Raw genomic sequence first — 72,089 nt, 5'->3', positions numbered from 1 at the left:
AGCCCTATTAAACACTAACCTTTTGAAAGGTTTTCTTGCTTGTTTACCTTCCACGCAAGCGATACAACTAGTTTTATCTACTCCTGTATACTTTATACCTACCTTGTGATTTTTCAGTTGGTTCATGCCTATACGACACAAATGTCCTAACCTCTTATGCCAAATTTGATAACTATCCTGACAGCCAGAGTGCACATCTTGTGTCAAAAAATTATCCGCCACATTCTCGGAAACATTTACAGTACCATCTAAAACGTACAGTCCACCACAGGGCGAGGCATAAGCAACAGATTCACCTGTAAAATTAAAAGTATCAGATTTATAAAAGTTACATCCATTTTTATCAAAAACACAAATAAAACCCTTTTCAACAGTTTTATATACAGATAACAAACTAGCTTTCAAATCTGGTATATAAGCAACATCACTAATATTGTTGACCACGTTCTCGGGCGTGTTTATTGAAATATTTCCAATTCCGCAGCACTTAATCTGTTCTCCATTTGCGACAGTAACAGTACCTTGATTCTGTATCGAGATATTCTGAAACCAGTCCCGTCTAGAAGTCATGTGTCTAGTACAACCTGAATCTACATAAATTATGTCCTTTCTTGGGTTTCCAGAAGTATTAAGACTTGTAAATATCGTATCATTGGTATTTACCGCATTGCCTTTCTCCTTCTTGTTTCTCTGTGGACAGTCTGGTCTCTTATGTCCAGGTGTCTTGCACTCATAACAAACTATATTCTTCTTCATTGACTTAGGCTTCTTCTTCGCATGAAAAACAGAGTCTAATGACGTAGCCACATCTTTGGACATTTCATTAAGCAGTTTTGTTTTCACCAACTCTGTAGTCACGTCTACATTGCAATTTTCTAAAGCCATAATGAGAGGTTCATACCTTGGAGTTAGACCTCCCAAAAGTATTGCAGCAATAGACTTGTCCTCTATGACTACTTCAATATCCGCAAGATCCTGTGCGGTTGACATAACTGCGTTAATATATAGTTCAATATTTTTGAACTCTGATAGACTCAACCTGTACAGTCTACGCTCCAAAAATAATCTTCGTCCTATTCCCTTATCTTCAAAGGCTTTTTGCAAACAAGTCCATGCCTCAGATGCAGTTTTCGCACATCTTATATGGGTTATCGCTGCACCTTCTACTGATAAGCATATCTTTGCTAATGCCTTTGCGTCTTTGCGTACCTTTGTAGAGGCAGGGGTTGTGTCTCCATTTGGGTATCCACCGATTGTTTCCCACAGATCCTCATGCATAAGGTAATTGCGCATCTTAAATTTCCATGTAGGATATCCATCTTTATTCCTCAAACATGAAAATGTAAAAGATGAGCTCGACGACGGGGAATTTTTCACACTCGAAACATCTCCAGATTCATGTGACATTTTCAGACTATTACTATTTCCTAGTCACACAAAAAATATATACAACTTTATTTTACCAAATAAAGTGAAAAAAAAAAAAAAACTAAGAACTAAGCGTTCGTGCTGATAACGTGTTGTAAATATGGTATATGTTCTTAGTAATTAAATAAAGTTAGTAAAAAGATGTTATTGACATGAGTGTTTATTTCGGACTAAAGAGAAGTAACTATGGCAAACAAAATACAATTAGTTCTAAAAATAGAACATATAAAAAATAATAAGTCACGACGAAGGTTACAATCTCCAACAAGCTTCAAATCTAAAAAATTAATAAGTACCTACTACAATACAATAAGAGTGTCGATAAAAACTTGTAAAACAACAAAATAGTATGACATCATGACACTAAAATACATAACCTTTAAATAAAAAACAAAATAGCATCCGTGATACATTCATAACAAATAAACCAAAAGCGATTATACACTGTCATACTATAATTAAATATTAAGTTTTTGTGAGAGTTAATTCGAAGATTTAAACATACAATTGAAACATTTTACGATAACATACGAGCGATTCCCTTCGCCGATGTTTCGACCGTGCGTATCTCTGTTAAATGAAGGAAAAATAATATACTACTACTATAATAAAGAAAGACTACTGCAAGTTGTTTGCTATAAATGTTTTTATCGCGCGTACTATAAATTGAGTTTATCAGTACACAAAGTTGTAACCCTCCTTAAAATTCTAAGCTATGTCAATAGAATATTATTAAAATCGCTTCAACTATATGTAGCCAAGAACAAATGAATGTAAACATGGTCGTACTATATTTATAGCTTTGGAAGTCACAAATTTGGCCTTTCGCGCATACGTTCATTTAAGGCTAAGTATACATGTGAAACTTATTCACCACAGTTTATTCGAGTTAAGACAATAGTGAGTCAACGTTTCTCGTCATCTGACAGGCGCCCCCTATCAATAAGCTTGCATACACTTTAACTTATCAATAACTACTTGTCTATAATTTTATGTAACCTTATTCGTGGCAGGACTTTATTAGCTGACAGATAGCGAAATTCACTATTTGCATAACGCGAATGGCCTCTATTTATTAGTGGCAAAAGGTGAAATTTTCCGAAAGAGAACCCAACATATAGGTACTAATATCCATGAATGGGGTTTGCAAATCGTTGTAATGATAATTAAATTCTACATTAATTGGCTGGAATCGGGTTATATGGCTATGTATTATTAACTCACATCCTCCACAGAGGTTCTTCAGGGAACTCCACGACGATGACGTCCTCCGACTGCGGCGTGTTGAGCCGGTGGTAGCAGAGTTTCTGGTCGCGGTTCACTTCAGTCTCCGAGCCGTCCGTCTTGCCCGTCTGTTCTGGATACCTCTGGGGATATAGATATTAACGATAATATTTTATTTCTAATTTAAAACTTTAATTATTATACCTACTGCTGATTTCAAATTCCAACCGCCATTTTCGATCCATCGCGAAAATAAACCAATCAGAAAAAAGATTTTTTTTGTGACATATCAATCATTTTGATTGGTTTATCCTCGTAAACTGGTTGTACACAGTTTTTAGTATATCGACGGGTAAAAGCTAATTGAAGTAAGCGATATTTTTTGCGCCACTGAGTTTCATACATTTAAAATCAGCACTTTGTTCTATGTTTTTTTAAACTAGTTAAATTATTTCGAAGAAAAAATGTCGCTTAAATCGATTAATGTCGCCTTTCAACCGTCGATATAATTTTACATGTACAATAGTTTAAAAGGAATGATGAGTTTACTAAAGTACTTCGAGTATGCATTACAAAAAGCAAACGAAACATAGGTTTATCTATTTCGGAATTATAATCCGTATATTGGTTTCGCTTTAACTTGATAATTCTTTCGGCGTATGATAACAAAACGACAAATTTTCAATTTCATACAACTAAATTGATGAAAATGACAGACGGAATTTAAGAATATAAAAAATAAAAACAATAAAGAAATTTATAAGACACCAAAAATAATAAATACTCAATTACGGTGTTTTTTTTTTCTATCTATAAATGTATATAAAAAAAAAACAAAACAAATGTTACGTAGGTAATACCTACGTATTTAAATTATAAATTCTTTATTATTAGGTAGTTATTTAATTTATGGCCTGACTTTTTGTCCATCTCCGAACACGAATATTCAACTTTGTCCTTTATCCTGCTCGCAAAAGTCAGGTGGCATTATTAAAAACTAAATTGATAAATATTAATGATAGACTTGTAAAGGATACATCGACGGGTGAAAGGCAAATTGACATAAGCGACATATTTTTCGAATTTTTTTTAATTAGTTTAAATAAAACACAAAGAGCTGATTTTATTAATGATAGACTTGTATACGATATATCGACGGGTGAAAGGCAAATTGACATAAGCGACATTTTTTTATTGAATTTTTTTTTATCAAGTTTAAAAAACCATAAAGAGCTGATTTTATTAATGATAGACTTGTAAAAGATATATCGACGGGTGAAAGGCAAATTGACATAAGCGACATTTTTTTATTGAATTTTTTTTTATCTAGTTTAAAAAAAATAAAATAAAAAATGAGCTGATTTTAAATACATTTGCAACTAAGTGTCGCTAAGTCAATTAGTAATAGCTTATTAGTAATAGCCACCCTAACATTGTCTATCTAGATAATATCTATATATACGGCCAATTTTTAACCAATACAACATTCTTATTTTTCGTTGATCGCGTGATTTAATCTAAAAAATTCAAATATACTTTGTACAAAAAAAAAGATTTTTTGTAATCTTAAACCTCATCACATATCATCAAAAAAGGGGGTTGTTAAAAGGTCTCTAAAAAACATCACGTGATTAATGGACGAACCCATATGAGATACCTAATATCGAATTTTAAATAATGATCAATATTTAAAGAGTTTGCTTACCGTTATGACTTGTATTTTGGTCGTCTTATATTAAAGTCGTAGCATTTACAAAAATACTTATTGTTTCTTTTTATTCCATAGGTGATTCCGTGACAACCTTAATTATGAGCGGTTGTGTTCCGGTTTGAAGGACATTGTAGCCAGTGTAACTACTGGACATAATAAGACATAACATCTCATGTCTCAGGATGGCGAGTGCAGTAGAATACCAAACAATACTTTGTAATTCAAGGTGTTGGATGGTGTTTCTACTGTTTATGGGCGGTCGTATCGCTTACCATCAGGCGAACAGCAAGCTTGTCTCGTCATTCAGAGCAATAAAAAAAAAATTATGCAATGTTTTTAAGACTGATTTTACGATGACCGAATTAACAGACCGTAAAAATGTATTACTTGAGGGCACACATTTGACTTCATTTTTGGCACAAGGCTAAATCTTAGTACATCAGAAGCTTGTTTACATACAAACAATAACGTTTACCGGGTCTATTTTATACAATAATAATGAAATGATTTGCCTTGATCCGAATGCACAATGCATTATAGCCTACTTTTGCTTCCACCATTCTGGGTCAGGCACCAGTCGACGTGACAATACAATGTCGTTCTAATGGGATATAAAATAAGTTATATTATTAAATGTCGACTCACCGAGTAAAATAGACCTTTGTTGTCCTTCGTCCACGACATGGAGGCGAATTTGACTTTCTCTAGCACCTCTGGGTAGTCTTCACCTGTAAACACATGGACATTATATAAATATAAGACTTATCCAATCGGTAAAAGGTTAAAACTTAAATAAAAAATACTTTTGTACCTAAAATAATTCAAATTATTATATCTACATGACGCAAAAAGCTTTATACTCTTTTTTATGAAATTTATGGGAACTTAGTATATATGGAGAAGGAATGTAGAAGAAACTAATATTTTCATATAATATGCATTAAAAATACATGAAACTATTATAAAACACACGATTCAAACACTGCAGAATATCGAACATAGATTTTGCTCACATCGTCACGCGGGACAACAGACAAGTTAGGAAAACAGGCCTGACTTCCGAAGAGTAAAAAAAGGCTGAGTAACCTTAAAAAAGGACGAATTGAGTAACTTCCTTCTTTGTACAAACACCTCACCCGTAGCAACGTCCTTCAAATGTATGGTGATCCAATCGGACCCGCTGACGGAGAGGCCGTACGCGAACGTGGAGCCATCTTCAGTGAACCTGCTGCCCGAGAGAGCGATGGTGCCGTCCTCGGATAGCGTGTTGGGGTCGAGGAACACGCGCGGCTCGCCGTCCAGACTATCTTGCACGTATAGCACGCTGCGGAGTGAACGTGTAATGTACAGGAGCCTTATTCTCTATCCCGCACGTTATTTTAACAGTGCGTAACAAACACGTAACACAACGCATCATGTTTAGGACTATAGAAAATTGGTTTCCAGAATACCATTCCACGCACATTTCTCGAAGATAACATGACACGGCCGCGTTACGCGGTTACACTATCATACAGAATAAGGGCCTAGTCAGGAAAAAAATGCCGGAACAAATTCTAAATTCGAAATCGCCTATACGCGTTGAGTTGAATTAAACTTTTTTTTTTCTTTTATTGAAGTAAATTAAATCCTTTTTTTATTTTGAGTTAAAAGAAAAAAATGGTAAGTACACAAAAGTGTATAGGCGATTTAAAGTTTTGAATTTACTTAGCTTCTTATGACTACTGTACTTGGTTATAATACATAATACCATGCTATTCCGTAGCGTAACGATAGTACGAACGATATAAATGTTTATATAATTAGCGGTCTTATTTATACGAAAAAGGAATATAATTTAGTTAGTGCAAATGCATGAAATAAAATGTGTTTAAAAACTAAAGACGCATCCACGTGTGGACGTACTGAAGATTCTTGTTTTGTTATATAACAAGTTATTTACCACATAAAAACCAGACGACAAAAAAATAACTATCAAATATTAAAACCGGTAACATCACTTTTAAACCATAGATTATAAAAGATCATAACATATAAAAACACGATTGCTATCTATAGTTTATTATTAAAATCTGGCTACATGTACACTATATGTGTACATTTTCCTTAGACCAACTAGTTTTTATTCATTACACGCGTTATGAACCGGACAACGTAAGGACAAAGGAATAACTTGAAGTTACATTGACTTTATGAGTGTGTCACTATGTATAAGTGTATGTTTTAAACTTTCCTCATTTGACTAGAGGTTTTTGGTTCACAGGTACTAGCAAAACACCGCATGTCCAGACCACAGCTAATTTAGTATTAATTTCGTTGAAAAAATGCTAATATTAGCATGTGATACGAATATAGGTGATTCATTTGTCCCATTGCTGGGCATGGGCCACTTCTTGGATTTTTCATAAGACGTCTAATAAAATGGCAACACGAAAGGTATAAAGGTATTATCTATACTATTATACAATATAAAGGTATTGGGAATAAAAAAGCATCAATATCTTTCGTTGATTGGCATTATATTTGGCCTGAACTGTTTCTATCGTCAGGTGGAAACTCATCGTATGGACATGCAAATAAAAAAAATAGGTACATATTTTACTATTACTGTGCCCGGCAGTAAGTACTATACACAGTGCTATAGAAACAAATAAAATACTCGACAGCTAATATATAAAGCTGATTAGTTTGTTTGTCAGCGCGTTGTTTTTTCATTAATAGGAACCTACATTACTCCTGAGTGCTAGATGCTACTTTTTATCTTAGACAAATATTTAAATCGGAAAAACTTTTTCACGCGCCCTTCCGCAAGCAAAAGCTAGTTATATATAACGGCTTTAAAAAGAGATATCCGGCTTCACACATCTCTTAATATCTAATCGCGCTTTTGTCTTCTCTATACCCCGATATTTACAAACAACTATCATTCATTCTAATTAACTTTTTTTTGGATTTTATCGCGGTTTTTATATTTAAATTTTCTCCCGACGTTTCGGAGACTTTGTAGCCTTCGTGATCGCGGATGGATCTGAGGTTTTGGTCATCCGCAAAGTTAAAGTTACAATATCTACCTACAGTTTACAATTAAACAACTTTTAAATATTTTTTTTAGCTATTGGTTAATAACTATCACTCACTTCTGATTCTGGAGGCCGGTGTTTTTGAAGAAGAAGTACCGGTCGCCCCTGCGGAACGGGCTCGAGTATTTCGGGTAGTTCCATAACTCCGTGAGCCTCTCGTGGACCTCGCCCTTCACCGGGCACGCGTCCAGATAAGGCCTGGTGATTTTGTTCTCTGCTTCTATGAACTCTTTGGTTTCGTTTGAGTCGGGGTCCTCCAGCCAGCGGTATGGGTCTTTTATCTGTGAATGGTGCGAATTTTGTTAGACTATCAAAGTGGATATTCGATTAAAGCTCATCTGGGGTGTTAGACAAGATGCATGAATGCAATCTTTAATGCTAATCGAAACCAAAAAATATATTGGGATATATATAATGTAATGACTAGCAATATGTCACGAATATATAAAGTAAAATGTGCGTAAAATGAGAAAAGAAACGTATGCAATTTGTCTAAGTCCGATGGCGAGTGATTAATGATAGCCGACACTGACGAAGCCCGAGACACAGTTGAAAAAATATAATATAAAATGTGAGAAAAAGTCATCGATATTAAAGTAAGCATTTTGTGTTTTGCAGATCAAGCGATATCGATCACACATTTGACGAATGAAGATTGATTTTACTTTTCGGTAAAATATATCTTATCAGTTATCATTAATACATAAAAATCAGTGGTTGTATGAAAGCTATATTTCAGAGACACACACTAAACAAATTTTACGATAAAATATTATTATTACTAAGTTGGAAAAACATTAAAATTCTGTTCCGGATATGTAAAATCATTGTGCAACGTTGGATCCTAATTAAATATTATTTAGCAAGAACGTGTGGTATGTCGGTTACTTAATCTTTTAGAGGGCAATGTGCTTTAGGTAAGTAGTAGGATGTTTATAAACATTGACAATATACGTATAATTCGATCCTGGTGGTTGGTCTCTAATATGTGAGAATCCGTCTAGGTAGGTACCACCGCAATGTCTATTTCTGCCGCCAAGCAACAGCGTGTAAACACTGTTGTGTTCCGGTTTGAAGACCATTATTAGCCAGTGTAACTACTGAACATAATTAGACTTCATATTGTTAAGTAAGTTAATCGCGATAAATCCGAAAAATAGGTTTATTTTAATGGCACTGATTTGTCAATACAATGGACTTCTGACATGTTGTACAGAACAATTGGTAATCCCAAAACTAAGATGCAATAGGTGAGTTAACAATGTTTTGGGAACATATAAGCCTCTCTGACTTTATTATTAAATAGTCACAAATCCATCGTTGTTTTTCAAAGCCTGTTTTAAAGTCAATGACCATTTATGTGTTTATAATAACTATCTGTTTTTATGGTATTTTTTTGCTAGACTCATATAAAAGCTTCGTGCAACAAATAAAGCATTCGCAGAATGATAAACGTGTTTGGCGAACAAGCAAAAAAGAGCCATTTCGCGATGTAAAAAAAAAACCGTTAAAATATTAAATTGTATAAACGACCACAAATAAACGATTTACAATTCAAAGTATCTTTAATAGCTTTTGATGTCTTTGACCTTTCTGGTAATTATTGTAGAAAAATGTAAAAGTATTAGCTTGTATTCCTAAAAAACTTTTGAATATATATTATAAATATTTTGAAATAGCAAATTACGTTGTACATATAAGGGGGTGTCCATAAATTACGTGAGATGTTTAAGGGGGGGGCGGGGTCGACTCAAATCTCATCTAATCTTACGTTGGAGAGAGGAGGGTCTCGGCAAATATCACGCAATTTTTTTATTGAAACAAAAAAAATGATACTATTTCGGTCCATTCAATCCAGATTGTACATGCTTAAGATTCAATCTAAAAATAACAGTACATAATAGTAATAAAAGTACAGAAAATAAAAAAAACTACTCACGTAATTTATGGACGACCCCTAACCAGAATATTTATTTTCCGATACATTTCTGCTTTAGCTTTATATCTATTTGTCAAAGAAATTGTTTAAATATAATGTTATGCTAATATATAAAAATATTATTTATACTGCTAAAGTTGAAGACTTACATTCAATTTAAGTCTTCATTTTTATCCAATTTGTATAATAAAATTTAATATATCTATTACCTCAATACATATCTATAATTGCAACATTTCTTGAATTGAAGCTACTTTAAATAGCAAGTGATAAAATAATTGGCTTAGAATATCTATGTAAATGTCGCATTGCAGAGGAGGATGTCGCATTTGCCATACCCGTATTCTCATAACGGCTACATCACCTTCTCGTGAATATATGAATAGGTTTTGAAAATCTTATTAATAAACACAGGCGCGTATTGCTGAACTGATATCGAAAACATCAACGGAAGCGCCTTCCGCCGATCGCATTGACAGAGTGGCCAAACTTCCTGAACCAAAACGGGACATAGTATACTTTCAATGATGAAACGAAGCATGGGTATCAATCATGAAAGAAGTCCGAGGAATTTTTACTGCAATTGTAGCATTATTAAATCGAAAAAAAAAATTGTCAGGAACACAACACTATACACGGGTACATGCCCCGGTGTGTCAGGACGTTTATTAAAAACATTTATAATTATTATTTTATTGAAGGAAAAGTTACTCCCTCTCTTCTATGTTGCCGTGCTCTGCAGAGTCAACGATTGTGTACTTTTCTTAATTTGTAAAACCTTTAACAATTGTGGAGTGCAATAAATCGAATTGAATTGACGTGTGGCTGCCCTACACTAGATAATGCAAATGTTCTATACCGTTTCAAATTGACGTGGTCTAATAGACCTTTGTTCGTTTTTGTCGCATTTGTTTTGGTTACGTCATTACGAACATTATTTCTTCTTAATTTATTTGTGTTCATTGTGATATTTACCAACGGTTAGAATAGAGTATTTATATTTAAAGTTGTTTATTATGCGAAGGCGGCTCGTCAGTTTTACCAAGAATATTGAATAATGTCTGCATTATCAGTTATTGAACATACAAATAGCAAGAATGATTAATCCATATATATGCATAATATTGCGTATATTTACACCTTTCAATACATAGGTACTGAGTTCCTCTCATTTATGATTTCATTGTAACAAATGACTTCTGCCTTTTTTTGCCTTTAACCAATATCGTTAATAGATCGATATTAAAATTTACATCTTTATATCATTTGCGGTTGCTATTTGGCTTCACCTGTGACGCCAAAGAGCAACAAACATGTGAGTCAAATAAGTATATAATAAAATTGTAATTAACCAGGTAAACAGTATCATTAATATTGTATTAGTAAATCATCCAATTAAGAAATTGATCAGTACGAAATAAAAAATATTTTCGTCTGAAATAAGTAGGGCCAATGGCGATATCTAGGTCGTGGTTGTACGCCGCTGTGGTTTGTATTTCAACACAGATGTACAAGATTACACCGCCACGCGACCACGATATCATACGTAAGAAACATTATTATCCTTTTTTCTCGTAGTCGGGCAAAAAGGTGGAAAAACATTGTCACCAACATAACAAATAACAAGGAAGCCGTAGAAACTCTTTTACTCTACATTCGTGACGGAATAGTTATGAAACTATCGGAACGTTTACAGTAACTATTACGAAATTATCGCCGTAACATAGTCCACTAAACACAAACTATTATAACAATAATGTTGTCTGTTATCAGTCGTGTTGGTGTTAGTAACTAAATCTTACTTCTTACTCATAAACGCGATTTATAAAGTTTGTTGGAAGCAAACGCAGAAACCGCTGCACTGATTTGGTTGGCGAACAAATAGTCTATGTCTTTGAGTAATAATTACAGGCTTCTTTAATGTTTGCAATCAATACATAGAAGCCATTTTTGTTACGGGAGAAGTGTTTTAATATGGCGGAACCGGCTACACTTTGTTGAAGTCGCTAATTATTACAAAAAAATATATATTAAGTAAGTACTTAAATAAAAGGCTTGGATTGCCACTTGTTAATATTATTATATAAAATATGGAATAAAACAGTAATCGCCTATACGTTTATTCTTGCTAGCGCCAAAGTGTTAAATAAGGGAAGCCAGTTAGCACCTGCGTGTGAACGTAAAGCGCTATTTCTTTATCATTTTTCTAAATAAGGTTAGAATTAGGCCTTTAACTCGGTCCTTTTTAACATCCACGGGCCTTCCCGAGATTGGGTCTTTACGCTAGGATAGAGCAAACAAAGAACAATAATTTTTAGCGTCTGCTACAAATAGTAAATCGTGACTAATTTTACAACTATAGAGTAGAATACGTGTCGACAAAAAAACCGATTGTCAAAAAATCATTAGACTATTAATACTCGTGGGCTTCCTACATTTACATTTTGAGAATAAGGTCACGAGTCATTTCTTCAACGTAGTCAAGAGTTTCCAAGCGAGGGACTTTGATCGTAGTACACTGACTTAAGGTCTGCCTGTCGACCTTTTAGGTAACGTGTTAGATGACGGCTTTACTGGTAGTGTTATTAATTAATAGCCAATCGTAATATCAATTATGTGATCACGTATGTTTATTTGATATAGACGTGACGATATTAAATCGTACGAGTTTTTTTTTAATAGAAATATAGATTTATCGTACAAAGAAACTAATTAGTCACAATTAGAGGAGATTTGCTATGCAAAGTTGTTTGTTACAGTTATTTGTGCAGTTAAGTTGATGCATACGATTTGTTCTACACATGGAACGACGAGGCATTCGATTTAAACAGATATTTTGACATTACATTTGCTTGAACATTTATTTGTCATCTTTACTCGACCAAGGTAATTTAAAAAAAATTATATTAATCATTTGAAATAATTACAATTAATTGTTTAGTTTGTTTAAAATAATAAGTTCATCAGGTCATCGGCCTTGCCCAAAATTATAAAGTTTATAACAATCTATCTCAGAAAAATACAGTTACATGTTGTTTACATCCTTAGTCCTTGGTTATATTTCTGGCCTTTTTATGTAGAAAAATATGCAAGCGACTCGACTGATGGTATGATTAGCAATGGCTCAAAAAAAGTATCATCATCACCCGATTTTTTTAATTAATTACAAAGTTTTGCATAGTCCCTTACTGCTCTTAGTCTGAGACAGTAGATTTACCTTGATTTGTAATAAATTCTGTTTACATTCAATTTTATACCAGTTGGCTCGGTATCGATTGAGTATACAATGTGAGTTGATACTTTATAGTGTATAATTTTATGCCCACGCATGAATAAATTATTATAAAATTGCTCAATGGCTGCACGATCGATTTTCTAGATAATCGATTTCCAACATATCGCAGTACACGGTGATAATAATTAATATTAGAATTTCACCACTTGATAAAATGGTTATAATAAAAACGCACACATCACGCATTTATCTTCGAAGAGGTATACAGAGGCGCAAACAGGGTTCCTACTTTTCGCCAAGTGTGTTCCCTCCCATGATCATAATAAAATATTAAAATCCGTATTTTATTGACTTGAATGTTTTCCGTAACCTTTTCATTAACTTGTTACGTCTAGACGATTACCTATTCATCATCATATTTATTATAGAACAGGTTTCATCTGCACAGACAGGAAAATCTCATGTATAATGGTGACCTTTCTATATAAGACTACCTAATTGCAAAATATTAAATCGTAAGATTGTTTTTAAATACTAATAGAGATATAGTTTTATTGAATACAGGAACGAATTGGTAACAATTAGAAATTTTCTATGCAACGTTGTTGGAAAACTTTTTAACAAAACATTTCTGGTTACCAATTTTGGAGTCGGTGCCTAATAAAAGTAATGAAGTCGGTGACAAATATTTTAAACCATCTAAATATGATAGTGGGTTAAATAATTTAATTTACATACAAGAAACAATTCTAGTTTTGGCTTACGAAATTTTATCCTATGAATTTTAAAGGTGCAAATTAATTAGGCAAATTCTTCTTTAGATCATCGTAAACTGCGCCGAACTGTACGATGGTTTTGCATCAAATTTTGTTCACTGGTGGATCATGTATCAGATTAAAATGTAAACTAATTCCTTTCGTTTATCCTTTCGAAACAGTTTTAGGGGGACGTTTATTTTAAAGACAAGGCTTTCACACTGAAGAAGTCTGACCATACTAATCATTTACAACTGCTGTTGAGTGTAATGTACGTATATATTTTGAAAAGGGCATATATCCAAAAAGAAATACATTTGAAAAGTAATGAAAAACAAAAATATTTATAGAGTATTGAGACAGTAGTATTAAGTGGACAGGTAACAAAATATATATGAAAAAAAAACCTCTTTCTTAAAATATGCTATGATGATGACTCTAACTCATATGACTGTCTAACTATACTCTAACTCATATGATGTTTTGTTTTTGTGCTCATCTATATATCATCACCATGTATGACCAGTTTTCTGTACAATTCGTAACAGACTCATAATAAACAGACGCAAAAATATGTCTGTTTTGGTTCAAACAGTCATCGTAACCCAACTTTTCCTTCCTGTTTCCACGTATAAATCGGTTTTAAATTTCACATTATAATAATATTAACATACCTTTGTGCCGTGGTAGTCATCGACGACGCTCTCGTCTCGTCGCGCTGCTGGGTAATCGAAGACCATGTTCCTGGTGGTGGACAGCGTGGATGCACCGGCGCACTGCAAAAACGCAAGCACTGACACAACCAGCACACATCGTATCGCGCGCATGTTGAATGATTCTGACGCCCTGACGCCCGCAGACACTAGTCGCGGACTGATCGCAACGCGCTACACACCAACTTTTATATCCCATACAACCAAACCGAACGAACCGTGCTCTCGCGAAGGAACTTCTCCAAATAATTCGTGTTGATAGGCATTTTTATCTTCTCCGTGTGTCGCGGATTTGTTTTTTTTATCTGTCAGTGGGGATTATGATTTTTTGCGCGCAAAGAGGTTTGTTTAAAATCACAATGGATGTTCATATATTATGCAAAATAGAATTTAGTTTTAGTTAAACTTTTTGTACGATTCTTGTACACTCATCTTTCTTTGAATAACGTTATTTGTGGAATAATACTATAAAAACTATAAGTTAAGTGAAAAACAACTGCGTATTCAGGATTTTAAATTCTTCAGTATTTGACATATTACTCCGAACTTTTCTAACACACATTACTACTCCTAACATAGCACAATTTATAAGATATTGCAGCATGGGTGTATCTGGAATTCTGGTATCGACATGTAAACAAACAAGGCTTTATAAACATTTGATTAGATATCGTCTTCTATATTTTATATTCATGAACACATCTTATAGAACAATTTAACCATCCCTATAGTTATAATATTATAAAGGTAAGTTACCTGTTTATAATTATCTTAATGTAATATATGATGTTAGCAAGATTAATGTAAATCAATCAATAAAAATATTAACTGCATGAGCCAAAAACGTATTTCTTGATAAACCAGCAGTGGCGAAAGGTGTAATTTTCCGAAAAGGAATCCGACACAACATAGATATTAATATGCATAAATACGGTCTGCAAATTGTTATAACGATAGTCAAATTCTACATAAAAGGAAGCCGGCAGGAATCAAGACGTGTGTAGTAATTCCTGCCGGCTTCCCTTATAGTCGGCGGAATATAGTCTATGTAGGGACTGACTGCTCGGTGTTGTTATTGCACCACGCGTTAAGGTTCTGCCCCGAGCGAACAGCCTTGAGCATTCGTTCTATATATTTACAGTACAGGAGTTACGGTAGGAATATACAAAAATTTACGAAGAATTTCTTTAAAAATTAAATTTAATCTCTTTTGGAAAATGTTGCATATATTCCTTATTAAAATGTCTATCTAAAAGTTTGTTTGCAAATAAAAAGATGTGTACTTTAGGAGATGCACGGACTCATGATTTTTGTGTCATTATCATTATGAAATTAATGACACAATATCCACATTATAAAAGGTTTAAAAACTAAAGTAAAGATAACACACTGTAGAAATACGATATTTAATTATTTTTGTATACATATTATAAATTTGAAATGAATAGCTTCTTACGGTTACTGCGCTGTTTTGCTAGAGGTAGGTAGGTAGGGTCATTTTTTTAACCACTTTATGATAAAGGGGCTAGGCATGAAAGATATATTTAAATTACATTAAAATATTAATACATTATTCACAATTTATAACATAGTAGTGTAGTTTGCATCGTTATCATGCTCCTTAGCTATGATGTTTGCGAAATATTCTAGTGTTGTTAAGTTACGTTTATTTACAGTTGTGTTTCAACCAATAGGGTACCGGACTCATTTTTGTTCTTAACTATTATCAAATATTTACATAATATAAATTATAACACAGAAGGAATTATTAAAATCCGGTAAAAAATCAACAAGTTATAAGTCTTTGAATTTCGGTGGAAGGGGTAATTAACAAGAAACTGAAAAGAGACGAAATCTCCACATGTGACGTCATCGGGAATTACGACGCGTGCGAAAAAAAGAGATGAAGCGATATCCCCACATCGCGCCCACTTCTGCACGTTACAATATTTTAAATATGAATTACTCGCTCATTTTTTTAACCAATTGTTATGCAGTTTTCGCAGGAGTGCTTCTTTTTCGTATTATTAACCATTACATATAGAATAATGTACAAAATCAAGCATAGGCCGGTCCCCTATTGTCACGCATAATACTAAATTTCCTACATTATGATTTGCTATAATTTCTTTAGGAATGTTACTACATTACAATTAAAGAAAAAAATATTTTATTACAAAGATTAAAAGTGTTCACTTTGTATACGTGAATACAATTAAAGAAATGGGTTTTATAAAATAAGTATATTGTTTTTTGCTGTGTATAGTAATGACTTCAATGTATAAATGTTGCGTATACTAGTAATACGAATATTTCTAAAATACATTAAATTAGTAATACACATATTTTATTACAAATTTAAAGAAGTTTTTTTTAATAGATTCTAAAAATAACTTGTAACTTATAGCAAATATGGGAGATGGGTCCCTTATTTTTATCACAGAGTTCGATTTTGAGCTATAAAAGTTACTTACAATATATATTTCACGAGAAATAGTACTGTATTATGTTTTGAAACGCACGCAAATCACTGTATTACGTTTGATGAATGTTTTATTACTGCAACTCGATGCTCAGTGTGAGATATTTACGCTCAGTTAAGAATCTTATCTCTCGTTCGTTGTAAAAGGCAAAGATAATACAGACAAAGCTGCGAGTGCGCTGTACCTACGTTCGTGATAAGGGAATGAAAACGTACGATTCCATATTATGAGGGATGCTCATATTTATTATACCTGATAGTTTTGGCCGGCGGTTCCACCCGCGTCAGGTTTTCTCGGCATAAAAGCCTACAGCATTGGGAGTAATGTAGCTTTCTATTAGTGAAAACTATTTTCATATTTGGTTTAGTAGTTACTGAGATTAACACGTTCAAACTCTTCCGCTTGATATATTTGTATATATTTATAGGTAAAGAATAATAATTGTGAAGCAGTTTTCATTAAAAATAACACTGGTTCAAAACAGGGGAGTGCGTAAATATATAAAAAAATATATTTCAGAAAATATCCAACTACCATCTTTGAAAAAAAAAATCAATAATGAATACATACACATATACACATATAAATAAAGATCTGACTGCACTAATATACAAAACTAGTATCAGTTATTTACTTTTGACTATATTTCACAATTAAAATTTAAATACAGATATAACATAACCAGTATCAGAGGGAAGCAGTATGTAACTATTTTATTCTTCCCATTCATACCTAATTTTAATTTCAATGACATACCATTCATATAACAATAGGCAATTGAGTAAGCAAGCAGTGAGTCCCACAGTTATAGATTTGTATGTAGTTATTAAAAGATTTTATGACTAACATTTACGGCATTACTTGCACATTATCGACGGTTAAAAAGTTAATTGACTTAAGCAACAATATTTCTCGAAAAACTAGTTTAAAAACATGGAAAAACGTGCTGATTTTAAATATGTATGAAATTTAATGTCACAAAAAATATCTTGCTTAAGTTAGTTAGCCCTTCAACTGTCCTTATATTTATGAGATGCTAATACTTTCCTTCCAGGGTAACTGTATTTAAATATAATAATAATGTTTATTTATCCAAATTATAGGCACATAGTTATTTTTAACCATGATGTTTACACTAGGCTGTATCATAGACATCATATGTAAATATGTATTGTTGCATTGTTAAAATTTGTTAGAACTTAATATAAAAGTTACAAACATTAGTATTTGATCCCAATGGTATTTTATAGATCTAACCCCTAATGATACAAAATTGAAAGGCATTTGCCCAGCAGTGAGACATCTTAAATAAAAATATAAACATTGCCATTGCTTATAAGGCACAAATTATTAAAAAGTAAATTAAAAAGTAAATACCATTTATGATTTTGGCATTTTGTGAAGTGTACTTATGAAATAAATGATCCAAAAAAATCCTTTTTAGATTGATAGGCTGATAGTTAAATATTTTTTTTTATCATGACTTAATACCAACACACGTTATTTTATCAAAATTATGAGCAAAACATTTTACTAAGAACCATTGTAATACCTATTGAACATGGTCGGTTAGTTGATGGTAATTGACATGTATAGATGTATTGAACATTGCCCATATCAAGCTATAGTATCAATCAACTATGAACCTTGATGCTGGCATCCTACTTCCTTATTTATAATTCTATGTTCTTGATGTGTGAACAAAGAACCAAAATATACCTTAGGAAGTTGAAATTGTCTATATTTAATATGATGATTGATTCTAGGTTCTATAATTTCTGGGGTTACAAATCTCAAAAGGAACCCTTATAACATGACTGTTTTGTTTGTCTGTCTGTCAAAGCCCCTTTTTATCAGGATTGTGGAGAGGTATCAAGTTGAAATTTATATTAGAAATCAGACCTACAGCTTCAATCAGGTATGAAATAATTGAACTTGAATATTAAAGCAATAGAAAGATATGACCTTTAAACATGATATAGTCTCAGTTTTAATCATTCAATTTTTAAATTGCTCATATTTATTATTTGAAATTCTAAATGAAACTCAAGAAAATTACTAATTATGAAGTGTAAAATTGTGATGGAAGGGATTCTATTATGTTAATTCAAACGGCCTACATAAGTCACTTGATAGTCATAATAGAATTCTTATTAGGAATAAGAAATATTCTAATTATGACAATACAAATTGAAAAAGTTTTTGCAAGTGGGTCACTATATTTTAAGGATTTTTTTATAGGTATATTAGATTGTAGAGAATTGTCTTGAAATTTATAAATGTAATCTGAAACCATTAATGCATTATTATGAATGTACAGGAAGCCAATTCATTATTTATTTTTTTCAAAAGTTTTCTGTATAATAAGAATATTTTGAGAAAAAATAAAACTTACCAAAGATTTTTTATTAATTATACCCATTATTCTACTGTCTAGAAACTTTTTGTTAGTAATTAAATTAAGTACTAGAGAGCATTGCTTGTTAACATTATTTCGTTGTATGAGAATTACATTTATACAATTTTATAAGAATATTTTAGCATTTTTATTATTGATGGCTGGAGGATTTTCTAACGTAGTGTTATATTCTCTTTGGAGTTTCTAATAGATATTTTATTTTAAATAGGCTTTACACAAAATAAAAACTTTTTGAACAAAAAATACTAAGAGTTTTCAATTTAATGGTAGTTCAAGAAAACCTTATAGGTTAGAAACTTTTTAATAAGTTTAAAATGCAGTTATCTTCTAAATATGTTAGTTAAAATTTTGCAGGTGACGTAGCTGGGTTAGTTTAAAAAGTTAAACTAATACTAACGTTTAATTAATTTAAAATATAATTAATTGATAAATATCTAGTCCGCCAAACTGATGTAAACAAGTGAGTCTTACCGATATCCTTTGGTTGATGGTAAATTTTGTTGTATATTTTACGTTAGTAAATACGTTACGTTGTTTGATAGTAATTGACGATAAATTCGTCGAAATACGGCAATGATTGGCAAAAAACCGACGCACCACCATACAATTTGACATGTCTTAACTGGTGTTGCCTACTTTTTTGCGATTTATTGATGTTGTTTCTACTCAATGATTAAAAACTAACGTATTCTACCACACAAATATACCACAGAGTCTTACTGAAATAGTTGGTCATCAATTGCATCATTATTAACTTAACCGGTTTCAAGCGAAACTTATTTTTAAACAACAAAAGGAAAATTATAATAATATTATAATGAAGTTAGTTATTATAGCTATAAATTTTATTTAGCTTCAGTAAAAGTGTCGCCGTTAGACAATTTATTATAATTTTACAATTGAATTAAAAATATATAAAAATTGTTTTTGTTTTTGTGTAGGTTTTAAGAATTAGCCTCTGTTATAATGTGATTGTATAGCAAAGGCTCCTTAGGCGGAACGATTGCTGTATTGAGATCCTGGATTCGATTTTCGGGTCAAGATATATTTTAGGGCTTTTCGGTAGTCCGGTATTGAGATTCATGTAGGTAAACGTTTTAGTAACTATCTAGACAGATACCGGAATCTCAATACCGGACTACCTACTTATCTAAATAGGTACGTAGATACATATGTTCATTCCCAATGAGGCAACGCGAATAAAGGAAAGGGTTGTATTTTTTTAGGCAATAAAACTATAAGATCACCAAATTTCAAAATCTTACCTGCAGTTAATGGTTATGCTTTGTATTTATCTACTAATCAAAGATATCGCGATAATAATATACTTACTTATCGGTTGTTTGTTGTGTAGATAGTTTCCTACGCATTTCAAATTGTTGCACATTATTGTTCATGGATTTCACATAGGTATTTCAACATTTTGAGCCATATAGAAAGTGTATCCAAGATAAGTTTTCGACGTGGGGATTCACTAAATAGGGCAGTCCACTCCTGCTCCATTACAATTATTGCGCACAGAGTCCTAACTTATTATTATTCATAGTGTTGTTCCATATTGAACCCTAAAACTCGAACATATTGTATGCTAGATTGTAATTTAAAATTGAATTTAGTTATAAATGTATATAAAAATCCGCTCAAAATATTAAAAGATGTTTTGACATCTGCCAGAAGTTTAAGAAAAATTAGGTACTTACAAGATGACAGACGATAGACACACTGCATACGTTGTGACGTCACTGCATATAAAATTCGAGATGCCCATATAATTTTTTAGGTATTCAGTTAATTTGACGAATATGCATTTCACGCTTTACCTCTATGAATTCTTGTCGGTCACTGTCTTATGTAAATAAAACAAGCTTTCGGAGAACCAATATTTATTTGTAATGAGAGTTTACAGCGTCCTAAACGAGCAACGAAACCCGCCGTCCGTCGTAAGGCACTAATCAATAAACGGACGCTCCGGACATCAAATAAATATGTTTGATTGGAATAACATTAAGGTGGTAGCTCAAGGTCCATTTTCATACATTTTGTTTCGGCTTTAATCTGGGTAACTAAACAAGTATTGGCAAGTAAAGAATTTAAATTCACGTCTAGTTAGTGATTAGTTCTCGCAGTTGAAGAAAAATGTAAAAATAATTAATAATCATGGATATTTCTGCCTTTAAAATTTCGTCATATTAAATTTTAAAGGCCGAAATATCCATGATTATTAATTATTTTTACGTTTTTCTTCATCACTAACTAGACGTGAAACTTGCCATTGTACCACCTTAAATATTGATTTAGTAAACTGAATTGAAACATTATAAGCCAAGGAGTAAATCATTTATCACTACAATATAATTTATTAATCATCAATACTACAGAAGGACACAATGTTACTGGAATAGCCTGTATCCGGTAATTATGTGTAAAAACATTTTACTAATTTGAACCCAACATAGATATGTCAAAATTACTTCATGATATTTACAATGTTATCGATTTGGGAATATAAATAATTCATTGAGGAATTCTAGTTTTATGTACTAAGAACTATGATTGTATGAAAAATTCTAAGGTATTGTCTTAATACTGATATTTGGTTAATTTAATCATAAGAAACAGACGCCAATACAATGAAGTATTAATGTGACAGTTAAGGACCATAAAATAATAATTTATGATTTTAGTTCAACCATAATGCCATTATATAGATAAAATATATATTCGCAACGACAAAAACATTTACAGAAATATTTTCAATTCTTTAAATATTCATACAACGTAAAAATACCGGAGTTAAACGCTCGCAAACAAGATTATTTAAATAGGTAACTTAAAACTATTTCGTAATATATATTCATTTGGATATCACCTGTTAAGCGAATTGCGTTTTTACGTTAAACCGGTTATCGGAGGTGCTGTTCGTCAATATTATTTTAAATACACAAGACTTGCAGAGGCGAGTGAAAATAAACTGAGTTGTTATGCATTTCTATTCGTTTCCATGTCATAATAATACTTCAAAGCAGACGTGCTATACAGAATATCTAATTTTCTAAATTTGTTAGATGTAATAAGTTCAAGTTGCTATCACATTATTTTGCTTACATCAACAAATTGAAATGGAAGAATGTCAATAGTGTTTGGCTTTACTTGAGAGGTACGTAAGCGATATTTAAAGCGTTTAAAATATTGAAAAATCCCACGTCTACGCTACAAGTGCGTTGTGTCTATTTTTACTATAATGTAGAGTAAAATATCTATAGCAAAGCGAATCAGAAATCCCTCCATCAAATGTTGCCAGCACAATTAACTTTTCAGTGTTACCATACCTAAAACATTTAACTAAATAATTTGCTATAAAAATATTACTGCTTTTGAGCAATTATGAGCTTGAGTTCGTGTTTTTTATATATAAATAAATTATTCCCGTTCTGTATACCCTATTTCTTTACGTCAATTGTATGCGTAGACTTTCACAGTAACAATTCCGGGAAGACTACAAATATATGTATTGATAACAGAATTGTTTCAACACAGTCTATTAATAAACTCTCAAGTGAAACTGTCCGCAACATTAAAAATTCCATGTGCTTGTTATAAGAACAAGTGAAAGTGTAACATATTAAAATAGAATTAAGATTTATTTTACGCAAACGCTATTGCAAATCTTTGCACTTGCATATGAACTAAATCTATATTATGCATATTATTAATTTTAGATTTCAAAATACACTGATTTCTAAGCCTAGTACACGATAACTTCACATCATAAGAATCAAGTTTTTTTTCTACACATTTCATAAGCATGTTACAATTTAATTTTACAAGCTATCTCATAAATTCACAGTACTAGTGCAAAGAATTGCAATAGAACACAGCCATTCATTTACACAAATAAAATTAAATTGCCTTAGTAATATCCCTTGTCTACTGCTTTGTCTACTGCTAAGAGTACAACTTCTGTTAATCTCCACAACGGTACAAGATGCATGAATGAAACGTTAATTTTAATTTATTTATATAATACTGTTATCACCATTACCTCCTGTTCTAATAAATCCGAAATATTTGATTCTAATAACCAAATCATACACTACCTTATACATCTAAATTTGGTCTCAATTTCCATTGGCTTTATCTCCTTACAATCGTTATACAATTACATCGTGTTACATATAATACTGAACAGTGCAGACAAAATTAATTTGACACTCAATTTCTTTACATACACAAATCGGCAAGATTGTAATGTACTAACACATCTAGCAAGCGATATTTACAATCAAATCCGTATTTCTATGCCATCAATGTAATTTATCTATTTAATATTAGGTTCTATTATATTAAGACTATAAGTAACGCCAATGGCCTTGAGCGTTGATCGTGTTGTTCTACAAAGCTCACTAGATGGCGGTAAGTGTAGCTACATGGTATTGTACGTTTAAATCCTTGATGAAATTATATTTTCTAGATTACAAAAAAGCAAAATATTGAAAAGTCACTTGTCTTGCGCCAATCTAATAATATTATTATACAATATCTAAAACTTGCTAGATGTACCAGTACATTCTAAAACGTAACATCTATAATCTAAGTTTTCTAAATTCCGTATGAGATCAATATAAATGCAGTTTCAAGAAGCTAACACATATTTTATTTTTGCTTCTCTCCAGCCTCAATATATCCTATTTTTATAAACTTTACAGTCCCCATAGAGTATGGGATATGAAACACGATACGAGACCAATGTGCGAGTCACATTCTGGGACTTCATTCTCTATGATAGTGTAAACTCACGTCCATGTTACGTCATCTTCGTGGAAAAACCGTGGAATGGTATTCACTATCCACTTTTGTATTGTTTTAAACGTGACGCGGTGCGTTATGTGCTTATTACGCACTGTTAAAATAACATTGGGCATAGAGAATAAGACCCCTGGTCCCTCAGCCAATCACAATCAAATGTACTATAAATCAGAAGTACATATCATTTCACAATCTTTATGCACTGATCCTGACGGTAAGTTTTGTGTAGTCAAACATATTATAATAATTGAATGGCATATCTTGTTGACCGTCCTTTTTTCTCAATGTGAAACTAATGACTTCAAATCATTAGTAAAGATATTAGATGTGTATTGACAGCTACGGCCAGCGTTTTGTCGTACACTGATCCAACAGAAAGTAAAATATAGCTAACTAGAAAAAACTAAAGTCTAGTATGCTCAATTTTTACCAAGCTTCTTTGCACACACCTCGACCTATGAGGTGCCTTGGGTTAGATTCCATATCGATATAGGTTTTGTATTTGAGCCACGTTAGACGTTGTATGACAGGAAGTCACTAGGAAGTTACTGACACCTAAATTTTTTTTTGCTGTGGTATCAGTACTGTTGAGTGTTGGGCGTATAACTATTATTTCTGACATAGAACCTAGCATTTCCCAGTCAGCAATATTGTGCCGTAAAGTGACGTAAAAGATATTGGCATTAAATAATACGGCAAAATAACAAAAATGACCTTTCGCTATGAACTTTGCTCCATAAATATCGTGTAAATGTCAACGCTCAGAGACAGTATATGCATTCATAAATTAGCATAATTTCTTGACATCCTTGAAACAACTTTCCACTGAACTTAGCAAGTGACCAGTGAAATTTTAAATTATTTATTACAGGTCTGCAGTCGTATGTCAGTTTCTACGCAGGTGGTAGGATTGTGCGGTCATCTAAGTGGTAGCTGGTAGGGCCATATTGTCTTCTCAGTTCCTAGCCGTATATACTAAGTGCCTGTATCACGAAGTCTGAATTAACGCCATTAGTCAATATAAGACGACGAAATATAAAAGTCATACTTCAAAACTAATGGTTATTTTCAATAGTGCTATACTGCCGTGCTAAGACCAAAAGCGATATCTCAAAAAAAAAAAACAAAATGTTGATTTTTTGACGTCGGATAGCTTGAAGAAATGCTCATTGAACTTACCTAAATAACGGTACCTTGTTTAGAACTTGTTAAAAAAAACTTTAAAAGAATTTTTCTATCTCAGTTTTACATACAAAACTATATTTACAAAACTTCGATTATCTTGAAATAATGTTTCCCTGACATACCGTTTTTGCGCTTAGCACGGCAGTATATTATGTATGAACTGGCGAATAACGTTGTTAAATAGGTCCTTAGTTATACGATCGTGTGGTGTGTCCATTAGTTTAGGAGAAACTGTCCTGTTCGCACTCGTCCCACGAGTCGCAGTCGTAGTGGTCGCAGTCGTAGTCGATGTCGCAGGCGGCGTGGCCGGTCGCGTCCGAGCTGATGTCCGTCAACGCCGCGTCCGACACCGGCTTTGACGATATGTCCAGGATCTGACGAGTTTGAGATGTTGATATATTTATAATAATAATAATATCAGCCGTGTATTATTTACTGTCTCACTGCTAAGCACGGGCCTCCTCTAATACTGAGAGGGATTAGGCCTTAGTCCACCACGCTGGCTTGTACGGATTGGTAGACTTTACACACCCTCGAAAATTCCTATAGAGAATTTCTCAGGTATGCAGGTTTCCTCACGATGTTTTCCTTCACCGTCAAAGCAAGCGATAATTCACGAAGTATACATACATAATTTTTGAGAAAAGTCAGAGGTATGTGTCCTTGGGATTTGAACCTGGAGAATTCGTCTCAGCAGTGCGTTCCATAACCAATTAGGCTATCGCTGCTATACGTTAATATATTTATTTATTGATATTCAGTGGTGTTGATTAATTTGCCTGATGTTACATACGGACGTTTGTCTTAGCAAATAAATATGTCATCAGTCGTATCAAGTAATTTTTTAGTTTATTACGTGATTTATATTAAATAAAAGAACTGACAGAGCGACAGAATGGACAAACTTTGCCCGTAATTTTGCCAGTTGAAAACCAATTTTTATTTTATTGATAGCATTCAGTTTTACTATGTGTTTTATTGTTGATCGACATCCGTATGTCACCCAAGGTGAGCACTGAAAAACACCATTGTGCTGTGGTTCGCGCTACAGCGCAACATTTTTATGTCGAGTGGTCACCTACATGTCACGGTGACGATACGGCTTGAAATCTTCCACATCTATTTTTGTTTTTATTTAAAATTATTTCTAGTTTTATTAGTACGTAAGCTGTAGTGGCGAATGGTGAAATTTTACAAACGGTAACCCGAGGCAATAATATTGCCTTAGTTAACGTATCGCGATCAATTTAAGAGAATCAAAAATAAACACAAATAGACGAAGACGGTAGGAATCGGGTTGTATGGACGATTCGCCACTGGTAAGCTGTATATTTAGTTTTATTAGTACGTCATATATGTTGTTGAAAAATGTTTTTTTTTTTTACTTCTAAATGTGTGTGTAATATGTATCAGTTAAGTAGGCAATGTACATACGTCTGCGGAGGAGCGCAGGCTGTAGTTGTCGGAGTGCGCCACGGAGGAGCGCTTGGGCTCGGAGCGCGACACCGCCTTGTCCTCCCAGCGCGCCGCCGTCTCCGACGGGACCGAGCGCTCTGCGACACAACAGGGGCCTTATTCTCTATCCCGCACGTTATTTTAACAGTGCGTAACGACCACGTAACACAACACATCTTGTTTAGGACTATAGAAATTTGGCTTACAGAATACCATTCCACGCACATTTCTCAAAGATATGACACGGCCGCGTTACGCGTTTACACTATCATACAGAATAAGGGCCCAGGGTGACGTTAGAATGACGTGTTCATTTTGAGGTCCTGGAGCTTTACCAAGGTGCAGATGGAGGCCAACGTGGGGTTTTTGGGTGGTAAGAATCCGGCATACCCTACTTACCACTATTAGGTGGGGATCTAAGAGGATTTTCCCCCATGAAAAAAAGGGGTGACGCGTCTGCATCGGACCTTTCACTCCATGTATTTAGAATGAGGCAAGAAACACGATACAACTCCGTGTCGTTTTATTGGGATTTGTTAAGTTAACCCGTGACTAAGGCAATGTTCTCTCAATCAATCACAAATATAAAAGTTTAACGAAATCGACTTTTGAGTCGTGTTTTTTGGCACTTTCTATGCAGACAGACTTTTTTTTATCCAGGAGTGTGATATTACCGAACTAACGGGCTTTTGAACATTATAAGTTTCACTGGTCTTGTGAAGTAGCGTCAAGACACCCAGAAAGAAGTAAAGCATCGAATCGAGAGATGAAACATAGACAACCTAATCTAAAAGAGGTTTGGTAAGTAACTAATAGAGACTAAATGTCGATACCTTTAGCCAGCGGGTCGGCGAGGGACACGGGCGATCCACTGCGAGGTGACAGACTGCCGCTGTAGTACATTTCAGGGTTGGCCTCGTGCCGATCTGTACACATATAATAATGTATCTGTTACACGAATTACACTAGATTTTCATGTTTCTATAAAAAATATTACGATAGAAATTATTCATAATGATTTCTTATGTTTACGCCTATGTTAGACCTTAAAATTGAACTATTTTTCGGATTTTATCGCGGCTTTAATATTTCAGTTTTCTCCCGACGTTTCGAAGACTTTGCAGCCTTCGTTGTCACGTGACCACGAAAATTAAAACCGCGATAAAATCTGAGTAATTATTCACTTTATCTGTCCTCTATATCACTGTAGCTTATGAAATAAAATAGTTAATAATGCTCCCTGTAACTAACTTCATGCCGGACGAGTTAATGCGTGCATGCAGTAGTAGCCATAGATAATAGTTTTGAAAAGGAAATACGACTCATGCTATAATTATCATTCATAATACTCTTTTGACACATAACAGGAAAGTCGATAGAGGCTTTATTTTATAATAAACCCTTTGCCCCTCACTATCCTAGTGATCAATAAAAACATACTGACCGCAATCAACAATCTCGTGAAAGACGTAGGTGTTGATGGCGACCGGTTGCTTTATCCACGGGTGCGACATTAACTGTGCCACTGTACATCTGTTGGCGGGATCCTTGCACAGCATCCAGCGGAGAAGTTGCTCCAGATCTGTGAAATCAAGGCAGAGTTATAGTCCGAATTGGTACAGAAAATTTTTCAATCAGAATAAAGTGTGTTTGACATGCTTATTTATTATCACCATTGATTTTAGCGGATAATAAAGTCTATATTATTCTTGCAGGTATTGCGTTATGAGACATTTTTTTTTAATCTTTATTTAAGGGTCTTGGTCGTTATTTCACCGTTACGTCGCTCCGTACGTCCACTTTTACCCGTGCCTACTCACTTTTGATATCATATTTTTTTAATAAAGCCCTAGCCTCTTCCGATACAGGAACCGACAAAAAGTATTTATACTGCCTACATTGAAGCTCAAAGTATGAGGTCCACTTCGCACACACTCCGAAAAACCATGATCTACGTAATCTCTTACTCCACAATCTGAGCAAATTGGGGAGTTTGGTGGTGTCAAAACAATGAACTATGCACCAGTGCGGCCCTTCCGCGGAGGTGTTGTCCCGCACTGTGGCGCGGCCACGCGAGTGAGTGAGACGGTGTTCACACAACACTCCAATTGCGTACGCGCCGCTCGCGTTTAACGCCAAATAACACAATTGTTATGCGGGCCGCAGTCAATGTGGTATCATCGAAAAAATATATATTACTAGTTACTTTTTTTATTTCCAAATGTATCGAGAAAGTAAGTTTAATTCACATCAAAAGTGTTTCATATAGGATAAGGCGGAGGGGGGGGGGGCTCCGTTATTTGATACGTAATTCACCCCCTATAAGTAGTTAGTTATAAATAAATGTACACCTTCGGAGACAAGTTGCGGAAAAGCCAGCGGCCCCTGTATGGTGTCCTCGATGTCCGAGAATGGGTTAACATAGAACGTGAGCACATACAGTGTTATCCCCATCGACCACATCTCTAGCTCCGGACCTGCATACCTAAAATTAAAAAACAAGGTCAACTTGTTTAACAAAAAGAAAAATGCATCAAGAAAAAAAAAAGTTTCACATTCAACTCGCTTTTGCTAGCGGCTTCGCTTGTGTGAAAAAGTTTTTTTATTAAAAAGTAACATTTGTTCATCACTGGATCTGATCCTATTTCCATACAAAATGACATCGAAATCTTTCATTCAGACAGACAGGCAGGAAATATGTTTTATAATATGTAAGGATGATTAACACAAATAAAATAACAAAATTTTCGAAAAAAAAAATGATTATATACATTCAATATTTATGATGAAATATTAAATATGACATTTATTTTTCTACGTTGCCATTTTAATTTCACTGATCTCTGACATTAGCTTTTGCGGCGTATAGGTAGCTAGGGGGGGGGGGGGCATTGTGGGGCAATTTTTATTTCAGCCCTGCTTGCAATAACAGCTGCCCTACCTTAAATTCAAGTCTAGCTACGGCCCTGATAGGTAGACACCACTGTAGAGGATCAAATGGTCGCGTTCCTCCATGGAAGGGGAAGATCATGCAGATTTTGCCTGTGACCGGCCGCGGCCCTTCCGACGGTTCCTATTCGGAGGTGGTATATACGCTACACGTAGCTCGAATTCTGCTATCGTAAATCATTATCGTCTCTCGTCACCTAGCGTGATTGTTGTGCGTTATTATTATGTATAAATCATATCTATTTTCTCGTAGTTCCATTGATGTTGACGAGATGGCGGTGTGTATAATAATTTTACCGCCATGTGATGCCCCATCTAATATTGTAATCTATGAATCATATGTTATTTTGTATTTAATCACTTGAGGTACAATAAATAAAGCAGTTTATACTATCATCGGGATCGTTTTATTCATCCAATCTACCATCCTCACAGCCACATCACTCCCCCCGGTGCACGGAGTTAACGCGGGGAACTACCGCCACACATATTACCAGAAGCTTAAACGATATACAACAGAACATAATTGTTATTCAACTTACTTATTCCCAGCCAGCACTTCCGGACTACAATACTCCGTGGTCCCGTAGAAAGTTGAGAACAGCGTGTCTTTGCTCATGAACGTGGCTGAGCCGAAATCGATCAGCTTCACGTGGAACTTGTTGTCGATAATAACGTTTTCATCTTTTATATCCCTGTGTAATATGTTGAGCGAGTGCAGGTATTCGACTGCTTGTCCTATCTGTATGTGAAACAAAAATTATTCATGTTTATCCATATTATCTACTATGTAGTATGTCAGTAAAATCTAACCTAAAACATAAAAAAGACAACCATTTTTTTCTATACTAACATGGCGAAGTGGCTACACAGCATTTGATGATAAATGCAGTGGCGTCCATAGATCGACACCGAACCATAAAGAAACATATCATGCTCTTCATAGACCTTGCAGTGTCAAGAGAATCGATAAAAACATAACTAAACAATAATCGGAATCAGTTAGTAAACTCACCTGTCTGAATATGTAGCTGAGCAGCGGCTCGTCGAGGCGGGGCCGCCGCTCTATGAACTCGAACAGGTCCATGCCGGCGCCGTGCTTCTCCATCACCATTTGGAAGTACTTGTCGTTCTCGAACATGTCTACCACGCTCACCTATGGGATGGGGACATACATTTTCCTTTATGTACCGCCGATTTTAATAAACAATTCCAGTAGCCTTTTCGATTGATAGCAAAAAATTATCAACAGGAATAATGTTATTTTAATTTATTTATTTTGGTTGTTTTATTTTCGTGAACGGGTTGAATGTTAGATTCATTTATTGAAATGTCGTTAGCCACAAGTGTTGGGAGTTAAAAATATTATGATTCTATTTGAACTTCTATAATTGAAGTCATAAAGATCGAATAGATAGCTAGAGGCAGCAACGAAAAATTACTCTCCTACTGCAAAATACTTTTTGTGCTGACTGTACAAAACAGCTTTATACTGTACCTTTTTCAGGTTTGCGTTTGTTCGCTAAAACATAACGAATACTCACAATATTAGGATGTTTGAGTGTAAGCAGTAGACTGAGTTCTAGCGGGACGCGGCGTCCGTCGGGCCCGTCGACCCAGAACTGCGCGCCCACCTTCTCCTTCAGTATGAACTTGGCGACGGTCAGCAGCCGGTCCGAGCGGCGGTACGCCATTTTCACGCAACCGTACGCGCCTTTACCTGTACGTACAAGAAATTACATTTTTTCTATTTGATTATAATTCTATTATTGTACTAATTTTATTTGAACTGAAGATAGCCACAAGCAGTGACAACTTCATTGTTTTCAAATGAATGAAATAACTAACTTCTAGCTGATCCACAACATTAGGTACAGTAATATATACATGAAAAAAGTACTGAATAGTCAAAACGCTTGAAAAGCATTAATATCAGTTAAGTGTCCTAAACTTACCAATCTGCTTGAGAGTAACATAATGCTTGCTGTACTCGCCAGCTACTTGCTCGTCACCGCACTGACTCACTAACGACATCGATTGAGGTCGACTGCTGGCTGATTTGTTACCCTGTAAGACAGAAATTAAATGATTTCTATAATATATGTAACGAATCTATAACGACGCAGCATTGTAATTCGAAGTTATGTGTCGCATTGCAAATTTTTTTGCGCAGGCACTGTGTAATCATGTCAAAACGCTGGTTATCTTTTTAGAAATATAAAATAATAGTTGTCAGATTTATGCAGTTCTACGATAGTAACTTACGAGTATAAGTGAATTGTCCGCAGTGGAGGCGATGCTCGAAGCTAGAGTAGTGTGTCTCGGAGCGTCCTCCAACTGCACGCCGAGCCAAATGCACCGCACGCGGCTGCCGTTAGCCAGCTGCATGCTAGATACCGTGTATAACACGTCTGGGGAAAAAGAAAAGTTTTTGCTAAGAATAAAACTGATTTATTTTATGTTTAGGTTGTTTGCTAAGTGATGTACGAAGAAACAGTACTTGTATAATCACAAATTATTCATCAACTAGCGACCCGCCCCGGCTTCGCACGGGGGCAATGCTAATTCTAAATACACTACAGAAAAACTGTGAACGTTGTATATAAAAACATAGCGGCTTGCTCTGGCTTCGCACGAGTATAACATAACAAAATAACAGTATTTCTCCACTATTTAATTGATGTTATTATACATATAAACTTTCCTCTTGAATCACTCTATCTGTAGTTTTAAAGATTTCAGCATACAAAGGGACATAGGGACAGAGAAAGCGACTTTGTTTTATATTATGTAGTTAAGATGCACTTAATAGCTCAATGGAAGTTTTAAAAATGCACAGCATTGACAAGTGGAGTCGGTATGTGTGGTGCAGCATACTGACGCAGCTCGGTGCCGTCGCGGTGCAGCACGAGGCCGCGGTAGGTGCCGTCGGGCGCGGCGCGCGGCGCGGCGGCGGGCTGCGGCGTGGACGTGCTGACGTGCGCACGCGCCGCGCGCTTGGCCGCGCACGGGGTCTTCGGCTCCTCCTCTGCAATAATACTATGGATTGTACCCTTGATATAAAATTGTACATGTTTGTAAAAGGCAGTACTACTACGAGGAACACGTACAAAAGTTTGCTAGTTTCTAACACAAAAAAAGCATTCGCAAAGATATATAGTCTTCAGTAAATAATGTTATCATTTCTCATCACCTTCGCATATAAATATGCAGTCTTAATTATAAACATTTTTAAAAACGAGAAAAACAAATCACATTGAACTGCAAAAACAAAATTATATTAGGCATTTTCTAATAAGTTCTATAATTAAAATTACCATATTTCTTCCTCGGCGCCGACTCGGTCTGTGTCTCTAAATCGATATCATTGCTCAAACTATCGATACTCTCATTCCCGTTGTGTTTCGGCAAATCCTCTATCTCGCACCCAGGCGGAGGCATCTCGTTTATCGGCGTCAAAAAATCCGCACTCGTCTCGTTAGAATCACAAAAATCAAGCGACATGCTGGTCTTATCATCCTTCACTTGTCCGGGCAAGTTGGCTTTCAAGGATCTGTACTTACTGGAGTCAAAGGAGAGTCTTAGCGAGGGATCGTTCATCCTCACACGAGGAGTGCTGCCAGTCGGTGTCACCTCTTGGGAATGCTGGGACGTGTAATATATGGAATCTGATTTCTCCGAAGGCTTAGCATTCACCGTCTTCGCTGGATTACTCTGTTCCGATCGCAGGATATTCTCGGACCGAGATTTCGAGATACTACTGTGACAATAATTCTCATCGTCGATGGATATTCCGGACATTCCTGAAGTGACGTCTGGTAATGCAGATATGTCATTCCTTTGCTCTGTTGTGCTGATGCTGGAGACCATGTCCTGCGTGGGGGTGGGTGTGTGGGTGACCAGGCTGCAGGATTTGTCGAGACACAGCGCGCTGGATGATTTCTCGCGGGTGGTGGACAGTATTGATGGCTGGACGTTGAGCGACATGCAAGCTGATTTTTGGCTTCCGTTGAATGCGCCGCAGGAGTCGTCATCCGTGTCTGAAACTGAAGAAACAATAATGTGACGTATTGTAAAATTTTGAAACAAAGAACACCCTGGAGGTTCAAATTTTTCAATTAATAGAAATGATTTGACAAGCATAGTCTAGTATTATTAACAATGTTGCTTAATACAATATTAAAATGTGGGAATTACTCGAGGCAGTAAATTGTAGGTTCCTAATATCCCAAATTTTTTTTTATTGCTTTGAATGACGAGACGAGCATTCTGTTTGCTTAATGGTAAGCGATACGACCGCCCATAAACAGTAGAATCCCCATCCAATATCTTGAATTACAAAGTATTGTTTGGTATTCCACTGAGGCATGAGATGTTAGGTGTTATTATGTCCACTAATACCAATAAGAAGATCAAGGCCTTACGGAAAATATTTTCAAAATCTCACCAGATCCATTATTCTCATTGTTGACTGGCGAAAGGGTCATGTTCCGCGTCCTGTCTGGTACCTTCACAATATCGGCTTCGCGGCAGAAGTTCTGTATGACGTCACCGATGTGATGGCCGATCACTTCTGAGTGCGGTTTGCCAAACGTCAACATTGCGAAGTGGTGGTTACACGCAGTTATAATGCCGGCCTCGTCTACAACTAGGAGACCGCTCACGTTGTATGTTACCTAGAAACATTGATAAGATGCTAAGCGTACACGCGTTAGGTATTGAACACCTTGATCAAAATACAAACCAAATGGTGTTCTCTAAACGTCGTTTGGATAACGCGTGTGTAAGGTTTGTTATGTGAATGAGGTCTTATTTGTACACCTTTTGTAAGGAGATGATACCTTTGAAATAGATAAAGTAATGGGTCTATAATTTTAGCTGTTTTTCGAAAGTTTTTAGTGTCTCTCGAACGAGAGGGTCCGACTGGGTAAATATCACCACAATGTTTATTTCTACCAGCATGCTAAATTATGCAAGCACTATTTTTCCAGGTTGAAGTACATCATAGTCGGTGCAACTAGAGTACAGAGCATATAATAAAGATGGAAAGGTTAGGAGATAGACAAGCTTACTCACCCTTACATTAACTTCTAAAACAGGTCTTTCCTTGTGTGTCTTCATGGTGGACCAGACCGTGGTGTCAGCGTTTTCCGGTTTCGATACCCACAAGCAGAGAGGGAAACATCCGCCATCTAACGTTCTGCCTGTGAATTGTATAATTTTGTATCACATATTTACACAATTTCACTATACAAGAATGAACTCACCAATTTAATTTTTAACCGACTTAAAAAAAAGGGCGAGGTCCTCAATTTGACTGATCTTTTTTGTTTTAAACGACTTCAAAAAAAGGAGTAGGTTCTCAATACGAATGCAATTTATTTTTATGTTTAAGCCGACTTCATAAAAAGAAGAGGTTCTCAATTCGACTGTTCTTTTTTCTGTTAAGACATTCTTCACCGCAAAGCAACTGGTATCCAAACTTGAATATTTCCAACAACATTTACCTGTAGCCTTCTGCTTGGACACACTCTTAGATATAGTAGCTGCTTGGTCCGGCAGCCGTATAGACGGTATGAGCGAGTTGATGGGCAGACCGATCAGCTTGTCGCAGGACTCGGCGCCGAACAGCGCCGCGGCGTCCACGCCCTCGCACGACACCACCACGCCTGTCTCCGCGTCTATTGATAGCTACAACGGGATATAAATGCTGTATTTTTGCATCATTAAATAGGTAAATAGCCTAGTAACCAGTGTAACTACTGGACATAAGACTTAACACCTCATGTCTCGATGGAGAGCGCAATGGAATACCAAACAATATGTAATTCAAGGTGTTGGATGGTGTTTCTACTGTTTATGGGCGGTCGTATCGCTTACCATCAGGCGAACGGCAGGTTCGTCTCGTCATTTAAAGCAATAAAAATAATAATAATAGCAATCTTTCATTGCTTGCACTAAGTCTGGCGTTTTACAAGATTCTATGGATAAAGGATTCTATGGATAAAAGTGATAATTTCATCCACCTACTCTGTTTATCTCCACACCACCCTAAGGGCATTAAGTCTGCCGTGTACAACATTTAATTGTATAGGAAGTGCAAATAAATAAATAATTATAGTTACAAAGTAAACTGAACCCAATGTCAATTTAAATAAAGATCAACAGAGAAAATAAATCCTTCGGATTGAAAATATTCTTCTCTGTTTTATTGGATTTATACCAGCTGATACCGGAACTTGGGAATACATCTTTCTTTCCCAGCATGTAGTTTAATAATTTGCCAACAACATAGCAAAGCGAATCTTATTTGAGTCTCAGGAAGACAAAATTGAATCCAGCAATAATATGTCTTAATTAGATATGCTGGATAAAGCCTTGACTATAATAACTTACACTTACCACAACATTTTTGCAGTTGACCGGCTCTGCAACTACTAAGCAAGGCCCGTCGTTGTCCAACTGTCTTATCCACAATGATACTTGGACAGCGCCACCGCCCTTACTTATGAGTTCAACCACCTGAAAATTTACTTAAGGATATTTATGTGTACACAGTTATAAAAATATTTCATATCTACCCTAGAGCTGCACCTTAAGAATTACAATTAATGATTGTCGACATGTAATAAAGCTACTATTGATCTGACTGGTTTTCACTCGAGTTAATCAACGACACTACAATATTGCATGTCCAACCTCTTTTTATATAAATGTATTTCTGTACAGATACTATAGTAAGTTCTTTGAGCCAGTTATGTCACCAAAGAACATCCAATGAGCACAGAAAAAAATCAGTATTGTACAAAAAACTTTCACTCCTTATAACAAGGGACCTCACACAGCTGGAGGAATGTGGTTCGATGATACCTCTGCTTACCCCTCGCAAGGGGAAAAGGCGTGATACTATGTATGAGCTTATATTTACTTTTCCACTGAGCAAAACAACGGTGCCGTCTTCAGAAGTATCGCCGTCTTCAGGCCCGTGGAAACTGAACGCCCTGCAGGTCCTGTTCCGGAGTAGGTCTGAGAAACGCAGACCGCACAACTCACCAGACGAGTAGCCCAGTAAGGAGCAAGCCTTGCTGTTTACTATTAGAATCTGTAGGAAAAAGTTAAACTATGATTTATGTTATAATAAACAAAACTGTTTTTTGAAAGTTTCGAGTATAGAAGCGATTAATTGCAATGTAAATAAAAATCATGTGTATTCTTCAAACAGTACTAAAAAAATTTGCTTTGGTAGGCATATGGTTTAAGAAGTCTTATATAATTAATCTGAAGTTCAAATCGAAATTATCTTAACAATATGTCTGGTATCCGGATCACAAACTTAGCAAGCAATATGATTTGAAAAAATGTTGAAAATCCAAACTCACTTTAGAAGAGCTAGGTTCTACAGTGAAAACAGCCTTGCTTGGATTGATAGTTTGCTGCAAGCGGTCAGTTTGAGATTGTGCTGGGGAGCTGGCAACATCCCCCGCAGCCAGTGATGCGTTGAAACGAAGACCGTTGGGTCCATCAACTGAAAATAGACTTTACTGATTACAATAATAAGGTTTTTTTCTGTATACAATATTATTACATTAATTGTTTTTATTCCATATAGGCATAAGATTATCTTTAGAACACATCATAAATAGCTACTTTCAGAATCATTTTAAATAAGCACATATTATACAAGTAAAATTGAAATACACAAAATATACATTTGTAAAGTGTACCTCTAACAATATCAATACTAGACTTTAATTTAGTTGGTGTTTCCAAATCCATTTTGAATGGTTTAACTTTCCTCTTTAGCCTTGGGAAACTCTGGTTGCCCTCAAATGAACAGTTGCTGAATACATTTTGGAACCTGGGTTGTGGTTTGACAGTCCTGCAATAAACAATTCCATCATACCTATTTTGCTGTTTAGCATATTATGCTAATCTAGATACTATTGGCACTGTTGTGGTAAAAATACCATCTACACTGGGTGGGTACCTAAATACTTATAGATGTTTCTTCTTAACTATAAAATTTATATAATTTTAATAGTATTATCATTTTTACCGCTACCTCACAAGCAGTTAAATTTATTGTAAATTATTTTTACCACCCAACCGGTGGCCAATGAATATTATTTTTTCTTCATTTAATACCTATGAGAAAAATAATTCTCTAATTGAAGCCATTACTGTTGCTATGAGTATTACTGGACATGAGTGCTGCATAAACCAACTTAAACAAAACCATTATTTGGCTGGGTTCTAACTAGCAGTCCAATTCTAAGCAAATTATATAAGTTAAACTTATACAAAATGCTTCATTTCGAATTCAAATTTATAGCGTCTAAGTTATATGTGCCAATGAATTAATTTTAATTTTATTGCCTTGTTTTGACTAGGTTTGCCACTTGGAGCTTAGCATGATGCTTTCAGGGCTCTAGCAATGTGAAGGCTTCCAAGATTTAATACTTATTATTTACTTGAGAATTTTGAATGACAAATTGATATTTATTCATATATATACACATTTAAAGTGTTGTTATTTGCTCACAATTAGTTATTTCTTCGCCTTCACATAAAGTTGGTTTGGGCTACAAAATTGTATAGGACTCACAAATTGATTAAATCCAATTAATTATTAACACAAACCTGCATTTGAAGTCAATCTGTGTAAACTGTTCAGGCGTATGTAAATTCGGGCTTTCATCCCTCACGAGATTATAATCGAGTCTAGTTCTCTGCGAAACAAAGGAGAAACGTAAAACATTTTGCTATTATACTAAGCACGAATTTCAAGCTTTACTTACATGTTTTGGAGTCAAATTTAGATGTGTAGGAGAGTAAACATCCACAAAACGACCCAGTCTCGGCTTCACAGGGGTAAATCCTGATGTATCCGCACCACCGTTACTAGAAAATATCGTAATTTACTAAGCTCGCTTGTATAACACTGAAATACTATTTATCGAAACAAATTCTCCTTTAACAACTGCGGAAATGCTAAAGGTCTGCTTTATGATTTATTTACATCGTTCAAACTTATTTTGGGGTGGAAAATCAATACAATCAAGCGCGCAAGTTCAAATACGCAACGTAAATATTCGTGTTTGTATTTTACCTGTTGTAATTCAGTAGCCCTGCTCTTTCCATTGATAACGTGTGAATTGTCCCTTATGAAAAAAAATAGATTATTGATAAAATCTTTGGGTTGTCTTTGTGTTTCAAAAGTCACCGTTAGTTCATAGTAATTTCAAACAATAGAAAAATATCAGCTGCTGTATCAGCTGTCAAAAGTTTTATTGCCGCCATATTTTTATAGGTACTATTATTTTTTAAATTAAGTAGGTATGTACATACAAATATTTTATATTTTTAATAATTAATATATACTCTTCTTTAAACGTAAATAATGTGCAATACGTATTTTGTAATTATATTATATATTCATTATAATTTGTTGAATTGTTTCAAGACTCACAATTTAGTTCTGAGGTACGTCAAGAGAGGGCATGATAATAAAATGAAATTCTTTCAACCTTTTTGGATTTTAAAGTGAAAAATATTCAATCTAAATAATAAATAAACGGTGGTAGAATTTTTCTATAATTTTTTTATACACTTTTTTAAGAAAAAATGACATACTAATTTAATTTGGTTTTGAACCCTGTTATGTTCATTATATATAATCTGCTATTTCACGCGTATTTGCAACTGGGAGCGTGGCGTCTCCTGTAATCCGGCTACTCGGAGGTTGGGTTCAGAGGATGGTTTGAGGTCGGGAGTCACTGGTGCTGAGTGGCCCATGTTGACTGGACGTCCACACTAAGCCTGGTATTAATATGGATCCCCCAGAGGAGTCTGGGGGATGCAGGTTGACTAAGGAGGGGCGAACCGGGCCAGGGGGGAAACCCAGCAGCCAAAAGTCCCCGTATCGGGCAGTAGTGGGATAGCGGCCGGGAGTGGGTGCTCAGTATCAGCCTGACCGATATAATCAGACCTGTTCCTTTTGCCCATTATATTTTTGGAGAAAAGAAAAAATATTTTCACTAACGGTATAATGGAACAGCCTTTACTTTTGTGAATTTGTATAAGAAAGCAATATTATTGTGATAATTACTGAGGATAATTAAGTGCTTGTTATCATTAAATAACATTTAGAGTTCAATGTATATCTAAGTACTTATTTTTTATTGTACTTTTACAATCCGCTATTGAACTCAAGTGTCAAGTGATGGTCATTTTGAAGTTAAGAGTACTGTCAAACACATTGCCCTTTATCGGTGGTGAAGGGCCCTTATTATTTAAAAATACGATTTCGACAGGCTTATCATTGCTTTCTTGTTCAATAGGTATGCCTACCTGCCATCAAATAATAATCAGGTAAGTAAATATTATTAATTAATTCATTTCCATACATTCTACTAAAATGGAAATGACTGGCTTTCCTTTTAAAAAAATTCAACCTTTACAACTGTTGCATAAACAACATTGAATATTTATTCGATAAATAATATATCCATACAGTTTTAATATTTACGAATGCGACAAAGGCTTCTTTTATATATTTTATCCAAGGGTTTTTTGGTCCGTAACTTGGACATTGGACATCTTACGCTATGTTCTAAAATATTTGCAAGTGTTTCAACATGATTATTTTGTGGTATTATGTATGGTCGTATCAACGTTTTCCAGGAACGTTACAATTACAGGTAAAGTACGTTGCGTTCCGGTTGCTGTCCATTACTTTCAATTCTCAAGGTCTTTACAAAGCACTCCACCCAAGTATGCCAATGTAAGTAAAACTTGATTAAATTGACTTTGAACATTAATCCTAAAGTAATAAGAATGATATTGATTGCATTGGTAAGGTAATGCTAACGTAATTGTGGATTAATTAATGTTAAAGTCAAGTTGGACATTGGTGTCGATAGTAGGGCTTTGTTCACGGATGTTGGTATTTATCATTATGTGTAGATTAAAGCCGAACTGAAACAATGACCATGCAAGGTGAACGGAATATATTAAATAATATATAGTTCGAATTACTTACGCAGTGCCTTATTTATCGGATGTCTACACACTTTTTAAGTATAAGATAATCTATTGAAATATCTTGAAAGGTTTGAGAAGCTGTTTATAATTTTATGTTTGTTTTTTCAGTTATTTTTTTCTGTCAGTGACCTGAGAAGCTAAATATAAAGCTTCTGTGGTGGATATTTGATACGCAGAATTTGTAGAGCTATATTAAGTACTGGATTTCACTCGCGGCTTCGTCCGCGAGAAGTTTTCGGGGATAAAAGTTCCGCTATATATTTTCCCGGGAGAGAAAGTAGCCTGTAACCTTTCCAGGGTCTTAAACTATCTCCATATCAAATTTCATAAAAATCCGTTCAGTAGATTTCGAGAAAATTGGTAACATACAGACCGAAAAGAGGACTTTGTTTTATAATATGTATTGATATATTTACATATACAGGTATCATAACACTAACGAGATCCGTATGGTATAGGTATTATAAATTACAATACAAAGGCAGTAGGTACCCTTGGGGCCGTTAAAACACACTGACACTCAAGTAACCTTTCCATTGCTATGAACTCCGAACTACGGGCAAGTTTGTCAAATTATTGTATATTTCCCGTGGTTCTGAGTTATTTAGTATTCAAGAAAAAAGTGTTTTTCAATAAAAAGGTCCCATTTGTATGCAACAGGCATAAAGTAGAAGTTTCAAAGCCAATAGGCACAAGTTACAAAACTTATTCCAAAGGTATGTAAAATTAAATATAGCTGAAAAGCCGTTTAAAATATACTAAATCTCTTCACTGTTTACAATTGATTGAATTTGCGAGCTAAATTTATTTTGTTAGAATTAATTTATAAATAACGAGGCGCATCAGATTAAGTTTACAGTATAACGTGTAGACCACACAGATTTAAGTTGCCTGCGATTAATAATCGGCATGCGACAGTTTAGATTGTTATAATATAGTAATCATTGTTTAGTCAATATACATAAGAACATATCATTATATCTAGGCTTAATATAGAATCTATAATTAAAGACGAGGAAAATCACAAACATAGCCCTATTAGTACTTATTGAAATTTTGTTGCTAAAAGCAGGTTAATATTGTCCATATCTTATAGTTATTTTAAATAAACGACTCCAGCCGTATTAATATTGACCAATCTGAACATACTTTTTTTGACATGCTTACAAATGAGTTTTTTTTGTTTGGTTCAGTCTCGGAATCGGATTAAAGATATAGATTGGGATCGTTTATTGAAAATGGCTTTTAGTCGATTGGCAATATCCGATTGGTAACTCCACTCTATGAAAATCTTCCTATAAAAATACATCAAAATCTCCTCTATACTGCACACAAATTTTCGTATAATAATACGCAATCTATTGAACTCTAGTGTACAGCGCCCTTATATCAAGTTAAGTAATAATTCTATAGGTCTAGACGGCACGCGATCACGACGCGCGTGGGCCCGCGCTTATGTTTTTATTTGTACTGTTCTTTATTTATGAATCAGGTTGGATTTGAAAGTGTATTGTTTTGTATTTGCGAAATTTTAGTTTAGCTGTTTGTGTCAGGTGCTCTATGATCTTTATTAATCAGAAATAGCTTGTTTTATCAATTGGTGTAAATATTTAAAGCTGTTTAATGCTGGGAAGTTAACTTTTTGTGGAGAATGTATAGTGAGATGAAGTCGTTATCAACGTATGGATATAAAATTGATAATTTATGAATTTGTTTTCGTAATTGTAGTACTTTATTACCCGAGTCTATGCCATGGATTATAACCTCATAGCTAAGTTAGATTTTGGTTAATAGAAAAACAGTAATCGGGTGAGTACCCATTATAAAGATTGCAATTGAGTGGATTTGTAAGCGTTTTAATAAAATTAAGTAAAGGCTGAGAAATTATCACAAATAAAATTGGAGGGTAGTCAGACGAAAATTACTGAAAGCAATTAAGTTTACTTAACTAGTATTTTTTTTTATCCGGTCTCTTTTTTAAATCGTAGAGCACGCCAGTTTGTACGGGCAATTTACTCAACACCTTCATAGTAAAGCATTGTCTAAGCGCAATGAAAATTTATATCTATTATTGGCGCTGTTTTTTCGTGTATTCAGTATGCAAAAACAAACTTAATGTAAAAACCGCCAAGGAAACAAAAAAGAATACGTGTCTCGGAGCCTGTACAAAGCATAATCTGATCTTATACATATCTAAGGATGACGTCAATTTTAGTAATGATTATAAAGAAATTTCCAAGTTCATTGACCGTTTTACGGGTATGCTCTGCAAATTGAAATGGTAGGTGGGTTGTTACCTTCCTCGGTTAATGTGTCGCATTGTTCTTAATTTGGATGCGATGTAATGAGCTCTAAAGAACTGTACTTAATGACATAGGTACACCCAAAGGTGACTTAATGACAAACCAGGGCAAACAATACGAGTTTGGTTCACTGAATTGTTTTGTAAACTTAAATTAAAGTAAGCGTTTCTTGGAGAAATATTCACTGCGCGTTGTTTAAAGGCACAAGAAGTTGTTTGAACTATTTAGGAGAGAAACAATCATGCGATTTGCGACTACAGAAACACATAAATTGTAGCGTACGAGATTCAATAAACAGTATTCTCAGCGGGCATTCGTAAAACTGGCGTGTGGAAGTCTAACCTTTGTCACAGCACGACATAACCTTTTCTGGAATGTTCTCAGGTCAGTCTCGATGATTTATTGCTGTTATCGACCGGACGAAGGTGTGGTGGCTTAGGGGTATACTTAGCTTTGTTAGGAATTTCACAATTTTATCGTGTTTTATTTTGGACGAAATTGCATGAAAGTTTTATTATTGGATTGGACATACATAATTTTAGGAAAGTCAGAGGAGTGTATCTCTGCAATCAGCTCCACTCCCAGTTAGGCTATCGCCACTTTTTTCATTTTCCATGTAGAACGATTTTATTTATTTCTACAGACTTTCTGCCCCAAGTTTCGACTTTAGTTAAATCTCTATATCTCACACATTGTGCCTTGTGCATTGAATTCAAATTTACTTGTTTTAAGCCACTTAAAATATCATTTAAACTACCATCATATCCAGCTATCGTAGATCGCAATTTCAGATATAAAATTGAATCTTTTGCAACACATTGAAACATTTTTAAGTCTGCTCTGTTGCCTATATAATAGTTATTGTGGTGTCATAGAAAGGTGTTACGTAAGCTTCCCAATACAAAGGTAATTAATTGTAACACATTAAGTAACCGCTCTGGATGTTGATTCGGGTATTGTTAGTTGAATGCAGATGTTAAGTTGTGCGTTTCCATTGCCTAATTGTTAAAGACTAAGGAGGAAGCAGTAAAGTAGTTTACATCCTAATCAATTCATTGGAGGTGATGTTCTCTGCATGATATTATAGATCTTCATTAAATCTCATTCTTTAAGGTAAATATCAAGTTGTAATACTGTTCAGAACTATTTGATGTCTAGAATAATTTCGTCAACTACAAACATTTGATATGAGTATAGTTTTAAATGATTAGGTGATGGTATTTCTCGAATAGAATACAGCAAAAAATGTTGATAAGATAGTGCAGTCCAGGGTCGGAGTTATAGGGTAAAGACTGACTTAGGACCAACAGTGTCCTAACATAAGCTATTCGTGATTTATTGACATAGGAATTATGACATAATATATTAAAAAACGAACAAATACTAAAGATAATAATTAACATACTGGACCCGTAAAGAGTATACGTAAGCATTGAAATAAAAAAAAAATCGGATTTTATTGCGATTTTTTTATGTTATAATTTTCTCCCGACGTTTCGAAGACTGCCTTCGTGGTCACGGAGCGGACTAAGGTATTGGTTATTCGAAAAGTCATAGTTACAATATATAACCTATCGTCATCAACAATGGAGTCTAGTTACCTAAACTCCGTGAGGTAAAAAAAGAACCATGCCATAACTGATGGCAAGTTTCGCACGTGAAAGTGTTACACGTGGGATGGTAACATTGATTGATGGTCATAAATATTCATCGAACTGATAATACGGTTGGAAGTCGTTTAATTCATTTTGCGTTATTTGCAGTGTCATTGTTTTTAATTTGCGTATCCTGTGGAGTGTTGTCCGGTTTTGACTTATTTGTGTAGATATCGTGTTGTTGGTTTATTGGCAGATTGTATTTATTTGTGCATGTTTTATGTGTCGGCTTTCGTAGTGGATGATGAGACGTTTCTGAAAGGAGGGGCTGGATTTTGATCCTAGCACGTTAACAAATATTTTATCTCAAAATATAAACTGTTTTATCGTGTTGTGGGACCAAAAGATCTACGTAACTCACACCTTTTTATAATCATTAATATTTCTGGATACTCATTTACAGCATTATTAGGTTTCAACCAGATTTAATTAGCATAAATTTAAGTACAAAAAATTTATCACATCAAAATATTTTTACTATGTACATGCGATATATTTGTCGAGAAAAAACCGACTCATGAAACAATGCAAGGCTGCTGTATATTTCTATACAAAATATGCTGCATTCATATAAAATTCTTGCAGTCTAGGATCTCACTTCCCGTCGTTCTTGTAATATTACAGTTTTTGGACATAACCGCGCGTAAAACTTCCGCAAATAGTTTTTTTATGTTTCCTACAATGGGTGTTCCAACGTCCTATATTGGATATGAAGAAATATAAGTGATTAATTCTTTACAATGTGTTGAAAAATATTTTTTATTACATTGATACAGTTGCAATCGTTATTTGAGTTTTGTACTCGTTAAAAAGTGTAGAATATTAAAGCTAATTATTCAACGTAGTTATTACATAAGCTACGAATTAATTATAAATTGTGATATATAATAAGTATACGAGCGCACTATATCGTACTGAATTTAGGTAAATACAACTTTTCGCCAATTAACCTATTTTTTCACTAATAGTAATACAAAGTCAGGCTCCCAGGGCCTATTCCGTCAACGCGAATTAATCCGTTTTTATGCCATTACAGGCGTTCTAGTTGAAGACAGCTTTGACAGACGTATAGGGGTTTCTTCGTTTTTTTACCTGTTCTGTTTTGTCTCGATAAAAATTCTTTTAATTTGACAAACAGAACAAATTTAACGGAAAGGACAAATTTAACGCCCCCTATAATACAGTTTTGTTTGAAGTGGCGTTTCTCAAAAAGTTTTTTTGTATTTAAAAGTAGAAAAAATATCTTACAATTTAAACGACTATAAAAATGTATCTGCCATTTGTCTTGTTTTTGCAATATGCGAAATCATTGGTTTTGATTTGTATCCTGCCGACGTTGCCTCACATCCCTTTCAACATTAACTCAATGACACGATTTACACCCATACTTGCAACAATTGGTGCAATGCTAACGAACTGGCCATTTGCGTATTAATGTATATTTTAAACGCTAAAATTAACTGTCTGTGAAGTGGAAGTCGTTTATTATTTTATTTAATGTAATACCTGTACTGAATTGAATTAAAGTAAGGTTTATAAAGTCTATTTTCGATACGATGAAATCTTACGAAACACTTTTTCTCTTCCTGCCAACTCTGATGTAGCAAATGGTTTTAGAAATACCCATGCAGTAATATCCGACTTAGGATTCGAACCTAGGGCCACCCGGCCAATTAAACCACTGTAGCAAACAAATTGCAACACCAAAACTAATCTTAAAATTGTATAAAATTAAAAGCAATCTTTTAGATGTAACGTTCAACACTGAAATCTTCAGCGAAATCTCGATCTAAAAGAAAATCATAACTAATTGGTTTAGACGCGTCGAAAAACGAAGTTACGGCAAGAGACTATCGTCTTATTTTACAATTTTTATCTGAGTGGTCGGCCGAAATTCATTCTCGAGTATGACAATTTACCTCAACATTTTAATTATGACAGTATAATTCTTTTTAACTGACTTCAAAAAAAGGAGGAGGTTATCAATTCGACGTGAATTTTTTTTTTTTATATAGCTTTGTCTTATTGTTAAGATTTATTTTATGTTACGATGCTTCTTCTTCTCGTGATTTTTAGTATCTTGCTATGTGAAAAAATTGGCTCTCATGTCATCAAAGAACGTCAACCTAGTGTTTTGGGCTGTCTGTGGGATTCCTCAAATTGTCACAGTTCATTTCGTAAACACGTAACAAATTGATTATCAGCTAGATAGATGTTGGATAATACGCTTAGATCATTATTTTGTTTTACGTTACACTTTGTGGGATCCTATTATGTTTTGGCAATCCAAATTGTTTTGCCTTGTTTGTTTTTATTTGCGATATTGTTTTGATGTTGTTGGTCGATTTTTGCAACTTCGTTATTTCTGTTCCGTATACTGATATGAAATGAAATAATTTATTTGAACTTGTAAAATGTTACACATTAGATTCCGTCAATATTAACTCTACTACCAGTTCGGAAAGCAGTTCTCACCAGAGAGAAACGGGCAAGAAATTCTGGTGTTGCTCTTTTTAACATCAGTTAAAAGTATAAACTATAGTACATGATACATAGAAAAAAAAGGATTTTTTTTTATTGTTGTTTAGAGCAGTTCATAATAAATATTATTTTAAGGATCTCGAAATTTCAATGTGTGAACTTCGATTTTCTGCCAGTAATTTAAATTTTACGAAATAAACAGGCATATACGGTATACCATGTTTTGCTCTGATTAGCATTAAGATTTGCCAAATACAATGGTTCAATTAATTAGCAATGAGTAAAAACTAATCGTTTGTTTTATTTCCGACTGATAACTGTTGTAACGTTTATCGTTATAGTGCAATTATTTCATAAGTTTAATAGCTTTGAAACTAAGAACAAGAACCTAATTAACCTATTTTTAAAAAGAAACATTTGTTGGTTCACGCGGCACTAATCAACCTTATATTTTTTGTTTTTGTCGAATCCAATAATGGCTTTAGAAGTTTGTTTAATAACCATACGGGCGTGAATATTTCTATCTAGATATTTTTGAAACCCAAAATAGAATATTATATTTAAGTGATGTAATATTAATAAAAAGTCTATCAAGTATCCTCAAAAGGTTTAAAAAAAATGCCTGAAAAGGTCATTAGCAATAGAGTTATCTATCTGTCCGAAAATGGACCAACTTGATTTACATAAAAATCAAAAACATCGTCCTTCGAATGTAAAGGTAGTCTCAACTTTAGTGCAATGACAATAAAGCCGTATATTGATACAATCTTGTTTTAGACGATTGACTGTTATACAAAGGTTATCAGACGTCAACCAGAAAACAGTAATTCATAATATTTTTATAAATATATAAAAGTAGTCTCAACTTTAGTGCAGTGATAATAAAGCTGAATATAGATACAATCTTAAACGAATGCTGTTATACAAAGGTTATCACATGTCAACCAGAAAGCAGTAATAAATTTCATAATATAAATATTATAACGTTCTGCTCTCCGGGGTGAATAGTTGCTAAAATTGGGCAAAATCAGAACAGTTGATAAGGGTTTTGCAACTATCGCCTTTCACTTGTGTAACTCATACTGGCCTTTGTTGGAACAAAAAATCAAGGCCCGGCAAGTTTTGAGTATTTTTGGCAATCTTATATGGCACGGATAAAGATTTAATTTATCGACATACAGACGTAATTAAAACAAGTAACCTATATAAATGGCATATGTTTTTAATTGTAAATTTTGATATGCCACTTCGCAGAACAAGTTTTTTCTATCAGCAACATCTGTTCACTGACGAACTGTTTTGTTATAACGTGAACTATTTTATGCAATACTTTTTTGTCCATACTATTGGATTTCCCAAGAGATTTGGAGTAGACAAGGCTGGTCGGATAACAATGAGCTGTAATACGATGGCATAAAAATGTAATAATGCGAATTATTTATTGAACTTAAAAATTCGGGCTAATTAGATAAAGTATGATGAATATTAGAGTATGTAATTACAGCAATTAAATATGTCTATTCATCAGAATTAATGTTTTTACGTTCTTAATTATGCATATAAATTCTCAAATAAGTTGGCTAAATAAAAGCAGATGTTATCTCATAGCACGTGCCAAGGAGCATTAGAATGTAGATTACACTTGATAAAATTCTAAGCTTGTAATACATTAACCTCATTGCTGAAATCATTTGATGTCGGTTCAGTGCTTAGATATTTCAATTACTCAAGATCAAAATCACGGACAGAACAGTAATTACTTTTAATCATTTGTCGTTTAAGAAGTTCGCATTACATTACAAAATTGCAGGAATTTATGTTGGTTCTCTCGGGTATATGTTACTTTTAATCTTTGGTATTGAGTTTTCACAAATCAACTCTAAATCAAAGGGAATCCAAACCGTCACCACATTTCTTAGATATTGGATCTCAGTATATTTTAGCGTTTTGATGCAGATACAAAGGTATGGTCACACATGAGGGTTTGAGTAATTAGGTAGGTCTTTTAACAGAAGGTAGATGAGGGCAGGTATGTCCTTCAAATAAGGTTAAAAAAGTTTTTAGCGCTAGGCAGCGGCTTATATGTGCTTCTGGCATTAGTTACGTCCACGGGCCACAATAACATTTACCCATTAGATGGACGTTAGATCATCTGCCTTCGAATGCAGTAAAAATAGTATGATCGACATATAAAGACTTTCTTTGGCTTTATAAGTTATTTGAGTGGCGCGCACGGACAAGCCCGTGGAAGTTCGCTGAATTTAATTTATTATAGTTTTTCTGCCAACTGTACATAGTTTTAAGCGTTTTGATTGATGGATGCTAACTGGACTACAATAAGCTCTGGTCGCACCACTTTATATAATTAAACATTGTGACCTTAGAGGAAAGGTCAAAGTGATGTTAGTTGACCTCGCACGGTTTATGAGTGCGTCGGGTATTGTTCATTAGTAATGCACAGATTTTGATATGACAATACGTAATTAAAATCCTTTGAATTTTGTTGCTTGAATGTTTGTATGCGGAATACCGTATTATTATCATTGTCAACAGACTTTTGTTGAATTTCTTATATTTGTTTATGTGAATATAATATAATACCTAGTCTTGCCATAAATATTGTAATAAAGAAAAAAGAAAATTGTTAACTGCAAATAACATTTATTACTTTTACAGTGTGTCAGTTTAATACATAAATATAAAACAATTAAAAATATAAAAGCTTATTCGAAGTGGTCTCCATTGGCTGCAATACAGTCCTTTAAACGATGAGGCCAGTTATCAATAGAAGCACGCACTCTTTCCATGGGAAAATTCTTCACTGCCAATCGTATAGATTGTTTTAGGGACTCCAAATTATCATGGCGTTTAGAGCAAGCTGTACTCTCTAAAACTGACCACAAATCATAATCCAGCGGATTAAGATCGGGACTAGACGACGGCCAGTCTTCAGCTCTGATGAAGTCCGAAACGTTCGATTCCAACCAAGACTGCGTGGACCGAGCTTTATGACCCGGCGCCGAGTCTTGCTGGAAGGACCATACTTGGTTATTGAACATGGTGATGTTAAGGGGCTTAACTACCTTCTCAAGAATGGTATCTTGATACACTTGTGCCGATGTTTTGATACCTTTTTCACAAAAATATGGCTCAGTCACTCCTTCATAGCTAACACCCCACCAAACCATCACTGAAGTCGGATAATGTCCACGTTGCACTCTGTCGACTAATTGGGAAGCTTCCTTAGAGCTTTGAGCATAAATACGGTCATTTTGTTTGTTAAAATGTTGCTCAATTGTAAAAATTTTCTCATCCGTAAACAAAATTTTTCTGTGACCTCCCTTTGCGTACCGCTTCAGTAGTTGTTTCGATTTTACCACCCTATTCTTCTTTAAATTATCAGTTAAGAAATGGCCAGTGCGTCTCTTATAGGCTGCAAGTCCTAAGTCATCTTTTAAAATACGCGACATGGTTCTAGGTGCTATCTTCATTTCCCGAGATAAAATCTTTTGCTTTCGGACAGGATTTCTTCGAATTCTTTCCCTTACTGCTTTGACCACCTTTTTCGTACGAACACTACGTGGACGGCCAGATCTTTTCTGTCACAAACAGAGGAGGTCTCATTGTACCTATTAATAGCCCGGTACACAAACATTTTACTAATACCAAGTGTATGGAGAGTTTTAAAAATTGCATTTGGCTCCATACCTACTTTGTGTAATGCTATCACAGCGATTCGGTTCTCTTTATCACCCCACACCATTTTAATATCGCAAAATATTTTACAATGTATTGGCGCCAAAATGAGAAAACACAATGAACAATCGTATAAAAATGACAGATTCGAAATTCAAATGTAATATTTTTTTATAATTAAGTGTAACAGTATTTATGGCCAGACTAAGTATATATATTTTATGTTATACTAAATATGTCATTAGTTATTCTGATCCCCGTTTATCTTAATAAGACATTTATTTGATTGTTAACAATTTGTTATTCATATATAGTAAAAAAAAAAAAGCGGCAATAGTCTAGTTAGGTGTGGAACGGACTGTCGAGACAAATGTCCGCAGGTTCAAATCCCAAGGGCACACACCTCTGACTTTTCTAAAAAAAAAAACATGTCTGTATTCTTTGTGAATTTATCGTTCGCTTTAACGGTGAAGAGAAAACATCGTGAGGAAACCTGCACATCTGAGAAGTTCTCTATAGGAATTTCGAAGGTGTGTGAAGTCTACCAATCCGCACTAGGCCAGCGTGTTGGACTAAGGCCTAATCCCTCTCAGTAGTAGAGGAGGCCCGTGCTCAGCAGTGGGCAAGTATATAATACAGGGCTGATATTATTATTATTATTATTATTATATTATATAGTCAATAAATTAATGATTATATCAAACCATCTGTTCGTCTACATAATTTTATTTATATCATTTTCTATTCTTGTATATGAAAAATAGTTGTATTATGTTTAGTTGCCCTTGATTAAAATATTATTAATGATATATATTTTAATCTTCTTTTACCGTGTAGTGTTTGCAAAATATTCATGGCGTTGCACAGGTTATGGGATTAAAGGTAAATATTAGATATATTTTTTTTAAAAGCCAACCTTTAGTTACTTAATTTAGGGTGTAAAATTCAATTTGTATCCGCGTCAAAATTAACGATACATTAGATTTATATCGCATTCCATGCGTTATTGTTCAACGTTTGTTCAATTACAAAAGTTTTGGCGGCCTTGATTGTCGATACTTGGTGCGTACTCTAGAATATATTGTGCGTTCCGACTTCTATATTTTTCTATATGTACTTCATCATCATCATCATCATCAGCCTATAGCTGTCCACTGCTGAACATAGGTCTCCCCTAAAGCGCGCCACATATATTTAATTTTTATTTTAATTAAGTCACAATCAATATCATAAATAATGACATCTTTGTATCACAATTTGGCGGTACATAATAAGAAGACGTTTTTGATCATTTGATTTTTGCGTAGTAAGTAATTACTACTATCGCCCAGCCTTCGGGGGGTGGGGAGACTAGGCGGCAATGCTGGGTTCAACTTGCCTTACGACTTTGTGTTAAGCCGCCCGAAGAAATGCAAAACATCGAGCGACCGTCAGACCAAGTCTTTTCACCTGCGCCAAAATACTTACGTGTTGGCGAGTTCTATCCGAAATGGGTTTTCTGAGACCAAAACACTGCAATAGTTCTTGGTAATTTAAAGACTTGGATTTCATTATAAGTTTAACATGTGACTGGTGTGTTTGCTTTTAATACATGAAAAATAAAACGTCCAAACCAAAGTACAAGCCTGTAAACATTCATCTCATATCATTGACGGAACATGGATATCGATAGCTGAGCACTACGGGGCTAATCGTGATGCAAACGACATTGAGCCATTATTGTCTTTAATCGTGCCCCGGATTTACACGAAATTAGGTTCAAGTACTCACATCAATAGGAAAATGAACTTTATGCATGACTAGGTACGCTATAGAAAAAACCAAAGCTGTCTTAATTTCGCACTTCGTATTACGAAATTGTATTGATTGAAACCATTGCGATATTGTAGCGAGAGTGAACGAATATTTTACGGTCGTGAATTTATTGTCTTGCTAAATAATTTTCGAGTTGAATGAGTTATTAAGCTATTTATTGGTGAAATAAGGTCTGATATCAGCAATGTTAAGTTATGCAGTAATTCTGGTTTAATGAGATCAGATACTTATTAAGAGAATTGAATGCACCTTCTTTGGACAAAAGTAGTATTATACAATATACATATATATATTTCATTAATTTATAATGCTTGCAATATCGTAGCGACTGACTGCTTCAGTGGCGGAGTTGTATTACAGTACGGTTGCAGTACTGAGGTCTCAGATTCTTGGGTCGAGCAAAGAGTTATTGGGTTTTTCTCAGTATCTGCCCGGAGTATGTAATTTGTGCCTGATATGGTGATACGCTTGCCCCCTATCTCATCATGGGACTGAATATACATGGTGGAAAGTGTGTGCATTAGTTGCACCTCTGTTCGGGGATAAAAGGCATGAGTTGTGTGTGAGTGGTCATAGCGAGTAAAGATATTGCACTTGCATCTAGAATACTGATATCTTTTTATAGGAAGTTTGAGAATATAGTTACGTAGTAACAGATAAAAATTTAGTTTATTCCTTGACTAGTTTGTGACGGTAAAAGCTATCTAAATAAATACCGTATCAGGTGCAAGGCCACAGAAAATAGTTTATTCAGAATTGGCCTCTATCACAACAAATGATTGAACCTGCGTGACTTTCAACTATTTCGTCAGATGTAAGAATTGTCACTGAAAGGTCATGAATGATATTAGACTTCGCGTGTCAGAATTATCGAATCAGGGTGTCGGGGGATGTCGCAATCAACCTTCTGTTCAATGGAGGGTTGTGAAATGCCGTTGGATAATTTTGTTAGCACCTATTACTACTATTACGTTTTACGTGTAATGCATTTTTCGCGGCTCCGATAATTGACCTCTTGACACAATGTCAGGCTGTTTCAATTGTTTTTACCTTCGTGTAACAATAAAAATAATGTTAACATGTTTTATACGATTTTCACGGTACTAAACCTTTTTTTTATTGTTGAGTAATGACGTAATACAAATTGTATTTAGGAGAAATCAAATTTGCCTTTAGTGATAACAGCCGTCTTGTAGCCTTAATCTTTATCTTTGAAATAATGTATCTAGGTAAAAAGTTTACGTTTGCTGGTGGTAGGATATATTTTATGTCCGCCCGGATAGCGAGCACTGTACACAAGGTGTTAAAAATCGCCTTAGTTGCGCACATAAGTGTGTCGCGTTTCAGGATCTGCCTGTGTATATCCGGTACCAGCAGGCCGACATAATTGTGTCGACTGCCGAGGGGTAATCATCTCTCGTCATTCAACATTCTATTGGACTCCACTCCAAAATCTAATTCAGTTGTTAAGTTTGAAGTTTCAGACAGCAACTGAATATATGCGTCAGCATGCAATATGCATCGGCTTAGGACGTGTTGTCGATTGTCAAACAAAAGGCCGCGTGTTCAATTCTCGCGATGAGACCAACGTTTCTATAATTGACGAATTTTTGTTTAAGGTTTACAACTAAGTCAGGACTCTGTAACTATTTATAATTTTAACTTTCATAACAAATCACAGTGAACTTTAGTAATTTTATTTTGTAAATTATAGAAGGGATGTTTTATATAGTATAAACATATATAAAAGTATGGTTTAGAATTGTAATGAAACAATACGTCATTATAAAAATTTTGGAGATAAATAAAATTGGCCTCTAAGATACATACATTCGGGATATAATACCTTAAAAGCTTCTGAAACGATTTCTTAAGGAACAATGTTGCGTACAAAGCGTGATGAGACAACCTGCAATTAATGCTCGTGTTCGTTTCCATTGTAATACGACAATTGTTTTATTATAATAATCTTTTTATTGAAACATAAAACATATTATTCTTGATGCATGGTAAGATATCCTTTAAGTACAATAATTATTATATCATTCTATTACAATTATTTAAACATAGAACTACTGTTAGCTGTTTTTCTGAACGTAGTAAGGTTGAGAGTTGATTACTGTTTATAACTGTTTTTCTATGGGAAGTAATTTAGTTTATTTGCCAATTCAGTATTCATCTAGCGGCAGATTTAGCGATTCTCTTTATTAATATAATGTAGTTTGTTGTGTATATTTACAGCCAAGAACTCTAAGTCTGATAACTATCTCGAATTAAATTGAAGATATGCTAAATTTGCAGTTGGAATATGTTCGGAAAAAGTTGAACGGGACTCGCTGTTGAACGAATTTAAATTAAATAGTCTGGATGTAGGTCTAATTCAAAGTATTTTATCTTAAGAAAAATCAGAGATTGCCAGAAAAATTTGTACTTTATTAACAGTTGCTCACCAGTGAGTCGACTTCATTATTAATACCTACGTATATCTAAATTAAGACTATACTATTTAAATCAAGTATGTACTTACATTGTAACAAATTACGATGGGGTTGTTATGTCTACTAAAGATAAAAACCCCGAAATTAAAAAATAATCTCGAATTACGAATAAAAACGGAAACAATCTCACAGAAACATTGCTAAAGCGAACACAGCCTCTGGTTTCTATTGTATTGTGTCAATATATTATGTGTTTTTTTTATTATGTAGCCGTTTCCCATATTCGCGTATTCTTGCGCCGTGAGGTAATACAAAGAATAGAGTATTATCAAACGCTTGTAATAGGCGATTGAGCGGTGAATGATGAAATCCTGGTGGAAACATCAATTATTTGTATGAATAGACGTTATTAGTTGTTCGCTCTTGTTCGCTTTGTGAGGTACATACGACATTTCAAAATTCTGTTTGAATATGACGGAAACAGTTATCGTATATTGAAATACAAGAGTCAAGTTCTTTATGATTTCAACAGATAATTTAATTGATACTTTTGTTTTTTTTACGCTAACCTTCAATAAATGTTTTATCTTTAGTTTCAAAAAAATATATATTCATTCGTCTAAATATTGAACAAAATTACTTAGAAATTAGTCCATAAAAATCTATAATAATCTACTAAATACATTCATAAATTATATTGTGTTAGAAGCTAATAAGTTATTGAAAAAATACTTTATTTGTATAAGTTAATTATTTGTAATGTGAAATATCCACGTTCTATTACAAATCATTTAAATGTTATTTCATGCTTCTGTCTATACCTTTTACAGATCAACTTGTAATAAAAAGAAGTCTCCAACATAATAATAACCATCACTATAATATTAAGCGCTTTTCATTACCGGATCACTGACTACTAAAATGTCCACATTTTTCCCAACAGTTATGTAACAAAGACTGGTAAATCATGGAAAATAAAACAAAGTCTCTGTTAACAATCGATTACGCAAGCGCAGTCCGCGGATGTCCGTTGGTACGAACCACTTGTTCAACACTTCGGTTGTCTTTTTTGCTTAATGACTATACCGAAACAATTTAGTGCAAAAACCGACTGTCACTAATTAGATATCGTTTTTTATTTAATGCAAAGTTCTAAGAGTATAGACTTCATTTTTGTCCTATCGAACTGTCAAATTGTCGTTGCCTGTCAAAATATAATCATAGATCTGCAAACACAGCTGGTCAAATTTAGACCACGAACGAGCGTGTGCCTTTGAATTACTGATTTATGGTTTGTTGCCCAATTACCTGTTAATTAAAATATTATCTTATCTTACTTATATCAATTTTAAAATCTTTTTTTCCGATTCCAAGACTATGTCCGCGTAAATCAACGCATCATAAAATGATGACTAAGAATTTTGTTACTTAACAAATATTAAAAAAATACTAATTTTCCATAAATTAAGGGCGGAGAGATTATAATACAGCTGTACTTAGATGCGTAATTTGCCTTATAATGTGTCCGGGAGAGTACATAGTTCGTTCTGTGATGAAACATAAAAAATGTTAGATGGTCAACATTTGCGTGCAGGCGTAAGAAATTCTGTAGATGACGATTTCAGCCGTGCAAAAATATTTTATGAGCTTTTATGACTTTGAAGCTGAGCTTTCTAGTTAATAGCCATGACCTATTACTACAACAACAATGCGTAATGTTGAAAATAAAATCTAAATATATTTGTGAAAATAACAAATTACATTTAATAATTCAAAAGAAGACTTCGAAACATCTGGAGAACATTTAAATATGTATAAAAACCACGATAAAATCTGAAAAAAAGTTTAATTTTAATGTCAAATGAATTTACTATTCCTTCAGTCAGATAGTCATACAGGAATTTACAGTACAGATGAAACAATTAAAACATTCTACTTAGATCTAAAACAAATTGACAAATCTAATAACCAAGTATTACTCTTAGAATAAGCTTATATACCCTAAATTATAATGTTACATAGCATTTCTATAAAACAAATCTAAAACAGCGGGAATACAATATAATAATGATTTATGAGTAATAATAATGTGTCAGAACACATGTTACTAACTGATAATTAAATAAATAATATCAGCATGACTACTCTATATTATTAAATCGTATAAAAAGTGATTATTACACATTGCACAGGGACTAATTTAGAATTAGTTCTATGCACCATGATATAAAATTCGGTTCATAAATAGAACTAAATTGTAAGGTAAATTCTAGATGTATTAGTGGTAGGTTTCTCATATGTGAGAATCCGCCTGGGTAAGTATCACCGCAATGTCTATTTCTGCCGCCAAGCAGCAGTGTGTAGTCATTGTTGTGTTCCGGTACGAAGAACATTCTAGCCAGTGTATCTATTGGATATATAGACTTAACATTTCATGCCTTAGGATGGCCAGTACAGTGGAATACCAAACAATATTTTATAATTTAAGGTGTTGGATGGTGTTTCTACTGTTTATGGCCGTTCATATCGCTTACCATCAGGCGAACAGCAAACTTGTCTCATAATTTAAAGCATTAAAAAAAGATGTCAGATCAAAGTACATTTAAATAAAAAAAATATGATAAGAATATCATGCGGCTGATGGTATATGCCTTGCCTACCCAAGGACTGTATTCAGCGGCAACAGCAACCAGAACTTTGAATTACAAAGCGAATGAAATTGTATCGCACACACACACACACATCACATGTTTAGTAATCGCATTAAATAATAATTGAAAATAATAGAATGTACAAAATGAAATAGATAACAACTTAAAAGGGGCATAATCTAATAGCTAATGCTCGTACGGCTTGCTAATATAATATGTATTCGTCATGCAATCCATACGAGATATTCTAAAAATTTGCTTCCTTTATTTATAAATTGTTTATGGTTAATCATGTCATAGGAAATGTGGAGTATTAAATAGTAGACATTGTGTAAGTTACTGGCTGAAACTGGTCAATTTTAATTAAATATACACGAAAAAAAAACATTGTTTTCGATACAGTGAAAGTAGAGCTGCTCTACTCGATAAAGTTTTGAGACTACTCGCCCAACTGGTTCCGTGGTGTAGTGGTTATCACATCTGCTTTACACGCAGAAGGCCGCCAGTTCGATCCTGGCCGGAATCACATTTTTGGATTTGTTTTTTCATACAATTCTGAAAGAAATAAACAGTAGAATTCATTCAGTATTAACGTCTTTTCCTATGAATGGTTCCGTGGTGTAGTGGTTATCACATCTGCTTTACACGCAGAAGGCCGCCAGTTCGAGCCTGGCCGGAATCGCATTTTTGGATTTGTTTTTTCATACAATTCTAAAAGAAATAAACAGTAGAATTCATTCAGTATTAACGTCTTTTCTTATGAATGGTTCCGTGGTGTAGTGGTTATCACATCTGCTTTACACGCAGAAGGCCGCCAGTTCGAACCTGGCCGGAATCACATTTTTGGATTTGTTTTTTTCATACAATTCTGAAAGAAATAAACAGTAGAATTCATTCAGTATTAACGTCTTTTCCTATGAATGGTTCCGTGGTGTAGTGGTTATCACATCTGCTTTACACGCAGAAGGCCGCCAGTTCGATCCTGGCCGGAATCAATTAATGTTTTATTTTATATTTTTTTCCATATAATGACTTAAATTATATTGATCGGACAACCGAGAGCTCGTAAAAACTAACCCCCTTATTCATAAACGTTTTTTATCTAAGGACGGAGTAAAGCTGTGATAACAAGCCTGTTTCTCAGTGTCCAACGGCACTGAGAAATAGACATAGGGCCGTTGTGATTGGTTATTATTGTTGTATTTCAATATTAGCCAATCACAACGGCCCTACGTCTACGCACTGCGAAGACTGCCATGCCGTCAGCACTGAGAAACAGACTTGTTATCACAGCCTTACTCGGTCGTTCGATAAAAAACGTTTATGAATAAGGGGGTAAGTCACTAGAACATGCCTGAAGTACAGTGTTTCAACGACTCCTTGGAGCTTGGAGCAGGATATAAGAGTAGTTCCATGAAGATTTTTAACATACTTCAATTTTTATATTTAAAGAACCATTTTCAAAGAAACCTGCGATCACACAAATATGAACAAAGAATCAACCTCTTTGTATCTTCATAAACAGCTGCTACAACAACGACATCAATAAAGAATCCACCTCTTAGTTAATATTGTTCTTGTCGCTACAGCTCCTATTTATAAAAGCCGGCAAACAACTTAGCGCACTACCGAGTGGTAGGATATTTTTTTGTACCGAGCTGTGGCTACAGTAATGTATAAAATACTCCCCCATCACGCGATAGTATGCTCAAGTTGTTAGCCGGCTATTAGACAATTGAGTCCGCCTAGTAAGACTCTTCATACAAATTACAATAGGCGTATGCTTTTAAGTAGAACGATGTATTATACCAGTTCTTCTGATATAATACGCAACTGGTTCCGTGGTGTAGTGGTTATCACATCTGCTTTACACGCAGAAGGCCGCCAGTTCGATCCTGGCCGGAATCACATTTTTGGATTTATTTTTCATAAAGTTTTAAATGAAAAAAGCAGCGATAGCCTAGTTGGTTGTGGAACGGATTGCCGAGACGAATGTTCGCAGTTTCAAATTCCAAGGCACACACCTGACTTTAAAATTCATGTGTGTATTCTTTGCGAATTCGAACCTTCAACCTTCTTTATAAATCAGGTTTTGTAGTGTAGTGGTTATGACATGTGCTTTACACACTGCAGGCTGCAAGTTCAAGTCTGGTTGGAATCATATTTTAGATTTCATTGAAATTTTATCTTACTATTAATTACCAAATCCAGTACCTGATAAAAAAAAACATTAATACTTTGATACGATGTCAAAATATTTTTTTTAAGCTTTTTGTTTCACAGTAGTGACAATATTCAGCATAGCGAATTATTAACGTAAAAGAAAAACACGCACGTTGCACAAATAGTTGTCCCACACGGAACTCGAACTGATGACCTTTCACGCTGGATACCGCTGTGTCATGTTGCTAAAAACGTTGCATTTAAATATCAAACTAACGAAAGAAAGTTGTGTATGAATGTAGAGTTTGTGGTTTCAATTTGTTTGTGATTTAGGAATGATTGAAAAACTGATACTAATTACTTTGAATAAAGTGATTTTTAATATCAACAGTTATATCTGACATATCAGCTAAGATAAAAGACTTTCAATATTCATTATGGCTCTCCCTCCAGCAAATTCTTCCCTCGGTCTTGAACGATTCATTCCTTATTATCGGCGAGTCACGGACGGGAATTTACAAATATTTTCGTTTTTGAAGAGATGTACGGATTCAACAATTATAGTGGCATTTTCATTATGAAATTAAAGAAACAATATCAACATTATAAAAAATGAGAAATAACCAAAATGAAGATAACATATTGTAGACATATATATATTTTTCTATATGTATTATGTATTTCGATCACAGTATAAATACAAATATATATAATATTATGAGCCCTGTATTATAACTGTTCCACTGCTGAGCACGGGCCTCCTCTACTACTGAGAGGGCATTAGTCCACCACGCTGGCCTAGTGCGGATTGATAGACTTCACACACCCTTAAATTTCTCATAGAGAACTTATCAGGTATGGATTTTCTCACAATGTTTTCCTTTACAGCAAGCTATAATTCACAAAGAAATTTCGATTAGATAGCTTCTAAAAATGCGGTTAGCGCTTTGTTTCGTTGGAGGCAATTACATTATGTCATTTTTTCCCCGACCTTCTGGCATCTCAGTAAAAACTTATCACAGGCTTAATGATCTCTATAAGATCGCAATGCCTAGACAATTCAGATAAAGACTTCGATTAACTAAAAAAATGGATCGCCTGCTAGTTCTATTATGAAATACTCTTTGAAACCGGGTCTTTGATTTAATAAAAAGATTTATCAATGTTCTCTCGTTAATAGACCAGGCATGTGGATATATTATTATATTTCATACATATTTTTTGTTCGTACATTGTGCGCCAATCTAAATTATATCGTGGGCATTATGTCCGTTTTGCGGTTTTTACCTCAATGCGTATTCGCAAAATATGTTTGGATTATAAACAATGGCAGTGGAATTGATTTATTAAAATATGTACTTGTGTCAATATTCTTTTGGTTTTCTTAATGTTTTTATCCATAAATAGTAAAATATATTCTTCAGGATATCATTAGTTCATAAAGTAATTGTAAATTAAATTATTGTTTTTAAATATTTGACCTATAAAAAAAAACTTAACAATTAATTACTTCAATGACTACTGTCTAAACGAATATCTACGTATCGTATAATTCAGTGTGTCTAAAGCGAATAATTCGCGTATCGAAAATACGACGCTGATTTCTCCATGATATATGCGATAATTCAACCAGCATTACTTTCACAAATAATATAATAAATTACTTTTCCGAACAACGTATGTGTACGAGTGTTAAGTTATTACAAATTTGGAATTTTTTTTTGGAGCCAAAGACTATTGGACTGCTATTTATAAAATATGGAAATATTGTGCGAAATTATGTGTATAGGGTGAGAGAAAAAAAAGAAATGTAAATAAAGTTGTTTTCTATCTTTCTTTTTTTATCGACCAAATAATTTATTAGTTTGTTTGCCATATTCTATATTTCCAGTGCCCAAACGTATAATCAATACGTAATCGATGTGCGTAAGACATTTTGTAAATACGCAGCACTCTGGGTGAGCGGCAGGCCTTGGCCAGTAACCGCGGGCGGACACAATGTCACCCGCCTAAATCTAGATCGAAGTCACGTCAGCATGTCTCGGCGCATTCAAACGTCTCTCGACTTTGTCCGGGTTACCATTATGGGGCTGTTTGGAGACAGGGTGATTGGCAACTGAACTGAATATTATGTTTTTGCAATGTATGTGTAAAGTAATTGTTTTTCCCCGCACCGGTTTATTACGTTGTTCGCAATTATTTAATTGGCCTAGTGACAAAGGAGGTCATATCTGCATCAAGTTACCAGACGTGGAACAAAATATAGACTAGGTATTTGTAGACATTGGAAAACGTAAAATTGACTTTAGTAATATGTGGTAATTGATTTTCAATTTTGTTTTGATACTGATAGAACTGCAAATGCTGTTTTACGTTAAACTAATATTTTTTTTAAGGTAAGGAATATAATCGCTTTATGATACTAAGTGGCCTTAACAAATTTGAAACAGACCATCAAGAGGCCGGTAAATGCATATATGTATTTATCCGATTCCAACAGGCCGGCATAATTGTGTCGACTGCGGAGGGGTAATCATTTATCGTCAATCAACATTCTATTGGACCCACTCCACTTACAACCAGGTGCTGTGGGGTACTTTGCCGTGTTGTATAAAAAAATGATCCTTCTGTATTATTCCATTCAAATATTGACCAATAAAGCATATTGCCATAAAGCATCAATTAACCCGCTAATGCAAGGACAATTTTTATTATCAAACATTTATCAATCATGAGTCCTGCGGCTCTGGTTGTACTGAACCAATTGTGCAAATGCCAAGGTGGTACATTCCATTACTGCCTACATTACAGTGGTGCGTTTTACCGGCTATTATAACTTGACCTTTACGGAACTATAAGTTCGCTTTTAAACTGGATTTTAATTTTAGTGTACTGCACATAAATTTAAGTGTTAAGTGTGGTATGCATTATATGTATTATATTTTGTCCATTGTTATTACTTTATTTTTGAAGTGATTGAAATCTCGTGAATTATGTATTTAACTGCATTTTTTTTATAGAACAATTTACAAAAACATATTGTTTGTTGAACGAAGGTTTTTTAAAATTGAAATGTTGTTTTAACTAGAAGTTGTCGCAAAAAGTACACTTACCTTCAAAAGTAGCTAAACAAATTAAAACCGTCAAAATGCTTCTACACTTTTAACTTCATTCGAAATATTCTTTTTATTTATCTAAAACAAAGTAAACTCTATAAAGTTAATTTTAGTAAAGAAAAGACAATTTTTGATAAGGGTGTAAAAGTTTAAAGGTTATTTGAAATATTGATTTTTTAATCTACTTAGCTCACTGTTCAGTAGACAAAATGAGTAAAATTAAATAATAGGGCGAAAAGGAGAAAAAAATATATTACAAGGGAAGATGAAACCATACAGACAATAAACCGATTATATGAGCTTTAAAACAATATTTTTTTATATTCTAAAACATGTACGTATGTAGATGAGATTGGACTGCATACTGCTTTAAGTCGGAAGAGTTTGTAAACAAAAACTACGGTGAAGATTTGACTTAGAAAGTTAACATGACATCATGGACAGACATGATTTGATAACTTATTCTTCTGGAAAAAGGGAAGCAACTGAAGTCTTTCCCTAAAGATAAAAATTACTCATGAAGTATACCATACGTTATTCAAGGAATGAATAAATAAATTATAAACAAATATCTGGCCACTTTTCAACTATCTATTGCTTTGTTGTAACTGACAGTATTGAACTATTCGTATTTCGAACAAAGGAATTATTTCAGAAGAAGGTATTCTTTGTTTAAAGCCCTCTTTTAAAATGTACTGAAATCCGTGGGTGTGGTACAGATGGTAGAATTTTAGACTATTATATTACTGTATTACAGATTATGATAATGTACTTTTAAATACCGTCTTGACATACAAAACTTGCAACACCCAGATCGTAGATAACAAGGCGGGGGTCTATTTATAATGGTCGTAATTTGTATCATTTCCAAGTGTCCAGCAAGAGTACAGCGACCGTTCCCACAGCCTCTATTGAAATTATACCGACTTTAAAGGTCGTAGCTAATGTTGACGCATATTCAAATGAACTAGATTGGATTGGAAGAGTGTGAGCTTTGCTTATGTTTGCAGCTGCTAAATGAAGTTCGCATTTATAGGTTTTATTAGTGAGATTTTTTTATGTTTACGCGAATGTTACACATCGAAATAAAACTATTTGCAATACACTATATATTGTAAAAACATTGCTTTTGTTTGCGGCTTCTCTCGCGTGCAGGAGTTTTCCGGAATAACAATATCACTTTATGTTTAACGGAGATAAAATGTAGTCGAACCTTCCCTAGGTCTTAAACTATCTTCATACCAAATTTCATAATAATCCCTTCAGTAGGTTTTGAGAAAATTGATAACATGCAGACGACAGGGATAGGGGAATATAAATAATGTTGTATAATATCTATAGACGTATACTTATAAAAAGGAAGGTAAATATTATTACTTTGACGTTTCGGACCACCAACACCTGAGTCTCCCCGTAATCATGAAGGCTGCAAAGTCTTCGAAACGTCGGGGGAAAATTAATTAATATAAAAAAAACGCGATAAAATCCGAAAACTATTTTTATTTCGATGAATATTAGTGAGACGTAACATTTTTTTGTATCGATCAACTCGATCAATTGTAATCTGTCTCTTATTATTCCTTTGTAAACCATAAATGGATGCCACTCTTTTTTATAAAACACGAATAATTTTGAACTCATCATCGATTACGTCAAAGTAACTGCTCTCCATTGCATTTTATTTAAATATTTGAAACCTATCGTTGTGTAGAAAGTCGTTGTTTTTATGCGTGGCACGTTTTTGTTCCTCGCACTAGTATTATGCAATTGAGTCTAACAGTTTTCATAGCCTATTTCGCGTTTATTGATATTCAATGCGCTTAGTTTTTCGTATATTTTAATCGCAGAGGAGTTTCGACAATTCTATTCTTGTACAGATCGTGGTGCATTTCAATGTTTTTTTTTCTGAGAAGTCTATATACGAATGATGTTGTCATAAATTGTAATAATTTTATTTTAATCATTGATGTGGATTAATTTATTTAGTATGGTACCGGATAAAGCTGTGTGTAATTATTTTGTAATTTAATAATAGTTATGAAAATCTTAGATGTAAACCACTGTTACAAAAAAACAAAACAAGTTGATTCCAATACTTACACAACGGTTATGGAAAAATTAGGTTTGAAATAAAACGTTCAGAGATTATGAAATTTTTATCATAACTAAAAAGCGACAAAGAATGGCGACTGAAATATTTTTAGCTCTATTTTATGACTGAATTGTTATTACGTACTACGTTTACATAAACTGTTGCTTTCAGACTCTGTTTTGATGTTAGAGAATTTTATATTTAATGTAAGTTCATTTAAAATTGTAGTTACTGCCTTGATGCCGTAGTTGTATTACGATATGATTCCAGGCTTAGGTCTTTGGTTCCATTTCCTGGTCGAGCAGTGATATAGGGTTCTTCTGCTCAGTATCAGTCTGGAGTTTGGAATTTGTGCCCGATATGGCGATTGGCTCGCTCCCTATCTTGGGACGGAATACATAGGGCGGAATGTATGTGCACCTCTTACGCTTCTGCCTACACTTTCGGAGACATAGGAGTGATGTGTGTGTAAATTTATTTAAGATATTTGGTTAAGCAAAATAAAATTTGTCATGAACGCAGGAACCGCATATTTTACTTATAATACCTATACTATGTGCCAAATGTTATTTGAGGGCACGTTAGTGTTTTCAACAGTTAACGCACCAGTAAAATGTTACAAGGAGAACACGAGTGTGAAGGAGATGGCGTGACGACTATTCAGCCCCTACATTCTGGCTGAGTTTCAAGTTTCAACTAAAATATTTAATACAGAGAAAGAGAGAAAGAGAGGAGAGTGTTTCAGTCTTCAGAGAGATGTAGAACTGAGAAAAATGAAATAAATAATGCGAAATAATTTACTAATTCTCACTTGGAATAAAAAGAATTATATCCAAAGATCTTTTAGTTTTAATGCCATAGGTCTGCATACGTTGGTAATGTACATTAATTAATAAATATTTCTCATGCAAATTATATAGATTTACAATGTTCCTCTAATTGATTGATAAAATTAGTAATAAAACACTTATATATCAAGGTTGTTGTAATTGTAATGATCCATTAAAATTATAGAGTGATTGAAATAATTGTAGCTGAGTATTTTTATAACGGTAATAATGTAAAGGTTGATCAGTAGTATATTATTTTTATTGAACCGTCTGGAAATAAATTTAACAGCTCGTTTCTACATAATAAGTAAAAGAGATAATTAAAGTCATAATACAAACTTCACAATTTTGACAAAACTAACAGACAGACAAGTCAGACAACAGACAAATCTTGATTGTTAGTATCAATGAACAAGCTTTTTTAAACGATCACTCCAAAGTGATCCTTATGATGGTAAGCGGAGTTCGGTCCAGATAGTGTCGACTAACCAGAGATGGTTACCCATCGCCAATCGACACAATTATGCTGGCCTCTTTGAAACCGGATGTACATAGGGATATCCCAGTACGTGACGCACTAAGTTGCGTCCTTATGTCGGATTCTACACTTTCTATACGGTGGTCGCAGTTCGGACGGACACGTAGTTTCTACAACCAGCAAATCGCAGCTGGACGTAAGATGTTCCAAAATGTCTTGTAAGTTTGTGGTAAGAATGAACAACTTTTCTGGCTAAAACTTCCTCAAATCTAAAATAGCCCGCGCAAAGGTTTGTCAAACTAGAGTGATGTAGATTTTAGGCAGCGTGGCGGGATTACTAGAAGCTAATAGAAAAAACAAAGAATATATTTTTATGCGAATACGGTTGCACTTATCGGTGATCGGAAGCATTGTGCTGTCAATCATTAGCTTCTATAGATGTCTAGATATTTTTTTATTAGTTTTTATTACAGTTTTTTTATATTCATAAATATTTTATAGGCGTAGAAATATATAATTTTTTAATTGCAATTACTTGATTTTGCGGCTCAATTTTTTTTAAATGTTTCTTTACCGAAATGCCCAACTGAGTAATTTTCCGGGACAATGGTTAGTCTATAATGTTATGTTTATCTAGGATTTGTTCTGTGTGTAAAATTTTATCCAAATCTATTAAGCGATTTTTTTTTTATTTCCAATTAATATTCAAACTTCTTTTATCAGCAATTCTCATTCGCATATACAGATAATGTTTTATTTATATACGGACACCGCAAATTGGGGTCCAATAGAATGTCGAGTGACATGTTTATCTCGGCAGTCGACATAATTATGCCGGCCTGTTAGAACAGGATATACACAGGCTGATCCCGGAACGCTGCACACTTAAGTGTACTTGTGTACGGTGGTCACCATTCGGGCGGATAAAAATATATTCTACACCTAGCAAATTTGTTATTAATAATTACGATAAAGAAAACAGGGGGCCTTGAGGAAGTCCGTTTGTGGTAAAATTAATAGCTCAATGGTATGCATGAGTGACAGACATTGTGACGTCGTGATACGTTCAGAAAATATTAATCTTAACGGAACTCAATCAAGGTCCGCCTTGAATACCTTTTAAGTATATTAATATATCGTATTGTATGATTAGATAAATTTTTCCATTGGTGATCTCTGGCATTGATATATATGCTATCTCAGTATATGCACAGACATAGCTTTGTTGTCGAAAGGTTAAACCACGATGTAAATATATCTATACGTATCTGTACTAATATTAAAAACGCTGAAGAGTTTGAACGCTTTCATCTCAGAAACTACTAAACCGATTTCAGAATTCTTCACTAATGTGAAGCTACGTTACTCTTGAGTGCTATAAGCTTTTTTTATCTCGGGAAAATATTTACCGAAGCCGCATTCAAAGCCAGTCATGAATACTCGACTTGGGTCGTACCAAACTCTCAAAAAAACCAGCGTTTAGAGTTTGCTCATGCGTATAATGAGTAACTAAGCGTGATATTCGGAGCCCCAAACAATTTCTACAATTCACATATAGTATTGAAATTAAACTAATTTTCGGATTCTATCGCGGTGCTAGTATTTTATTTTCTCCCGACGTTTCGAAGACTTTGCAGCCTTCATGGTCACGGGGGGGACTGAGGTGTTGTTCATCCGTAAAGTCAAAGTTACAATATCTACCTACATTTTACAATTATACAACTTTTTTAAATTTTTTTAAATTTTAGCTGTTGGTGGTCCGATCTACGCAGAATGAGCTCACAGTGTCTTGAAGTCTGGCAGCCGGTCTTTTGGGTTCCGATTTAATTAAATGTAGAACTGGATCCCAGGCTTGTGCAAGCTTCCAACCATCTTCCCTATTGAAATTAGGATGTTTTTAATTTCAATAGCCTCGCGAATCATCCTAGGCAGGAATCGGTGTTCTTTGGCGAGGATTTGTGGCTTGTCTAGTCGCAGATAATGATTGGCGCCTCCCTCAGAGTGTTCAGCGACTGCAGACTTCGTCGAGCGTCGGTGTTTCACGTCAGCTATATGTTCTTTTACGCGGGTCCCTATATTTCTTTTGTTTGCCCGATATAAGAGAGGCCACAGTTGCAATCTATTTTGTATACTCCCGGTTCTTGTAGAGGTATGTGACACTTGACAGGTGGTAAAATTGACTAATCTTCTTAGGCGGCTTAAAATAAGTTTTTATGGAAGCACGCTTCAGGATGTAGCCAATCTTGTCGGTGACTCCTCTTACATATGGTAATACAACCGGAACACGTTCAACTGTGGCTGGTTTCACTCGGTTTCTGTGACGGCGGCGTGGAATTTGGAGCTTGTTGTCTCGCAGTACTTGCTTGACATGTTGCAGCTCAGCGGCCAGGTGTTTCTCGTCACAGATTCCTTGTGCTCTCTGAAACAAAGATTTGCCCACGGTAGCTAACTGTTTTGGGTGGTGATGAGATTCACCGTTCAGATATTTATCAGTATGGGTCTGTTTCCGATATACAGTATGACTTAAGGTCTGATTAGGATTACGGATGATTAAAACATCTAAGAAAGCAAGAGATTTATTGTGTTCTAACTCCATAGTAAATTGGATTTTATTGTTGATGGAGTTAAGGTGATTTAAAAATGCAGTTACTTTATCAGATGGTAAAATTGTTTAAAGTAACTGCATTTTTAAATCACCTTTAAAAATGCAGCAGACCCATACTGATAAATATCTGAACGGTGAATCTCATCACCACCCAAAACAGTTAGCTACCGTGGGCAAATCTTTGTTTCAGAGAGCACAAGGAATCTGTGACGAGAAACACCTGGCCGCTGAGCTGCAACATGTCAAGCAAGTACTGCGAGACAACAAGCTCCAAATTCCACGCCGCCGTCACAGAAACCGAGTGAAACCAGCCACAGTTGAACATGTTCCGGTTGTATTACCACATGTAAGAGGAGTCACCGACAAGATTGGCTACATCCTGAAGCGTGCTTCCATAAAAACTTATTTTAAGCCGCCTAAGAAGATTAGTCAATTTTTACCACCTGTCAAGTGTCACATACCTCTACAAGAACCGGGAGTATACAAAATAGATTGCAACTGTGGCCTCTCTTATATCGGGCAAACAAAAGAAATATAGGGACCCGCGTAAAAGAACATATAGCTGACGTGAAACACCGACGCTCGACGAAGTCTGCAGTCGCTGAACACTCTGAGGGAGGCGCCAATCATTATCTGCGACTAGACAAGCCACAAATCCTCGCCAAAGAACACCGATTCCTGCCTAGGATGATTCGCGAGGCTATTGAAATTAAAAACATCCTAATTTCAATAGGGAAGATGGTTGGAAGCTTGCACAAGCCTGGGATCCAGTTCTACATTTAATTAAATCGGAACCCAAAAGACCGGCTGCCAGACTTCAAGACACTGTGAGCTCATTCTGCGTAGATCGGACCACCAACAGCTAAAATTTAAAAAATTTAAAAAGTTGTATAATTGTAAAATGTAGGTAGATATTGTAACTTTGACTTTACGGATGAACAACACCTCAGTCCCCCCCGTGACCATGAAGGCTGCAAAGTCTTCGAAACGTCGGGAGAAAATAAAATACTAGCACCGCGATAGAATCCGAAAATTAGTTTAATTTCAATGTCTAACATTCGCGTAAACATAAGAAATCATTATCACATATAGTACACAATATTGATATTCATTTAATCAATTCTATAGAGCTAAGATATATTAATCGTATTTCCAGCAGTTAATATTAAAATCATTTTCGAGTTTCCGAGTGGGAAATTGAATGTGCCAAGAATATTTAATACATATTTTGTTTAGAATGGGTGGGGCCAAACGGAGCGACTGCAGATAGTTACGTGAGAAACGACATTGTCCTTGCTCGGGTAATTTAGGGCACGATTAAGTACGCTATTTGTTAGGATTATTCTCTTGAACCAACCTCCATAGAGAACGGTAGAATATGTAAGACACGATATTTGTTGCAAACTTAGTTCAAGCGCATTCTGCAGTCTTGTGTCGCTAAATATTATTGTTAATGTATATTAACCAAGCATGGATGCTCTATCGGACACGAATTAAATTCCCTAATACACTAAATGTGTTGTTCGAATAAAAAAACGGGTATTGCTTGATCTGGATATTGAATTCATGTCCTTGTTTTTTAGTCGAAGTGACTTAACTAGACTAATTCGTCATAAATATTTAAAAATGGGTTACGGTTTTAAATAATTTAAGATTGAGTAAGATTTCTATTAATTTTGCTAGTGGAGTAATCAGTACGTCCGTTACATGGGTGTTACACAGAGAGAACAATTAGTTGCCGTTTTCAATAAATGATCCCAATCGCTTTTTTCGATCTATTCCAGAAATGACCCAATCAGAACACAGATTTATTGACATGTTTACAAATGAGTTATTTTGGTTGTTTCATCTAGGATTCGGATTAACCCGTCATGACTTGTCAAAATTTTATTTTCAAATATGTACAGGTAGCTGAATGTTTGCCGCCAAACATTGACAGCTACGCGTGTGACGGAAAAATAACCTTATTATGTAGTATATAAGGTTATAATCCCGTGACACACGCAAATGTCATGTAGCTGTCTTGGCTCGCCGGCGAGCCACGAGAGACCAAGAGAGATTGAGATTAGGATTGTTTATTGAAAACGTCTGTTAATCGATTCTAGCGACAAAGTCAAGAACACTTTCTTTTAAATTTAGCCGAATACAGAGGCCATTACATATATTAAAACCACATATAATTTATTTTCTAACAAGAAGTATCACAAATTATAACCAATTCGGTCAGACAGGTACAGGTTAGAAACACAAGATTTAAATCTAAATACAAATACAATAGAAAATTATTGCATCGAATACGTCGTGACGTCTATTTGCCAATATGATTTCCATGGCAAGGAATAACAATTACGTACGCAATAACATTATTCGGAGCATATTGTTTGTTAACAATTTCATAATGGGCCATTAACATAATCGATTGTTAACAGCAATCTTAGCCGATCGACACAGCGACCCGCCCGCGGCGACTATGCGAACAAATTGTATTGGAATATTCATATTGTAATTTTGATAGATAATAGAGGTTTGTCGATGAACTGATTTGAGGATTATCGAAATTGACTTCAATAGACCTAAACTGTGTTAACATTATCATCAATATCAAATTCTTAACTATTTAACAATTATTAAATGCGAAAATTTATAAAAATGTTTGGATGTTTGTATGTTTGTTAGAAGTGAACGCAGTAAGAACTGAATGGATTTGGATGGAATTTCGTACATGAGCAGACCACGGGCACAACGGTCCTTACTACGGGATAGGTCCGGAAAAAGTAGCCCCTCAACATAATACGGGTAGAACATATCCTGGATCATAAGTTACTTCTTATCGCGAAAATTTACTGCCATGAGAAAGAATGCGATTTTTAGATCGCTGGCGTCGTAGGTAGTGTTTTAGGGACTTTTGTAGCGGAAAAGACTTTTCACGAGGTTAAAGCCGCAAGCAATACCTAATATTTAACAAACGGTTGTAGTTAGTCTTCTCGGTGTTTACTTATTCCTTTGTTTCATGTATAATATTCAAAAAAAGAAAATTATTTTAAAAATGAAAAAACAATTTAACCAGTAAAACGGACGTTATGAATGTATGCCAAAGATTTTATCATCAAAACTCTTTTGCTTCGCAGCAGTTTTCATTTAAAGTAGACAATTTTTTGTGAAGTACTCACATGACATTTGGCATATTTTTTGCGATCATGTTCCGTGACCTTGTTATTATTTACGCCATGTAATGATGTTAGAAAGGGATAAAACATAGGAAGTGGTAAATAGATTAATGTTTTATTATTTTTTTATTGCTAATAACTGGATTGAAATAAAATTGCCAGTTTCCTTAATAG

The 72,089-nt window shown here is 34.5% G+C and overlaps 2 protein-coding genes and 5 non-coding genes across 7 annotated transcripts in view; 5 read left to right on the top strand and 2 right to left on the bottom strand.

Moving 5' to 3' along the window:
- LOC115441265 (prolyl endopeptidase) overlaps nt 1-14,410 on the bottom strand; it is a 21,260-nt gene extending 6,850 nt beyond the window's left edge. The window contains 6 exon segments of the mRNA XM_037442821.1: nt 2,653-2,795; nt 5,009-5,091; nt 5,500-5,687; nt 7,501-7,724; nt 14,047-14,148; nt 14,304-14,410. Coding sequence (XP_037298718.1) covers nt 2,653-2,795; nt 5,009-5,091; nt 5,500-5,687; nt 7,501-7,724; nt 14,047-14,148; nt 14,304-14,351 — 788 coding nt within the window. The 5' untranslated portion in view covers nt 14,352-14,410.
- A 7,434-nt stretch (nt 14,411-21,844) lies between these two features.
- LOC115441271 (PAS domain-containing serine/threonine-protein kinase) lies at nt 21,845-38,672 on the bottom strand. The gene is made up of 22 exons (XM_030166000.1): nt 38,492-38,672; nt 38,181-38,283; nt 38,023-38,111; nt 37,107-37,261; nt 36,762-36,907; nt 36,311-36,484; nt 35,785-35,904; nt 34,890-35,073; nt 34,459-34,586; nt 33,830-34,058; nt 32,700-33,428; nt 32,264-32,410; nt 31,648-31,793; nt 31,338-31,449; nt 30,927-31,102; nt 30,398-30,538; nt 29,925-30,124; nt 28,785-28,918; nt 27,878-28,015; nt 27,267-27,359; nt 26,413-26,531; nt 21,845-25,352 (listed from the first exon to the last, which is right to left on the bottom strand). Exons 1-22 carry the CDS (start codon nt 38,521-38,523, stop codon nt 25,200-25,202), a joined length of 3,648 nt encoding a protein of 1,215 aa, XP_030021860.1. The 5' UTR covers nt 38,524-38,672; the 3' UTR covers nt 21,845-25,199.
- Nucleotides 38,673-57,917: 19,245 nt separating this feature from the next.
- Nucleotides 57,918-57,990, top strand: Trnav-uac. Its single transcript has one exon. It is a non-coding gene; the product is annotated as a tRNA-Val (tRNA).
- An 83-nt stretch (nt 57,991-58,073) lies between these two features.
- Nucleotides 58,074-58,146, top strand: Trnav-uac. The gene has a single exon. It is a non-coding gene; the product is annotated as a tRNA-Val (tRNA).
- Nucleotides 58,147-58,229: 83 nt separating this feature from the next.
- Nucleotides 58,230-58,302, top strand: Trnav-uac. The gene has a single exon. It is a non-coding gene; the product is annotated as a tRNA-Val (tRNA).
- Nucleotides 58,303-58,386: 84 nt separating this feature from the next.
- Trnav-uac lies at nt 58,387-58,459 on the top strand. The gene has a single exon. It is a non-coding gene; the product is annotated as a tRNA-Val (tRNA).
- An 840-nt stretch (nt 58,460-59,299) lies between these two features.
- On the top strand, nt 59,300-59,372 carry Trnav-uac. Its single transcript has one exon. It is a non-coding gene; the product is annotated as a tRNA-Val (tRNA).
- The last annotated feature ends 12,717 nt before the right edge of the window (nt 59,373-72,089 follow it).

The sequence above is a fragment of the Manduca sexta genome, chromosome 25, assembly GCF_014839805.1.
Source record: "Manduca sexta isolate Smith_Timp_Sample1 chromosome 25, JHU_Msex_v1.0, whole genome shotgun sequence".
NCBI lineage: Eukaryota > Metazoa > Arthropoda > Insecta > Lepidoptera > Sphingidae > Manduca > Manduca sexta.
This window is presented reverse-complemented; position numbering and strand designations above follow the sequence as displayed.

What these genes read in the sequence shown, in the direction of transcription:
- LOC115441271 (XM_030166000.1), bottom strand. Translation starts at nt 38,523, where the DNA reads ATGGAAAGAGCAGGGCTACTGAATTACAACAG. An exon ending in CAGATTGACTTCAAATGCAG is followed by an intron (nt 37,262 to 38,022) that starts GTTTGTGTTAAT and finishes TGTTTATTGCAG; the next exon opens with GACTGTCAAACCACAACCCA. An exon ending in CCGCGACGGCACCGAGCTGC is followed by an intron (nt 31,794 to 32,263) that starts GTCAGTATGCTG and finishes CTTTTTCCCCAG; the next exon opens with ACGTGTTATACACGGTATCT.